The 53,275-nt window shown below is 42.6% G+C and overlaps 2 protein-coding genes across 9 annotated transcripts; one reads left to right on the forward strand and one right to left on the reverse strand.

Annotated features, from left to right (window-relative positions):
• Nucleotides 1-10,742: 10,742 nt before the first annotated feature.
• On the reverse strand, nucleotides 10,743-18,860 carry SOCS4 (suppressor of cytokine signaling 4). Of its 6 annotated transcripts, none has more exons than XM_083837642.1 (3): nucleotides 18,740-18,860; nucleotides 13,004-13,086; nucleotides 10,743-12,559 (listed from the first exon to the last, which is right to left on the reverse strand). In XM_083837642.1, the coding sequence occupies exon 3, from the start codon at nucleotides 12,459-12,461 to the stop codon at nucleotides 11,151-11,153; it is 1,311 nt and encodes a 436-aa protein (XP_083693768.1). In that variant the 5' UTR covers nucleotides 12,462-12,559; nucleotides 13,004-13,086; nucleotides 18,740-18,860; the 3' UTR covers nucleotides 10,743-11,150. The 6 variants fall into 6 exon arrangements, with proteins under 6 accessions (XP_083693768.1, XP_083693766.1, XP_083693767.1 ...); XM_083837640.1 differs by having other exon boundaries at nucleotides 18,698-18,838; XM_083837641.1 differs by lacking the exon at nucleotides 18,740-18,860 and adding an exon at nucleotides 14,061-14,603.
• WDHD1 (WD repeat and HMG-box DNA binding protein 1) lies at nucleotides 18,832-51,504 on the forward strand. 3 transcript variants are annotated; one of them, XM_083837636.1, is made up of 26 exons: nucleotides 18,832-18,964; nucleotides 19,361-19,449; nucleotides 20,976-21,087; nucleotides 24,179-24,330; nucleotides 26,505-26,616; nucleotides 27,121-27,171; nucleotides 29,180-29,275; nucleotides 30,749-30,841; nucleotides 31,847-31,953; nucleotides 34,917-35,052; nucleotides 35,404-35,599; nucleotides 35,817-36,007; nucleotides 36,613-36,797; nucleotides 37,956-38,197; nucleotides 38,692-38,829; nucleotides 39,501-39,657; nucleotides 41,475-41,589; nucleotides 42,998-43,129; nucleotides 43,497-43,717; nucleotides 45,468-45,598; nucleotides 47,003-47,059; nucleotides 47,889-47,932; nucleotides 48,090-48,242; nucleotides 48,550-48,707; nucleotides 49,882-50,017; nucleotides 50,583-51,504. In XM_083837636.1, exons 2-26 carry the CDS (start codon nucleotides 19,373-19,375, stop codon nucleotides 50,781-50,783), a joined length of 3,393 nt encoding a protein of 1,130 aa, XP_083693762.1. In that variant the 5' UTR covers nucleotides 18,832-18,964; nucleotides 19,361-19,372; the 3' UTR covers nucleotides 50,784-51,504. The 3 variants fall into 3 exon arrangements, with proteins under 3 accessions (XP_083693762.1, XP_083693763.1, XP_083693764.1); XM_083837637.1 differs by lacking the exon at nucleotides 18,832-18,964 and adding an exon at nucleotides 18,975-19,179; XM_083837638.1 differs by lacking the exon at nucleotides 18,832-18,964 and adding an exon at nucleotides 19,056-19,095.
• The last annotated feature ends 1,771 nt before the right edge of the window (nucleotides 51,505-53,275 follow it).

Raw genomic sequence — 53,275 nt, forward strand, 5'->3', positions numbered from 1 at the left:
TTGTAGGAATTCAGGGAATGATGCACGTAAGGATCATTTGGGCTCATGGAGGATCTGTAAGCTAGCGATATGACAAAGGTGCTACTGAAGGGCGTGGGATGAATTATTAACACGAGTGTTCAGTGTAAAATATCGCGTGGAGAGGGTTACATCCGGACCTGCCCCAGGGCTGTGTGGGCTAACCTTCCTTTTTGGCTTGCACAAGGTTTGGTAGAGAGGCTGGCTCCCGCGGACTCCTGCTTTACTCACGCGTATGGAAGTTCCTTTGTGTTTCTCAGCAGAAGCCGACCATCCGACCCAAATTCCTCTGGATGCAGACCAAGCTGATGCTCACCTGCTGACTTCAGTAGCTCTCCTAATCTCTCAGAGTGGGGATGTTTTCCCCCAGCATTGCTGCGATGAACCACGATGAATATTTACCGGGTCAGACGTTTACCAGGTGCGTGGTGTGGCTGCAGGAGTGTAGTTAGCACACAAAAGCACACATCTCATCCACCGCAACTGTAATATGCTAAAATCTCGTTGCATCAGCTAACAGTCATTTACTGCTCTGAGAAAACCCGTGGGAATAAAACCCATGTCATTCCTCCTCCTCCTTCTCTTGAGCTTTCGGGCCCTGATTCAGCAAATAGCTTCAGTGCCGCGCTGAACTGGTGCCTTTTAGTTGCTAATGCCATGCAAAAATGCCATGAAAATAAAGCAGTTTGCATGACCACTGTTAAGAATTCACTTCCTTCTTTGGGCCTTATTTTCCATCAGCCTGCTGGGAGAGTACAGCCAGAAAACACATTAGCCTGGGACAGGCTTCCTAACTAATAAATGTACCACAAATATGCTGCTTCCATGATATTTTAGGTCAAATGGGTTTATCAAGTCAATAGTCACCAGAGTATGAAGTATTCCTGTAAATAAATAAAAGTGACTTAAATATTTTTTATATCTGTCTGACAGAGCTCCTTTAAAGTGCAAATGTGGCTGGAATTAATGGAAGCCAGGATAATTTCAAGCAGGAGTCATTAAAAGGGAAAGAAAGCACAAACTTTTTAACTTTTTAACCTTGGGGTTCTTTCCAGTCACACCCCTAGCGATGATAACAAATGCAGAAAACTCCATGAAAATCTCTATTCTTCAGACTCGAGGCATTTAGCATAATGTTCACAGTTCCTCCTTTCTCCGATGAAAACAGGAAGAAATTATGCAGGGCAGTAGCTGTTTAAATACTAGAAAGTCTCCCCGGGGAGGATTACAGACATTTCAGTGATAAATTGGAAGTGAGATAACGGCAGGTTTGGAATGAGCCCGATCCACAGTTCGTTTAAGTCAAAGCTCCCTCGTTGATTTGGGGGCTTTTCACGTTAGCCTGGAAATGGGGAAGGATCCCCCTGCAGACGGCCCTGATGCTGGCTGAAGGTTGAGAATCCCCACGGTAAGCTCCTCTCCCCCCGCAAGGGGCGACTGCGTCCTAATTAATGAGCAGAAATACTCCTCACGTACAGACGTTTGGAAAGAAAAGGAGCTGACTATTGCGAGAAAGTGCATTGCAAAACACGCTGGGCTCCACTGGAGCAGTATCACAGGCACCCGAGGATGGATTGCGGCGTTATTTCGTGCTCCCCAGGGCCGTGCTGCAGGCAGCTGAGCAGAATCGGCGCTCGCAGTCTGCTGCCCGGCCTGGCAGGAGCTCCTTCTCCTCCTTCTCCAGGAAATTCCCGGCCTTTGCTGCCCCATCCCGTGACTGCTGCCCCAGACGTGGGTAATGCCAGCGTTGCAGAGCCCCCTCCCTCCAGCACCTCTGCCGTATTCACTTGTTTTTCCCTGTTTTATGCTTAGGCTTGAAGTTCTTCAGGACGTGGAGCATCTCCTTGCTTATTTTCGAGCATCTCCAACAACGAGGTGTCAGCGCTGTGCTGCTGTTGGGACACAAATACCGAGGAGGAATAACACTTCCTCGGTAACGATTCAGCCCAGGGTCCAGGCCGGTTGGCGACCTGAGAAAACCAGTCCTGTCCTGGAGCGTGTCGCACTCCCCCCTCAGCCCTCCTCCTGCTAAACACATCCTGAGAAAACAACACGGTGTGCTGCCAAAATAGCAGAAAGAAGCAACTCCCCAAACAGGAGGCCTTCCCCCAGCCCCGCCGTGTGAACCGCAGGTCTCGTGAAGCAGCAGGAGGTAAAAACAAGCACTTTGGTGCTAGAAATTGCTTTTCTTGTAGGCAAAAATAAATACGGCACGCCTGCTAAAATGTATTTTCATAATGAAAAATAAACTGCCATTGGCGAATGAATCAAGTTCACGTTTTTGGCGGTGTACTCCCATTCATTCACTGAGCTGCAGTCAGTTCTTTGCGACGAATCTCCCCGCTGTTAGAAATCCAGAAACAGCGTCACATTTCGATCGTAAAACCAGCATTTAGCGTCTCGTTCAGAACACCTTGCTAATATTTTCACCATTACTAATGCTTGTTTTGCTGTAGAGACAGGGAAAGTACACGCGGCTGAACCGGGCTGACAGACAGGGTGAAGCCCGAGGACCTGGTTCCTGGCAGCGACTGGCAGATGAAGTGAAAGAGCATTGGAAACGTGCGGTGGTGCTGCAGCCAAGACGAGCTGGAAAGAGGTGTACAGCTTCTTGCTCGACTTCTGCGCTCATCAGGTTAAGGTGGGGAAGCTACACTGAGGTGATCGCAGCCGCTACAACATTGACTTTAATTTGCTAATGCCCTGTGTTATCTGGGTGATAACAAATGCGCCTTTTTTTGCTCACAAAGCATTAGACAAATTCCTCTGGAATAATTTCTACCCTCGTATGGCCAAGCATTTGACAACTAAGGTTCCAAAATGTGTTTTCTGGAGTGCTGTTAGATTATAGTGTGTGGGTGAAAGTACTCAAGAACACATTTGGGGCGAAGGATGGGATGTGTAAGAGCTCGGTAAGCACCTGGGAACAGGTAACTCCAGTTCCCCACTTGCCTCTGTCTTCCCTTTAGGTCTTCTCCGTCCTCCCCCTTCTCTTCCTCCCTCAAAACTCCCGCCTGCCTGGCATCACAGCGGAGGAGCGCCTTGGAGAAAGCACTATTTATTTGTGCTTCTGCTGCTGAAGGAAGAAGAGCACCGAAGCGTTAAGTGCATCCCCTGGCTCCTGCAATAGAAAGGATCCTTTTGTTCCTTGGCTAGTCTTTTGTCTGGGCAGGAATCTGCCGCCCACTCGGGTGATTGCACCAGCGGAGCTTACCTGTGCTAGCAGCAGATCCCGTCAGGAGGGAATATCCAGCGGAAACCGAGCATTGCTCATGCAGCAGAAGGGCTGGCAAGGAAGGGATGAGAGCTGATTTTTTTTTTGGTCTTGCTTGGAGGAGAGGAGGACTGGGGAAGAGGCATTTGCTCAAACAGGGAGTGTGGCTCATTACTAAATGTGCGTGTCCTTAGGGAATCAACACCAGAAGATGTAAAAGTCAACGGGCAAGTCGCGCATCTGGCTGGCGTACCGAAACCCCCCCGCTCCCACTCAGCGCCACCTTCAAGTTAAATATTCTCCTATTTCCCCTTCACATTTGCCCCCCGGTTTGGGCACAGGACCAAAACTACTCGTGTACAAGGCCGCTCGAGCCAGCAGCATTATACCAAGAGGTAATTTGGCTCTGAGCATGTAATAATGACATGAGTTTAAGAATGACAGGATGTCCCACTCGCCAACCCGACGTTACCTTGTGGCAGCCAGATCTCAGACGTCTCCCAGCCTAGTGCCAGCGGATTTTTTTTGCTGAAAAGGTAGAGAAAAAAAAAAAAGCCTCCGGCTTGTCCTCAGCCTGCAGCTTGCCGGGTCAAAGGTGTCCTGAAAAGGGAGGAATTCCGGGGGCGGCTGAGGATCAGCCAGTGATGTTCCTTGCCAAAAACACGAGGGTGGTGATTTCCCACTCAACTGGGAAAGGTCTCTGTTGTGCCCTGGCACTGGCTCCTTTCCCCAGTTCAGCTGACAGCCCGAATTCCCCTTTCGTGCTGCAGTTCCCCATTCAGGTTACCCTTTGTGCTCCTACAGACCCCCTTCCCCTGGGCTGAAGGCACCCTTTGCTTATTTGAATCTTTAAATTCCTTGGGAGTAACACTGGGGTGCAGATAAAGTTTGTAGGGGAGAAGCTGTACTTTTATAATCAAACATCCCCAAACCTGAAATTATCTCATTTTGCAACTGTGTTGGTGGAGAGAAACACTATGCCAAATTTAGTAGGGTTATTCCCTTCCCCTTGCCCCTCTCGCCCCCCACATATTTTTGAGACCCTTCCTCCTTCCCTAGGTTCAAGGACAACAAAGTTTTGGATGGCTCTGAACAAGTTGCTCGGCCATACACCCAGTGCTCAGCTTGATTTTTCTTGACCAAATTTGCTTGATCGATTCTTTTCAGGCGTTGGATATCAATTAAAAGAACACTACTCCTTTGTCTTGTGTGTTGCTCCCCTAAAAAATAATGAACTGTTTAATACACTAGAGGCAATTTCAAATTATCTGCCTTAATGAGGAAGGTTGCGACAGAAGATTTATTACCCTTTCTGATCTGCTAATGTATTTTCCCAACCATCCCAGCAGAACCGATCGCTGTATTTTCATTATACCCTCTATTTTCAGGGGTTCATTAGTTGGAGGCTAAAAATAACACCCAAGGTCTCAGTCTGAGAACTCATCCAATTTTTTTTTAATTGGAAATAAAATTTGATAAGACAACTTTCTAACCATAACAGCACCAAACACCAGGACCCTTACCGGGTGTTTTGTCCAAAGTGAAACTTCATGTGACTACACATAAAGACCTGACCTAGAAAAATACCATCACGTAACTGCTCCAAAGGACAAAACCCGGCCTTTTCTTTAAAAACAAAACAGAACAGAATGAAAATAATACACTTTCGCACAAGCAATGGATTGTAGTCTACTCCAACTGACATGCTTAGAGGAAAAAATTTGGCAGTGAACCTGCTCATCTGCAACAAACTCAGGGGTGCTCTTAGCTAGTGGATGAAAATGAGACTGTGATTATTATTATTTTTTTTTTTTCCCAAAGAATTAAAAAGAGAGAAAGGAGAACAAGATGGAAGAGCTCCCAGAGAGCCAACAGGCCTCCTGCCCTGCGCTGGATTCAGACCTTGCTGAAGCTGCTGCTTCCCAGCGATGGCTTCGTGCCGGTGCGTGGCAGCACGTAACGAGCCCAGGGTTTTTCCTGCTGCATCATTTTGATAGATGGGTAACAGCAAGGCAGGGAGACAAACGGGTTTGGATTTTACAGGGCGTGCTCTTTGCAGAAAGGGAGAGAAATCCTCACTCCACGGGGCAATTCGTGGTGCTCACGCTTCAGCCGCTTGCTCTGAATCTGCCTGTGCTGGGGGAGCAGGGGAGAGGCAAAGGCAAGGAGTTGCATTTGAAACGCTTGGTTCTGGTTCTTGTAAAGGCAGAGATGCTGCACAAGGGTAGGCATGCCTTTGGCCCTCTACAGCGGCCAGACTTCCCTAACGGGCTAATGAGCCTGCTACGGTTTTTAATTACGCTGTTATGTCGCAGCAACCGCAGGAGCTGTGTCGCCAATCCAGACGTCCCCACGACTGGTCCCGCGCACACCGCTCAAGGGATTCTCCCCAGCAATAAAACCCCTTCGGCATCCACGCCAGGGAATCCTTGAGGCGCTTGCTCGCCCCCCGAGACCTGCAGGGATCCCTGCAGGAAGGTGCTCGTCACGGCCAGCCCGCGGGGAGGCCGGGCCGAGGACGCGTTTTGGTCAGATAATGCAGCACGGCTACCCAGGGGGTTATCGAAATGGATGTAGGGAGCAGGGAAATTACTGCGACTCGCCTCAGCCCCGTGCTATAGATTTTGTCTGCATAAATTATATATTTACATTCAAAACTCTATTATTCATAGAGTTGAGTAAACAGGTATTGATTTTTACACTGCAGCACAGACGAGTATTTCTAAGGGCGCGGGGGCTGCTCTCGCATTCGTGGTAACCCTGACCTCACCCGTGCTTCCTGAGAGCAGGATTTAACATGGACGATCGAGTTTAAAAAAAATCAGCTAGCTGTCACTGCGCCGAAAGGAAATCAATGGGCTTTTCTTTCTGAATGGACAGCTTCTCCTCCCCCACCACGTCACGCGCGGCTCGTCCCACCACGGCAAATCCACGTTTTAGATGCGGAAGCAGGCAGATGCCGGCGGAGAGCGAGGCAAGGATGCACGAAGCAATCTCAGCTTGTCAGGCAACATCGGCTCTCCCACCATCGGGGAGGAGGCAGAAACAGCGGCTTTGTGAACACAGCACAAAGAGCAAGCTTCGGCGTATAAAACCACGATCGCACTGCAGAGCTCAAGCAAACCATCTGAGAGAGCTCCTACGATCAGTGCATGAGCTCGTGCTGAGATTTCTCCACCGATTTCTCCACCAAATGTACAGTATTTCCATGCACAGTCAGGGGCGGCAGAAAAAAAATAGTAATCCTTTAACTGCATTTTCCAGTACTACGTTACTTCAGAGGTTAACCGAAATCACTTACTTCATAGCTAACTTTGCTATATCGAATCAATGTACAAGTTCCTTATTGGATTTTTATTACAGGTAAAATTGACAGAGAAAATCACTAGGATATACTTAAAAATGGGAAGGAAATGTACGTTTACAATAAAAAGGTCTCTGAAGGTCTCTTGTTTCATAGGAAGGAAGCTGTCTTTATATTACATGAACTATAAAAAATGATTAAAACTGAAGAGAGACAGGAAGCTGATAATTTGATTTATCATCTTAATGGCTATGATTCATGAATAAATAATATAATGGTTTATGTCTCTCTTGTAAAAGAAGTAGAGAAGAGCAATTTGTCTAATAAATGACTTCAAAAATTACAGCTGAGTCTTGTTTGCCACATTTGTTCTATTTAAAAAGAATGAGCAAGTATCTTATTTCTTATTACTTACTAGGACATTTGTTGTATTATTTATAAGAGTCAAAAACCTTAACTAAAAGCCACTCATCTCTGACCACAGTCTCCCATTAGCTTTAAATTCAGGAAAGAGAAAGGGATTGATCACTAGATCAATAAATCTAACCTTAGAGCTGACTAAAAGCTTCCTTTAACCTCCTTCCTACAGCATCCTTTTTCAAAATTAAAGCATCCCCCTTTTTAATTATTTAAGAGCATGTCAATTTTACAGTAAGGCCATGTATGACTGCATCACACAAGGATTTCTTTTCCACATTGGAAACAGACCCGCATCTTTAAAAGAAAAGCGTTTAAATTAAGATTACTGTTTTTTTAAGCTCAATATGCTACTGAAGAAATACGTATCCTGTTCCAAATGTGCCCCAGATTTCCTCGTGACGACTGCTGAGAATAGGGGATGAAGAAGGAATTTATGCTCCCGGTTACAGGACAGACGAACCACCTAAATCCATCAATGAGTCTGGCGGAGCGAGGTCGCTCTGCATTGACGGCGTTGCGCCTACACAGCTGCAGAAAGTCACTTCAGGCAAAAGCAAATGCCGGAGAACAGAATTAATGGAACGAGTGTTTGTCTTTAAACCGTCCCGTAAAAAGAGCTCGGGTATGTCCTTGGCCCACCGTGCCTCAAGAGCCTGACTTCCCTCCCCCTGATCAAAATCATGCATCAAAATCAGATCCTTTTTCTTACCAGCTCACACTGATGCAACACTGTGTTTCTGCAGAACCACAAGGTAACGCAGTTGAGCCCTCAGAACATCAGAAACCATTTCACGGCCATGATTCCTAACGTAAAGCTAGCTGGGAGCCTCGAAACACCGGGGCTGTGGCCAGGGCCACTTCGGGAGTAGGTCCTCGTCAGCCTCAAGCTCTAGTCTTTCTGCACATCTCCATACCTTTCTCTGTTCCATGGTTAATCTTTATCCTGAAGAACCTGAAAACTTTATCCCATAAGAACCTGGGGTGAGAAGATAGCAGTTCTTACCCTGTTTCTGGGGCTCTCTGAGAAAAGTCTAGAGGGCTTCAATAGTGAACTTCAAGACTTGGTTGTTCTTGGAACATACTTCAGATAGCTAATGTCAGGAAGTATAAACTATTATTGGAGCGATCAGCACCGGTAAGACTGTTAGTGGTGACAGCAGGAAGAGAACCTCAGGATGACAAATCTTTGCGTATCATGAAACCAGTTATTTTCTACAAGGCTTATTCAAAAAAAAAAAAAAAAAAAGAAGTACATGGACTTAAGCAAAATAGATTTTGAGTTCTCATGCTTCATAAAAACACGCGTGCTTTGGGAAATGTCTCCCTCACAGGCTGCACAAATATACGCAGTTCAGGCTGTCAGAAGATACCGAGGTCACGCAGGTATGACTTGGACAAACAAACACGAAAAATGTAGGGTGAATTTCCACCAAAGCCCGCTGAGCGCTATTTTCTACATAAGATTTCTCGAAATAGATGCAACTCACTGGCCCGTGGTCAACAGGCACTATTTTTATGTGCAGCACCTCCAGTCCCCAACCGCTACATTATATAGGTCTCCTAAAATTGGAGTGCTCGAGACAGTTTTGGGGTAAGCGATGCATCAGCAGCACTCAACTGCCGAAGCAATGTAGGCTGCGTATGGAACGACACTGAAATCACAGCCAGTCGTAGACCTCTAACCCAAAAAGGTTCTTTCATTTTGAGGGGACAAAATCTCTGCTGGCTTTGAAAGAGACGGTGGCCTTTGCCAAGTTTCAAAACAGGTAAGGCTTTTGGTGAAAATCTAGATTTTGTGGACTTGCGATAAATGTAATAGTGGCAATCTCCATCTAAAATTGAGCTTTTTGCCCTAACAGTTTCTGGAAGTTTTAATCAAGCAGCCTGCATCTATGAAGTTAGATTTCAAACCAATTGTTTCGTATCACAGCAGCATTTTGTATTGACATGCACAGAGAAGAAAAAAAAAAAAACACAGAACAAAGATGATCCCTGCTATTCATTCACTTTGTATGTGGAAAATAGCAGTGGTAGATAAAGAAGAAATAGATTTACTAATCCGAAGCTGTTCTCGACGGAACCCAGCTTATGCAAAAAGTAACGCCAGTTGAATGGAAGCAGCACAAGGAAAACATTACCAGAAGAAAAGGGTAATTTTTTGGACATCAGTCATACAATCATCATTTGCATACGGAGGAGGAAGAATCTCAGCTGGTATAAACTGTTATAAGTGCATCAATACAGCCACGCTGATTTATAGCAGCTGAGAGTCTGTCCTGCAGCGTATTCATCCATGTGCGATGCGATAGATTGATGTGTTTGCATTTTCTCCCTGGAGACTTTGGTTCGAAACCTATTTAAAACACAGTGAAAACAAACTGGCTGGTCTCTAAGCAGATGTCCCTGGAAATCTGCTTACATCACGGCGCCAGCAGATCAGGGGAAAGGGTACTCTCGCTCAGGGGCGAGCAGGACTCTGCTGGAGTCGCACGGCGAACTTCCTCGGTAGCTCCTGAGTTCCGGGATGGATTGGATTCACAAATTCACAGGGTGCTGTACAAGGTGAAATTAAGATATTCAAAGAGAAATGCTGCTTATGCTGCTGTAGCACTTAGTCTGCGATCCGGGAGGGAGACTGCACGGCACGCTCCCGCTCTTAGCCTGCACACGTATGTAACCTCACGCACCCGGGTAATTGCGAATTTTCAATAAGATCTCCGGCACGCACGCAAAAAATGAGACATCTGTAATTCCGCCCGCTTTGGGTCCCGGTTTCAAAGGCATTTCAAGAGGATACAAACGCTCCCTGTGATCAAAGGGGAAGAAAACAGTACGGCTGCTGTCGCTGTTAGGTGATCTGCGAGCACGTGCGAGCGAAGGCACCAGGACCACAGGCTGCTCCTCGCGGAGCCACGTACCCGAGGCCAGCCTGGAAAATGCTCCAGTTTCTTGCCTGGACCTAGAGCCCCTGAGTCTCCTTGGGATCTTACCAATAATTCAGCAGCAGATCTGACCGTCCACGCAACGTTCAGCAGTGCTTTTAGGAGCATTATCGTGGTTTTCCCGTATATGGGATTTGGCAGCAGGCCATTTGGCCCAAATGCTACAGGTTGCAAGAAAAATGTGCACACTTTTTTTTCCAGCTGTACTTAACAACTAAATAACCCCTCCTACTAACAACGTGAGAAAGCTAATCGTCACCTAAGGATCAAACAAGTAGGCTGAGATAGTTTAATATGCATAAATTGTACAAGATTAAGGAAATATCTGCCTTCCCACCCTCCCACCCCATGCTTCATCAATGCAGAACTGCAGCCCCTATAGTGAAAACTGGCTATTTCCCATAATGAAACAGTGACAGAGAAACAGTTGCCAAGTCCAAGCCCCATCTATCACAAGTAACTGTATCATTACCCCTTCCAGACACCAAACAAACCCCAGTTTCTGAGCAGTTTGCTTTTTACTGCTGTTATAGAAATGAAAAGCTGCTCCACAACCCCACTGCTCTGACGAGTACAAGCCTTCCTCCTTTCCAACCAAAATCCTTTCCCGACCAGTTTGTACACGTTTGTTCCTGTGCTGAGCGTTGTCCTTAGCTTGAGTTGTTTCTCCCCTCCCTGGCGTTTAGTCCCCTGATGTATTTATAGAAAGATCATATCCTCTTTCAAACTTCATTTTGCTAGGAATAGTAATGTTAGAAATAGACCGACGAATTTACTACATTAAATATGGGCGCACACACACACACACAGACTGGAGCACTCGCTTTAAAAGAAATGCAGAAAATAGAGATGAGTCAATCTTTAGTTAATGTGCATTATTTCAAACATGTCAGCAACATATGTAAATTACAATATAAAAGACAGATCAAGTTCAAAACTGATTTTTAAGGTTTTTAGATCTAAAGACTATCCATCTATAGAAATACCAGAAAGCCTACCTGAAATTCCATAAAACTCTAGTTGGGGAACAGTACCGAAAGCCCACAACGAATCCCATTTCTAAAAAGAGACTTGGGAAGACTCAAAGAACGTTTGGATAAAAAAGCCTTAGACAGAGGCTAGTTTGGGTTGTAAATAATCTGCAGAAGAAGGGAAAAAAAGTCAAAATGACATTAAGAAACTTAAAAGGAGGAAAGACTGAACACAAATTTATCTGTTTAGAGACAATTTCACTCTTTCATAAAAATATTTTCTAGCTTTGCTGCTCTGGTACATCAATCCTGAGTACTCTAACTTTCGATTTGTAATGATATTCCTTCAAATACAGCTTCACTGACGGAGGAATAGGAAGTGCATCGATGCCATCGTAAGTCGTACAGTTGCAAATAACTGTTCTACATATATGCTGGAGAGAAAAAGGAAAGGTCCTGTTTAACGGAGTGGATAAAAGCGGCTCAAAGAACATACAGGAGCTCGGATCTTTATAGTGCTCTAGGAGTCCCGTGATGTCTGGCGAGTGGAAGACACACGGATCGTGGGCATCGAAGCTGAAGTTGTGATTCCACTGCTCTATCCGCGCGTGGAGGGACCGGCTGTAGCGCCTGAAGCTCACAGAAAACAAATAGTCTTCTTGGGCAGAATCTCGTAACAGAAACGTTCCCTCCGGCTTTCCTTCCAGCAGCGCTTCGGCGGCGTATTTATCCATGACTCCCCAGTAGCAGGGGTTGTTGTTGATCTGAAGGAGGTCTGGGACCAGGCAGTGGACATAATCGATCTGCGTGTGGTATTTCGGAGGCGTTTCCATCCGCAGCAGCTCATCGTCGGTTTCCCATTTGGGCTTGTTTCTTTTCCTAGAGCTCGTGCATAGCGTAATAACTTCATCGTCAGAGTCCATATCGCTCTCCTCTTTACTGCTCCTTACCACCTTACCCAGCACCAGCTCGGACCTCGAGTCCCCCCTGGAGGAAATGCCATCAGCAAGGTCACAGGACTGGGAGGGAGAGTCCGTTCCCCCGTTGGCTACCTCGTCGTCTCGCAGGTGATCCTCCTTCTCCTCGTTCTGGGATAAGTCAGCGATGATCCAGTCTTCCGCCTTTTGGCTGATGGGGGCTGTATGCCTTTTAATCAGGTGCCACCGAAAAGCAAGCTCGGAGCGCGGAGGAAAAGGACACTTATCCAGCATTAATTCACTGATATGAATTTTCCTTTTCGACTGAAGTCCTGAGGCGTGCCGACTGCTACAGTTCTTTATGGGAAAGCACTGACCCACGGCGTCTTGCAATTTCTGTTTGAGAGACCGGCCTAAAAACCTGTGACCACATGAACGATCTAGGTCCAGCTCGATAGAGGAGCAGCTGTATTTCCTCTCTTGGCTCTTTAAATTAGACCCTGACCTTCCTGCAGCACTCGCAGTTTCAGCATCAGAACAGTGCTCGCTCTTTTTGGACCAGGAGAGCTTCTTTCCGCTCCAGACGTAACCATCCTTTCTGTCTGCGCTCCTGCTCCGGCTGCTTTTGGGTCTCACATCTGCGTTTTTAACATTACTGTCCTTACTGTCTGCCATTTTGAGAGCTTCGCTCCACGAGTTTCCAGAAAACGCACAGTTTTTCTCGTAGGGTTTTCCACACGAGGAAGCTTCTTTGCAGCACCTCCTGAAAGTACCTGAGGAAAAAGAGAAGGCAGAGGGGTTAACAGCTTCGCATGCACACAACGCAAGACCGATGCCAGTGTACACACGACAACAGGAACCATTAATTGCCAGCCACGTATAATAATGATCAAGCTGAATTCTTGAGAGCACTCCCCAAACACTGCCCTGATCCCAGACAGGGCTCTCTTAACCCTTTCCTATGAGAAGTATCCTCCAGAACAAACCATCCGGTGCGTTTTTAGAGCACCCATTCTGACTACGAAGTAGAGCAGAAAGTTTTAGGCGTTGGCAATCCTCCTTTGCTGGGGTCCGTTTCAAAACGAAGCCTTTCACGTGGCAGGTGGCACCGCTTTGGTTGTTTATTGAGCAAGTTCTGCATCTCTTCCAAATAACCTTTCAAGAAGGAACAAGCCGGAGCAGAAACAAGTAGGTCAGAGTACAAAGAGCTACTGTACCTAGATGATACGCCTGTTTGCTGCTAATCCACAGGGTGGGATGCCAGAGATCTTATTCTTAACTGACACTTTTGGGTCACTTTCTGGGTAAAAAAAAAAAACAAAACTATATCAGTCACAGATTCTGTCAATTTCTGAAAGCTGTTTTCCTTTGCCTTTTAAAACGGAGCTAGAAAATACTGAGCCCCTAAGGGATTGAAATATCTGGGGCTTTACATACTGAAAAGGATTAAAACAAATCCAGTCCCTTACTAAAAGCAATTTTAAAAGGCCATGAAAGATGGAACTGCTTATTACTCATTAGAGAAGAAAGTTTACATTATTAAAATCTGCGCTGCTCTGAGACCTACGGTTGCTGATTTAATTCTCTTTTGTTTCCAAAAGCGTATTGAATTCTCAAACAGATAAGAGATTTCCTTTTGAATGTTGCGCTTTGGAAAAAAAAAAAAAATTCCTCTTTTGATTACTCGGTTGAAAGTAGAGCAGGGATTTTTTTCAAGGTACACTGAGAGCAATATGCTCCGCGTGCTACGCTCTCCCAGGGCACGGCAGAAATGCTTTTTCCATCACGTACCATCACACTTTGTGCACCAAAACTAGACACAGCTCCTGCCTTCCACCGTTTTGTGCTGGTGTTTTTGTTTTTGAGCTAATTGACATGGTAAATACTGAGCAGGAAAAGCAAAGGGCATCCACTTCCTCTCTCCGTTCAATCCATTCTCATCATTAGGATTAGCCAGCATGACACAATCTCCCTGCAGTCCCCCGAGGGGCCGAGCAGGCTGAGGTCTAGCCTCTGCTTTCAGTAAAAGAATAAGCCTGCCGTGCCAAGGGCTTACATGCAATATGTGGACCAAATGCAGCCCAGATGTAACTTTCACCAAGGAATTTTTGACGCTGCATTGATTATTTACAAGCCACAAACCTGAGGGGGGAAGGGAAAGGGAGCGAAAGGTGGCGAAAAGAGATGCAAAAATGTGGAATGAGGGCTAAGAGAGGTAAAACATTGGAAATGTGTGGAAAAAAATAGTGTTAGAGCCGTGTAGATGAGCAATACCTCACTGGAACCAAGTGGAGTCAGGGAACGGGGTCCATACTTCAGCAATTACAAACCATCAAATATTAAAGATTGCTTTCTTCTCCCAAGATTCTGCACACAACTTTTCATTGAAAACCCTGCAGATGCAATACTGATAAGAGAAAGGCAGCATTTGAGACCCAAACCTCCTTTATTTAGACCAGGGTTCGGTGATTGCTTTCGAAACATTTACATTTTTTCATCCAGAAGCTTATAATTACTTCTGGGGCAGTGAATTTTCGCCGCAATGATTAAAAAAAACAAAAAACCCCAACAACCCCCATCTCGTTCACCCTGGTGATAATCTGAAATAACTGCCGAAAACAAAATTCTACATTCGGCCTGTGGTAAATTACACTAGCTATGTATATGGGATTTTTAATTGGAAGGAGAGAGAGCATTTAGGGTGCAAAGTCAAGCACTTAAAAATTAGGGTATGACAGTTTGTAATTGCTTTCGAAACCTTCAATTATCTCCTTCTGCACATCCCGCCCTTATAAGGAGTAAGAATAGGCAGAACACAGGCTTTTCATTAAAAACTGCAAAACGTACAAACCCCCAAAGCGCTGAGAGGGCCCGGTATCCCCCAGCGGGACAGCAGGGCCTTGCAACTGAAAGAATTTCAGTGCTTGGTGCCACTTCTATCCAGGTTGCTGTTGTGTTTAGCTGTAAAGCCACGTTCCTGCCTTCCTTCCATCGCGTATCATTAGCGGCATCTGAACCCTGAAACTCCAAGCGGCGCGGTAGCACGTGATGTTACAAGACATGCCCCATTAGCCAGCGGCACAGAGAGCCGTTCCCGGGGGTTCGGAGGCTGCTGGGAGCGAGGCGCCAATCCTGCCACGTCACGGGAGTAATTGCTCGCCCGGCGCAGCGCTACGCCCGTGGAAAGAGCGCGGAGCACACGAAGAAAAGGGGATGTTGTCCTACTGAAGGCAGGTTCCAACCTGAAACTGTGAAGGAAGAGGGAAGCGATCGGTGTGTAACGCAAAGGAGGCAAAGCTGCGGTTCCCAGCTCTGCTGCGAGCTGCGTCCCGAAGCACCCACCACCCACAAGGAAGGTGGGTGCCCAAATCCCGGCGTCCTGTGCTCCAGCGGGGGGTCATGCCTTCAGACTTTGCCCGGTCCGTGATCCAGAGCCCTGCCTGTAGCATGGGGACCAAAAATAATTCGGGTAGAAAGACACAAAGGTCAGCGAGGCATGCGGGGCTGTATCACCACTGCACGCTACCTACCTAAACCAACCTTCCCTCGTGCTGCAAACCCGCAAGGAAAATACGACGTCCCCTACACCCATTAACGGCTGAACACAACTCAAAGAGCAGGAGAGGAAAGGGAGAACAAAACCCAGGGAACAGAGAGTGTACTTTTCCCTACAGGCAGCGCTAAATGGAGAAGTCGTGCACCGCGCAGCTTACGTACGTCAGTTCTGAGATCTTTCCTCCTGCAAAGAAGCAAAGAGACAGGCGCTGGCAGGCAACGACACAGATACCATTAGTCCTCTGCCTACAAAAGCTTTCTTCTAAGCGGGGACACCTCAGGCGCCTCAGAAGCAGACAGATTCGACCAAAACCTTACGCTCGAAACTCTAAACAAATGGCAGAGCGAAAGCAGCGTGCGGGGATAAACAGAGTTCACATCAGGCCACAGGATCCGGCTTGCAGTTCAAGGTTATCCAGCCCTGCCACGGCTTACAGTCCCCGAGGACAGGCAGGGAGCGGGGTGGTTTCTGTTGTTGTTTTCACCACGGGCACAGCTCCTGAGCACGAAATGCCTCTTCGCTCCGTCCGCGGCGGGCTTCGGAGGGGGATGGGGCAGCTTTTTCCTTCCAGCGCCCATGCCTGGACGCTCAAACTTTAAGCCTGCGCTATAAGCAGTACCTAGCAGCTATTCTGAGGCAATAAAAATACTGCCTCCTAGCCTGAGGTAAAATGCCACCGACAACTGCGATAAGACTCACCATATGTCTATCTAAATCAGCTGCGAAACACCCAGTAACGCCAAGAGCAGAATCAGAACCACCAGAGTGTTGACAGACTTCACCCCCCCCTCCCAATAAATACCGAATTGCTTTAACTGGATATTTTCGTCCTCAGCCTCTAGCACAGAGCCCCCAGGTCCTTTCTGTCAAGCTGCTTCGGTTTCTGTATAAAGAAGAAACAGAATAGCATAACGCCCCCAGGCGCTGGGTGAAATGGACGCCCAGGGCCGCCAGCCCAGCCTCCTGCTGGAAGCCTTCCACGTCCTGCAAGCCTCCAAGGGTGGCGGTCCCACCAGCTCTGGGGGCAACCTGCTGCACGGCTCTCCTAACGAGGGAAGCGCTCCTGAAGTTTTCCGTTCAAGCACACAAAAGCCAAAGTGTCACCGCAGCACGCCTCTTGTTTAACAAGAGGAGATTCACGCGCAGAAAATCAAATCAATTCTGGTATTGTTACAGCAGTTGATACTCTTCTAGACCTGATAAAATCCCAAGAGGGAAGAATTAAGCTGTAATAAATCGGAGTACCCGTCCTTTTTCCTTTCAACTTACACAGAAGTCATTAAAAAAATTCTCACCGGTCACATGCTGTTTTCATTACTTTCGCCCAATTAGATTTTGGCTACAAGATCCCATTTTAAAAGCTGACCTTCCACTGAAGCCGGGCTGTTATTGACTTACTTTGGAAAAAAGCCCGACCTGTTAAGGATAACGCTGAGGCTCCGTTTCCCTGTCTTAGCTTAAAAACGATAATCTGAAAAGATAAAAACGACAGTCTGCAGTACTCACCTGGAAATACACTTGATTCTTACAGGGTCTGCATATCCCCAGAGCTCCAGGAGGAGAGGGGCGGGCAGCGATGCCCAGTTTAACCCAAAATTGGAGCTCTCTTATTCTCTCCCGGGATGCGGAAGAGGTTTGGAGGCAGGTGCCAAGGACCTCCCGTGCCTCCCGCTGTAGCGGCGCCCTGCTTGCAGGCGGCAGGAGCGGCGTGCAGAGCGCTCGGCAGAGCGCAGCCGCCTCTCCAGCACTAAATCAGTAACAGCTTTATGGCCTGTGACCGACACGTTGCGCTCCACCCAGAAACCCGGGAGGTGAGCCCAGCAGCTCCCGGCTCCCGCCCTGCTGCTGCCCTCTCAACCGGCTGCACCTCTTCACAAAGCTGAAGCTTTAGTTTCCGACCGGATTTAAAGAATAACCTTGCACTCGACGCCTTGCCGCTTCCAACGGGACCGAGCGACGGTGCCTGCGCTCCCTTGGTAGCACCTCCGGAGGCTGCATTCAGTCGCTACGCTACGCTCGGACTTGTAACAGCTTTTATATTGTAAGATATTCCAGGTGCAGTTTGCATGAGACTTTCTGCCAACTAAAATAAATAATTAACAACATAATAATACAGTTGGCGTGCATTTGTCTCAGCCCCAGAAGCTTGCAGGAAGGCTGCTGTAAGAATAGCTCGCTCTTCCCACTCATCTGATAAGCGGTTCAGCTCGAATCGCTGTGCTAGAACACATTATCCTCACCAGAAATCACGATTTACCGAAATATGTCAGGATACACCCATGGAAAACATGTCTCCACACAGCTTCCACAAGGTTTAATAATAATGAAATCTGGGCATATTCATTAAAAAAAAAAGCCTGCCTACTGTCTTACTCATTCATGAAAGTACCAACAATGTGAGCGGTATAAAGAGCCCGAGCACATTTCCAGCATCAATAAATCACTCTGCTCACCCCGACCACTGACAGATCCGCTGAAGAGTAAAACTGAGGATAAAAGGTTTTTGCCTGGAAGCAAATTTTCTTAGAAGCTGGAATAAATTGGGCCAGAACATTAAAGTTGCATTAAGGAAAAATAGAGAACCCTTTTTTTTTTTTTTCCTTACTTCGGGTATGCCGAGCTGTAATGTTTTGTCCTTTAAGGAATAATTAAAAAAGGTTGCCTGGCTTCTAGTTTCCAGCCTCGAAAAGCTTAATGACATGCCTCGCTACCTACTTCACCGCAACTGCATTTGGCACAAGCGTCACGGCAGCTGTCGATAGGGAATAATTCCCTAAATCCGGGGAGGATCTCCAGGCGGGTTTGGTCCTGCAGCCTCCGTGGGGTGAGCTCCCCGCAGGGAGCACCCGCTGACATTTCGCCCTCGCAGGACTCTGCCTTGACGGAGGGCTTGGTGGGTTCCTACGGCTCCTGAAGGACTTATTATGGACACACACACGGCTTGGATGGAGAAGAGCCGGGTACCCGGCACACCGATTTCCCTCTGAAAAACTGAATTATCGGCGCACTGGAAAGGATAAAGCCGCTTTTCGATGGCAGGAGGGTCACGCTTCCACCACCCCGCGTTCGGCTTACTGCCACCCCACCTCAGCCAGCCGGGCTTCGTTTTGGGGCCAAAATGTCCCTTTTTAGGGGTGGGAGGCAGCTGGGTGAGGCAGGATGAGGCCACCGGGGCTGCTCAAGCGAAGGCCTGGGGGATCTGAGGAGAAGGAGAAGAAGGAGGAGGAGGAGGTGGACGAGGAGGAGATGAGGAGGAGGAGAGGAGGAAGGCCGCTGGTGCCGGTTCCCTCACGCCCGACCTCGCCGCGTCCCCGCAGGCAGCAGCCGGGCCCTGCCCGCCCCGCACGGCTCTCACCTGCGGCCACCGGCCCTGCCCTGCCCGGTGCTCGCCCCTCACCCGGCTCCGTTCCGGGTCCTTCACCCGCCGGAGCCCCGCAGCCGCCTCCTCCGAGCGGCCCCAGCCTCGCCCGCCGCCGCCATCCTGCGTGTGGCGGCCGGGCCGGGCCGGCCCCCGCTGCGCCCAGCTCCGCCCCGGGCCTGACGGGCTCCGGGCCGGCCCCCGGGGCGGGCACCGAGAGCCCAGCGCGGGAAGGCTCCAACAGGGCGGCCGGGGCCCGCTGTGGTGAGCGGGGAGGCGGTGGGGGACGAGGGGGGAACGCGGCCCCCAGCCTTCCCCTCACCCCGAGGAGGGCTCCCCGCGGCCCCTTCCCGCCGGGATTTCTGACTTCAGGCCCCGCGTACCCGCTCCCTCCGGTCCTCCTCGTTTAATTCTTCCCCCCCGCCTTTTTCTTCCGTGGCTCGTTTTTGACCGAAATCTTCGGATCTGGGGGTGTTTAGGTGCAGTGGGGGCTGATCCGCTTAGGCCGTGTGGGAGGTTGGTGGCAGGGCTCCGCGTGGTTCCAGCCCCTGTTGGGGGGGGGGGTTGCCATCACCTCTAACCTCGCCCTGGCATCCGGAGCTCTTTCAGCTTCTCTGTTTTTAATTTAACTTATTTTATTTCTCTCCTTTTTGTCCTCAGGTGACAGCAAAGATGCCTTCTGCCCAAAAGCCGATGCGCTATGGCCACACAGAGGGCCACACGGATGTTTGCTTCGATGACACCGGGAGGTAACTAACCTAACTCCTGGAGAGCAGGATAAAATTTAATCTGGGGGGTGGATTATCTTGTTTCTGTCTGCCGCTTCCTCAGGAGTATCTGTACCAGCTGCTGGTGGTTATGGTACTGGACAGATGGATTTATGGCCTGGCATGGCCTGGCAAACCCCTTATTTGCCTTTGTTGCGAATTGACTCTAAGACACGTCTTTTGATGCCCTGAATTTTGAAGCAATAGACATAACTTGCACATAAGACTTATATATATATATATTTTTTACTTTATATATATACACATGTGTATGTTGGAGAAAATATGTTTATATATCCAATAAGAAATTAAAACTATAGCAGAAGAAATCCAATACTGGCTTGCTATTCTTTCTTGTTCTACTTAACGCTAGTTCTTGCGTGCATAAATAAAAACTGAATTTTTGCCGTTACCCATTTTTTTGATTAAAAATAAATGGTAAGCCTGAATGAAATCTCAAATGAATTTACAGTCTAAATCTTACATATTGATAATGGTTTAAATGCACATTATCTTATCCCTTTCTTTAGGTCATTAGGCTTGTTACAAAGAGGACTGTAGAGTTAGTCTGATACCAACCCCCCCCTCCAACCACAAAAACTCTTGTTTGCATAGAGTTAAGATTTAAGTATCTTTCATCAAAATGCAGATATATTAAAAAAAAAAAACACAACACAAAACACCACAACAAAATAAAACAGACATCTCTGCTGCAGACCACTGGTCCAGTATTGCTGGGCCCTCCAATGTCAATATTTTCAGTATCAACACAGTGTTGCTTGCAAAGTACAGACCTTATAGAACAGCGCCAGAGGAGCAACATCACAGTTTCTCTACTGACTTTGTAATACTTTAGATTTTTTGGGGGGACTGCATCTGGGGAAAAGAAAGAATGCAAAGCTTGATTATAGATTCACAAAGTATTTAATTAAAAATCCTATGCAAACTTTTACATATTTGCTTTGTACTTCAGGTTATTGTTTATTGCCTTAAAGTTGTGAAAGCTAACTCTAACAGACTTGACAATTGAATCCTATGTTAACTATTTTTGAGAACTCTGTAGGCCTGGAACGTGTTAAGCTTGGTTAACTTCAGTCAAGGGTGTGTGTTAGCACCCTTGCTTTGGCCTCAGCTTTGTAATTAGCTGTAAGGTAAATTTTCAAAGCTTAAGAAGCAATTAAATGCCCGGCCCAAAGTGAAATCGGTACTAATTAAGTCCTCTGAAAAAAAATCATCTAGATCATGGAAAAAATGGATTGACTTAAAATATGTAAGGGTGAGTTCAATGGGTGCCAGGCCTAACCAGTTATCAGAGACTCAGGTACTCTGTTATGGTCCTGCATTTTTTTTCTATGTTTATTAAACATGGCATTCAGTGAATCACGTACTATGTATTGTGTTTCAGTTAAAAAACCAAACGCTTCAGTAACATTTTCATTTTGGGATTGAAAGCCAGAGTGGCTGTCCTTTCTGTACTTGAATGTTAACAAATCCTTGTCTTTGAACAGCTGCATTGTAACTTGTGGCAGTGATGGAGATGTTAGGATTTGGGAGAACCTGGATGATGACGATCCGAAGTCCATTAACGTTGGAGAGAAGGCCTATTCATGTGCTCTAAAGGTATCGTAGTTAACAGAACTCGAGTTAAGTTCTGTCATGCTGATGTTGATACAGAACGTGACTGTTGAGGTTGTTAAGATACTGTTCATATACGTAACATTATACATATATTGAGATAATACACAGAAAAAGGCAGGAATAATATTGTGCGTAGCACATTTCAGTCTGATGGAGGTTAAATATGTAGATCCTTGCCTTTGTGTCAATATATGGAAAACAACGTTAAATGGTGTTTAATCAGATTTTGTTTAAATTTGAGCCTGTGTCCATGTTCTACCTTTGTAAGTGAAAATATTAAAGCAGTGTTGAAAAAATACCTTTTAGACAAGCAGAAAACTTCATTGAATGTGTCTATAGAATATTTTAACTAAGCATTGTATATAAATGAGTACTCCTGACAACTTGTTTTATCCCATATGGGCTTGTAGAGGAATTATTCCTTATACTAAAATTCCATAATACTAGTTTTTCTTACTCCTCTCGCTTCACAGTCAGTTATACTTATTTCTGACTTTGATCTCCCTTTTGAAAAACAAACCCAGCAGATTAAACTAATTATGCAGTGAACTTTGTAGACTGTTTCAGTGGTTTTGCACAATGTTAGTTGCAAAAAGTTTCCCAGCAAAATATGTAGTCATCAACTGTTAGGAAAAGTGTTTTTCAGTGACAGCTCAGTTCTTCAGTGATGAGGGAATGAATATTTTACCGACAGCCTGTAACTGCAGCTCATTCCTACTCTTGCCCTCCCAATCTCAGAGGCTCTGAAATGGTGTTAACTGGGGGAGGAAGGTTACGTGAAAATAGGTAAGCCAGGAGGTTGTTTTGAGTGGACCTATTTTAATGCCCAAGGAATTAGAGTCTATTTTAATCAAAAATTACTTTCATGGAGTCAGTGCCTGGTAATGCTTTGGTAATACTTTTTTTTTTTTTTTAAATAATTAGTTGATATTTAGCTCTCAAAATTGCTTGTAGGCCAAAATGTGCTTCTGACATCTTGTTCCTCCCTTGCTCCCCACCCCAAGTCAGAGGAGAACAAGATTCTTGTTTAACAGTAATTAGTAATAATATCTGAGAATGCTGACTAGAAGTATGTCTGTCACCTGACTTGTTCTGACATTTGTAGTACAACCTGCTCTGTTTATTTTAATGTTAAGGCGGTTCCTTGTGGTATATCTTGAAATAGGGATTATTTGTAAGTAAGAAGACAAATAATCTACCTATGTCAATTTGTATAATAGAAAACAAATCTTTTTTTTACTATGCATATTTATGTATTTAGCTTCAGAATTCTCACAGCAATTCTTTTGTGTGCTACTATTCTTACATTACATTAATAATAGAAGGTCCAAAATGTTGTCTTTATGGCAATAGTAGAAGAAGAGAGGAATTCCAGAAGTTTACATCTCTTCTTTAGATATGGTAGAGTTAACTTTGCAGTCACAAAGGATATTTTAAAAATTGTTTTTCAACTAACTATTTGTGATTTTTGGAGGGGAATATAAATGGTGAAATAGATGAGAATTCATACAGATGTATTATTTTAAAACTGAACATTTGAAACCATATCCAAAACAACTGCCTCAAATAAAATCTTTCTTCTGTTTCTTATATTCCTTTTGACATAACTTATGTATCTTGCTCAATACCTGCAACATCTGTTTTCGTCATTGCTTTTTAGTGTTTTGCTGTTGATCATCATCACGTTACTTATCTTTTCACACACCAAATGAGGTGATTTGAGTGAGTTCTCTTAGCAAATCAGTGCCAGAAACTGTAAAAAAATTATTAATTAATACAGGAGGGAGAAATCACAGAATGTCCGAGGTTGGAAGGGACCTCTGAAGATCATCTGGTCCACCCCACCTGCCCAGCAGGATCACGTAGGGCACGTTGTGCAGGATGGCATCCAGGCAGGTTTTGAATATCTCCAGACAAGGAGACTGCACAACCTCTCTGGGCAACCTGTCCCAGTGCTCTGTCACCCTCACGGTGAAGAAGTGCCCTCTTGTTTTTAATTTTTGGACAGCAGTAGGAACAGTCCTGTGCTCTTAGCTTGTTGGAGAGGAATTATAGTTTTGAGGGATTTATTTTTAAACGATGAGATTATGAATTCCTTCTGAAGCTTCAGGAGGTTTTATTTCAAAAAACTTGCTTCACTGAAGACACTTTTATGGGGCACTGGTTTGTAATAAGTAATAAATCTGATATCTTTCTCAGGTTATTTACTACTGCTTTTGGCTGCTGCTTTCTTTTTCTTTGTGATTTTTACTGTAAATTTACACTGCTTTTCTTTTTTTAAAAAAAAATGAAATAGAGCATTTCTCTATATATTTCAAAAATTTATTGCTGTATCCAAGTGAGGAATAGTATTGTCACTTTAAGAAGATATACTGCAGTTCTAAGCATAGGATAATTTTCTTTTGTTTTGGAATCACTTTAATCTGGAATCATTTTTAGACGACATCTGCCTTCTGTTTCTGCAAAGGACGAAGCTGTAGTTCGTGAACTTCTCATCTTTCCCCAGCGGCATTTAGCTGGCAAGATCAGTCCAAGGATGCCCTCTCCTGATGATGTAGCATATTAATCTAAACAGGATGCAAGATTCCTCCTGTTCTAAGAGTGCTCTTGCCTAAATAAAAAGATTTCCTTTTTCTGTCTACCTGAAGAAGGTCAGACAGTTCTTTGAAATTCATTAGTGACTTCTCTGAGAATTCATTATTTTAGTAGATACACAGGTGGGGAATGTCTTGATGGAGTAAATTACCATGTAGTTAACATCATGCATTTTAAGTCTAGCAAAACAACTGGAGGTTTGATATTAAATCTAGCAGATTCTAGTGTATTGAAACAAAGAATAATTTTCTTAGCCTTTAATAGTTTGGTTTAAGTGATAAAGTATTAAAGTTACTGTGTTTCTCTCTATTTTTGGGTGGAAGAAATACAAGTTAGATTATTTCTCTGCTACTCTTGATGTCTTTTGGAGCTACTAAGGTTAATCTGCCCAAATATTGGGAACACAGGGCATTTCTGGCTCCTTGGGCATAAATATGGTTTCACTAACAAATGGTTTTTTTGTTTGTTTGTTTTTAAGAATGGGAGACTGATCACAGCAGTATCAAACAATACTGTTCAGATACATACGTTTCCTGAAGGAGCTCCTGATGGCATCCTCACTCGTTTCACCATGAATGCAAACCACGTCGTCTTTAACAGTGATGGTACCAAAATTGCTGCTGGATCTAGGTAATCTGTGCTTGATAAGGAAGAACATTGCTGTCATTCAAGGTCCAGCGACTTCCTCACATGGCAATTGTGCCAATGAGATTATTAATCCGCATACCGCTGTGGGTTGTAAAGTAATGCAAAATGCCTTCCAGGAGCAGTGGTGGCGGGGGAAGGAATGAAAAGGACTGTTAGGAAAAAATTCTGTGAGAGATATTTGACCCACCAAATAGTTTTAAGTGGAAATGTGGTGTTGTGAAATCATTCTTTCTCTTCAGGAGCCTTGAGTGTTTTTGGTTTTCAGTCTTACAATGCATAATCGTAAGTGTTCACCCATATGGATCTCATTGCAGCATCAAGGATTTTGTTAGTGTGCGCTTAGGATAATGTCTTGACTCTTTGGGATCACGGTGCTGCAGATGTATCTGCACGTACAAAAGTTAGCTGGGTTGTGATTTGCATGAGAGCTTTGCGTCATTCTCTGGCATCAGTATCATCACCCTTCTGCCAAATGATAACAAACGACAGTTGCAAGACTCCCCTGAGGGGGATTAAATGCATAGTTTAGTTAAAAGCAAACATGCTGCCCTGAGAAATTATGTAGTACAAGCCAGTCCTTTAACAGAGATGGCAAAATAGCAAGCAGGCAACATTCTTGTTCATTTATTTACGGCTCAGGTGGTTCTTAATTGGATTTGGTGAGCTCTTTAGGTACTCTAGCTAACCCAGACTGCCTGCCTGCTTCTCTACTGGAATTTGTCCTGCATTCCTACGGCAGAGATGGCAGAACATTACATCTGCCGCCTGCCTCCTCTAAGCATGAATTGAACTAGAAAGCAATTTGGATCAACGTGCTGGACTGTAAATTCTGGCAGCTGCAGAGCAGACAAGCCAGCTTCACCAAAACTGGGCGACTGGACAGCTGGGGACAGTAACTGTTCTAATCTCTAAATCCGACGGAGATCGTGGATTTGGGCTCTTTGCCAGTGCTCGGTTCTGAGGGAACAGCTCTGCCCCAGGATCTGAGTTTGATTAGAGAGATTAAGCAGACAACACGCTCTTTCTGTTTCTAAAAACTTTTACAGAAAGCCAGTTCTTCTGCAGCCTGACCAGGGTCCTCACGTTAGGAAAAAGAGCTTGTGAAACCGAGGTCACCTCTCGATGAGGTCTTCTGCAACACATTGAAGGAGGTGATATGAGGGAGTGCAGCTAAGAACGCAGCCTTTACTTGTCACAGATTGCTCCATTATTACATGAAGTCTGTACACTTAGATTTGTATAAGTTTAATGTTGAGGTGGCTGCCAAAATTCACTTAAACTGTTTGAAAAATAGTTCCGTGGCTTCTTAAATAATCTTATTGCCTGCATTTTCTTTAAAGTTGCTTTGCCTAATTTAAAGAGCTGACATCACTTCAGTTGTCTCCCAATAGAGTTTATAGACTTCTTTTTATGACTGTTTGGCTAGCATTTAGATATTTGACAAAACAGAGGTTGCAATTCTGTGTGTAGGTAAGGTAATGACTAACCCTACAGAGCCCGAAATTCCTCTTTGAAAGTGTTGCAGTGAAGTATGACAGGGAGTAGTACTGAAAGATTGTCACGGGAGCTCTTTGACTTAGAATTTATTAGCATTGACTTTTTGAATTAAACTGCAGCAATGTCTGTAATTTTGGAAAGGGGAGTGAAGTTGAAAAAGAAAAAAAAGGCAATTATTGTATCTGATACAATAAATGGTCTTAATAATCTTGGTAAAAACTTTAAAAAATAAAATAATTGTGCTATCTTTTTTGACCAAGAGAATGATGATAATGAATACAGGTCCCATTTACCAGATAGATACCAGAAAGCTGACTTAACAAGATCTAAGCACAGGTCTTAAGCACTGAATCTCATTGAATATTATATTTAATGTGTTTAACACCAGTTATGTGGTCTGTGTGCACGTAATATCCTCTTCAGAGAGCAACCATATGTTATGAATTTTGATTTGTATAAAAATGATCTGACGATCTGACCTTGCTCCTGTTGTAGTAAGCCTTGAGATTCTCATTTTCCCTTAGATCATAGTGTCAAGAGTTACAACTTCCCCAAAAGATAGTTAGTGTCCAATTTAATTTTTATTGCTGTAAACAAATGTTCTGTCACTGTTGATACTAACGTTAATAACCTTATGACTGTGCCGTTGTGATCTACAGTGACTTTATGGTCAAAGTCGTGGAGGTGACTGACAGCAGCAAGCAGAAGACATTCCGAGGACACGACGCTCCTGTTTTAAGCCTGTCTTTTGACCCCAGGGATGTTTATCTGGTAAAAAAAACAAAACAAAAACTTGTTTACTTTCTTCTTTGAATTTCCTTCTCCATGGGGGGGGAGTTATTTTTGGAGTAAAACAACAGTGAGTGGGCACATCAGACTGCTTAATTTCAGCTGACTACTGATGATGGAATGTGTGAGAATTTGTTGCCTCCCAGGAGAGCTCAGTCTTTGCTTTCCCACTCAATTACCATCTATGTTCTTCTGGAATCTAATGCCGATCTTATTTTAGAGGTGAAAAGGTAGTTCACTAAAGTAATTTAATATTAGTTTTGAGCCTTTTTTGTAATTACAGTCACTTGGAGTCAAGTGGTATTATCAAGATGATTTGACAGTATTAGAAAGCTTTAAGCCTTAAAATGGTTTAAACTGGGAGACTTCCTTTTTAAAACTACTTCTGTATTATATGTCTGTAGCATTGGTTATAGGTTTTTTTTTTATTATATTGTAGCGTTAATTTCTCATTGTCTTTAATTCATTTACAAAACTCTTTCACAGGCATCAGCAAGCTGCGATGGCACTGTCAGAGTATGGAAAATTGCGGATCAGGTAAGAGGCCTGCCTTTCAAGTTAGTTGTTTTAGCTTCAGTGTTGCTTTAGCTGTTTAGTTGTTTAAGAAAGCAGGGATTTCACAGACAACAACAAAAAGAACTAGACTAAAGTAATCCTGCTGGAATAAATGTTTCTTTGATATGTCATCAGTAACTGTTGGTAGTATTTGCAAAAAAATGTTTATGTATAAAATTAATATGCAAATAAAAGGGTAGCTAAGCGTTGGAAGTCTTGAAAGAAGAGATAGTGAATGGAGAACTCATTTTTTTAGGAAGAAGTTTGACTGTACTTTATAGAATACTTTTATCTATTTCTGGGAGAAATTCCAAGCCTGAGTGTGAAATACTGCCTGGGTAGCTGTGGGCTCTTATTCCTGCCTGCGGTATCCCTGATTTCCTTTGTTCATGTTTCTTCATTGGTCAAAATTGTGTATTTCGTCCTCAGTGCATTTGAAAATAACCCTTCATGTGAAAGTGGCAATTACCATCGGATTCCTTGGTTCATAGAATCGTAGAATGATTTGGGTTGGAAGGGGCCTTAAAGATCATCCAGTTCCAACCCCCTGCCACGGGGAGGGCTACTGTGGTTTCAGAATTTCAGCTAGTTGCTTTCAGGGTTAAGGAAGAAATTTTTATGCTAATAAACAGTTATCTAAATATATTTTGTTTTTATTTATTTTTCCTGTTCTCCCTATGAAATACTGAATAATTTTCAGGATTGGAGACTAACCAGTGAGCGTGAAATGATGTTCAGAGATGCTACGCAGCATCTTCTTTTATAAGCTGTCTGGGTAGTTAGTCTTGATCATATGAACGTGGTTACTTTGATTTGATGTTAGGAGGAGGTTTGGTTTTCACATGCCAGGATTGGTGAAGTGATGCCCATTTTTCTTTGATAAGGGTTCTTGTGCACAGTATTGCTTTCATCTCTCTTGCTCTCTGTCTGTGGCACACGTACTTGGTTTTCCAAGGAATTTTCCAAGGAATAAAAGTTTGACTTAGTGCATGTCAACCTTTTTTATTTGTAGAGGTGGGACCATGTTGTAATGAGTAAAAGGCTTTTTAAAAGATAAGGGACTTGCTATTCTACTTTGTTAAAAAACAAAAAAAAAACACAATCAAACAACTACAACAAATAACCCACTTCACAACAATTACTCACAAAGGGGATGTAAATCACAGTTCGAAGAACATCATTTGTTAGTAATACAGTCATTGGGCTCAGCTTGGCAATATTTGTGCAAATAATTCTCTCTGCTGGCCTTGCACTCTCAGGGACTTGAGAAGAGGGTTTCAGGTGAACGCTGTTAAAAAAGCAGTTCTGCATGTATGTGGGATTATTTTTGGTAAATGCCATTGTTGACTGGAATAAGAATCCATGTGGAATTACTCCTATAAATACACTTTGGTATGTACTTCACACGTGTAATTGCTACCTTTTAAAACAAAACCATACTACTAATGTGAAATCTAGTGTTCCGGACTGACAGTGGGTGCCTTTTGGGGCAATTAGGCTGTGTCCTGGGACTGTGGCAGTAATGTATATCATCTGTGCTGTAATATGAGAATGTGGCAATTCATTCATGTTTGTATTGGTATGGTGAGATTCAGGCTGATGTGTGTCACCTTCCTACAGTCAATCTGGATTTGACGAATGCCATTTGGCTAGATATCTCTCTTTATAACCAAAATATATGTGAGCTCGTGTTCTGTACTTCATTAAAAACACTTGTTCTCTGGTCTCATTTCTCTGACAAGTTGTTGCATTGTAGTTTAAAATATTTTCACGTCTACATCAGCAGAGTATTTTGCAGTGTTTTTTTTTCCTTTTTTTTTTTTTTTTAAGGGGGTAGGTGCCATTGTATTCAGATGAAAGAGATTATTTTGGTTCCAGAAATGTTACATCTTGTTTCCTTTTAGCTTTTTCTACACTTCCTTAGGAATTTTTAAAATACAGTAGATTTTCACGAAACTAGAGAACTCATTTTTGAATATTTTGTTTTCAGACATGCGTGACAAATTGGCTTCTGCTGCAGAAATGTAACGATGTGATAAATGCTAAATCGATATGCAGACTTGGCTGGCAACCTGGCAGTGGGAAGGTAAGTGACAGATTGTTTTAGCCACATCTTAATCCTTCATTTCTCTTTGGAAGTACAGTAGAATTCAATCCAGGCAAGTGCAAATTCCAGCTCCAGGGACTAAGGAAAATATTTGGGATGAAGTTCACTTTTAGGAAAAACAGAAACCTGGAAATGGTTACTTGTTTAAGTACCAGACTCTGTTCGCCAGCTGTCAGCCCAAAACAATGTTAAACAGTCATGTTGTGCTGGGTAGGAAAGAAGATTGTACATGAGGTAGGTAATCTAATTGTTCACAACAGAGCATCGATTCTGACTTTCTGTACTTAAATTTGGTCATATCAGTAATCTTGCTGTGCAAATATATCCTCTGTAGTAAGTTGTTCCTGATCTAGAGGGAGGTGTCCCTGCCCACGGCACACAGGTGAGAACTAGATGATCTTTAAGGTCCCTTCCAACCCAAACCGTTCTGTGACGGAAGAGCACCATGTACAGATCACTTACCAAAAGAGGTTGGGGGACAAAAGTTTGCATAGCTGTGTAGGTGTCTTTGTATCACGTAACCTAGAATAGCCCTGCAGCATCTGATAATGCGAAGGGGAGAGGAGAAAGGAGCAGATAAATTCAAACCCAGGTGACACGAGGCACGCTGCACCATACTTGAAGTAAAGGGCAGGGAATTGAGCAAGAGTTGGCCATCTGGGGAAAAATTGCTTTGTGGCTTCTGTCCTCGCCTATTGGCTGGAATAATAAAGGATGAATAGGTTCTGCCAAACTATTGACGTTCTAGTGTGCAGGGTCTAAAGAGTATTTTCCAGTGTTTTCTCACAGTTTTGACTTGGATAATCTCTATTTCTTTGTATGTGTGTGCACACATGAAATGTAGGAAGGTGCCTTGCATCTATTATAAAGCAGGTTATTAGCAGTCATAAAAACAGAAGACCAAACAAATAAAAAGAAAATCACACCCAAATCCCAAGAAGTAAACAGGCAGTAACGTTGTGTAGGTTTGTGAAATATGAAATGAGGTATTTCAGGAGTCAGCTATTCAGGTAAGATTTGTAGAGAAATTGTAACCTGATCAAAAGAGGTTTGGGGAGGGAGGAAAAGGAAGAACATAAGTCTTGTGCTCAGAACATTGAAAACTATTTATGCGTGTTTGTTAGCTGTTTCATGAATAAGAACTTTTAACCTTATGTTGCAGCTGTCATTATCATCTGTTTTCTGCCAGGAAGAAATGAAGATTGAAATGACAACAGCCATTATTTGCTGTGTTGCATATGGAAAGCACTGAAGAACCTTGTAATTCAAGATTACTTCTGTAGCGTTCTTTTCTTTCTCAGTTGGCACTGCTAGGATGCTAAGAGAACTGTTAAATACTTAGACAGCCACAAGTGTGATACTTTGGAATGAAGGAGCTATGCTAGTCCTTTGAATGTTTTGCTTGGAAGATAACTTGTTCTAAATTGCCTAAATCTTGTCTCCTTGGAACAGTTGCTGGCAATTCCTGTAGATAAAGTTGTTAAGCTATACAGAAGAGAAACCTGGGATCATCGATTTGATCTATCAGATACTTCCATTGCCCAGGTAGGTACACAAACAAGCTGCTTATTAAATCTTCCGTAGTTAAAATGTTATTCTGTCAGAAATTATCTTCTGGACAGTACGGCTCTATTCCCCCTCCTCTTGGTAATGATTGGTTACACTTTCGTTTCTGATCCTGTTACTTTATGTTGGAAACCAAAGCAAGAGATACCAGATGAGTGTCAAACATATACCTGGCTCTGGTTCCCCTATTTTCCTTGTTTTATTTTATTATTTTATTTTATATTTTATTTTTTATATTTTATCTTATATTTTTATTTTATTTGTTTTAGAGACCCACCAGGTCTCTAAAGTCAACCGGTGAGTCACTGAGTGAAGCTGAAGAATATCTGTTTTCACAAATTGTTCTAAATGCATAGTATTTTCGGGAAAATCTCAAGAGTATTTCTTTACACAGTAGAGATACCATTTGTTCACGTTATTTTATTAACTTGAAATTTAGCTACACAATAGACTTAACTGTGCCATCTTCTTGCTTTTGACCTCAAGATCTATTTGGAAACTTTCGGGTGAAAGAAAACGTTCCTAGTATAATTGTTAGATGTATAGAGTCTGTGTTAATACTTTTCACTGACTTGAAGGTATACTGGGATATATAACAACTGGAATGTTAACAAGATACAGAACACAGTCTTTGATTTTGATTTTTGAAGTTGTATTAAGCTTAAAAAAAGCTTTGTTCAGCGCCAAGTTTGCAAAATGTGCTCTTTCTGTGTACATGTCTAGAATTAGGTTTTGTTTGCCCTCATGGCAGCCTTTAGTGACAGAAGGTAAATATCCTAGAAGAAAAATAGGTGTGCTATCTTTAAGGAATGGTTTTGCTGGGAACTACCTGCAGCCAGCTCTATTATGTGGTTTGTGGTCTGGATGTGGTTTGCTAAAGATTAAGATTTTTTCCTTCCAGAGTGTCTGCTTTATACTTCAGGATATGAGTGCTGTGTATGGATTGGTAATACTTCTTTTTATCTAAATTTTCTTGTTCCCTAGCCCTTGAATGTTGTGGCCTGGTCTCCTTGTGGACAGTACCTGGTAGCTGGAAGTGTGGATGGGAGTATAGTGGTGTGGAAGGTGGAAACCCAGGAGAGCATAGAGAGGTATGTAGTGCTGTTCCATAATTCCCTAAATATATGCTGCTTCTTGAAATAGAATTTTATCTCTTCTGCAAAACTTATTTGTGCAAATATAGAACTCTATTTATTGAAAAGTCTTGGTGAGGTTCACAGTGTAAATCTGTAAGCTTTTAGCTGAAGTTCCACTGAGTATCATAGAATATCCTGAGTTGGAAGGGACTGACAAAGATCATCAAGTTCAGCTCCTGGCTCCACACAGGACCAGCCAAAAGTAAAACCGTGTTTCTAACAGCATGGTACAAACCCTTCTTGGTTTCTGGCATGGTTGGTGCTGTGCCCACTGCCCTGGGGAGCCTGTCCCAGTGCCCGACCACCCTCTGGGTGCAGAACCTTTCCCTCACACCCAGCCTGACCCTCCCCTGTCCCAGCCCCATGCCGTTTCCTCGGGTCCTGTCGCTGTCCCCAGAGAGCAGAGCTCAGCGCCTGCCCCTCCGCCCCCCTCGTGAGGGAGCTGCAGGCCGCCATGAGGCCTCCCCTCGGCCTGCTCTGCTCGGGGCTGAACAAACCAAGGGACCTCAGCTGCTCCTCATACATCTTGTCCTCCAGACCCTTCCCCATCTTTGTAGCTCTTCTTTGGATACTTCTCTAGCTTTATTTCCCTCTTTTGCTGTGGCACCTAAAACTGCACACAGCTCTCAAGGTGGAGCCACACTAGCACAGAGCAGAGTGGGACAGTCACTCCCCTCAGCCAGTTACCAATGTCGTGCTTGACGTACCCCAGGATACAGTTGGCTCTTTTGGCTGCTAGGGCGCGCTGCTGACTCATATTCAGCTTGCTGTTGACCAAAATCCCCAGATCCCTTTCCACAGGGCTGCTCTCCAGCCTCTTGTCCCCCGGTCTATAAGTACGGCCAGGGTTGCCCTGTCCCAGGCTCAGAATCCGGCACTTGCTCTTGTTAAACTTCACGTGGCTGGTGATTGCCCAGCCTTCTAATTTGTCAAGATCTCTCTGCAAAGCCTCTCTACTATCAAGGGAGTCAACAGCTCCTAATAGTTTACCCCACTAGTGACTGGCCACCAGCCTTATGTAGCTCTTTTTGCTCTAACCCTTTGAGCCTGACCCATCAGCCAATTGTTCACCCATCGCATTACGTTTTTGTCTAACTGTATGCTGGGCATTTTGTCCAGAATGTACGATGAGAGACAGTATTGAAAGCTTTGCTAAAATCCAAAAAGATCACGTGTACTGGCTTCTCTTGGTCAACTAGGTGAAATTACGTTCATTAAGTAGGACTTTCTTCTTGTTGACCTGTGTTGGGTATGACCAATGACTGGGTTGTCTTTCAGATGTTTTTCAGTAATCCCAGAATAATCTCCATGATTTTACCAGGCACTGAAACGAGACTGACAGCCTGTGATTACCAGGGTCTCCTTTCTTTCCTTTCTTGAAAACTGGGGCAACGTTTGCCAGCTTCCAGTGGACGAGGACCTCTCAATATTGCCAAGACCACCGAAAAATAATCGAGAGAGATCTCGAGATGACCTCAGCCGGCTCCGAGCGCCCCGGGATGAATCCCGTCGGGCCCCATAAAGTTAGGGTGCCTCCAGCTGGAGCCACAAACCTCCCCCCAAAGTCCGGAGCCGGCTGGGAGGCTACGCTCGGGGTTCCGGAGGTCCCGGGGCCCAAAATATAACTGCGTTGGCCGGGAATCGAACCCGGGTCAACTGCTTGGAAGGCAGCTATGCTCACCACTATACCACCAACGCTGGCTGGTGGAGCTGCAGGAGACAGCGCCTAAGAGCTCAGGCTGAGCAATCCCACTCTGCTGGCCCCAGAGGTGGTCGTCGGGAGAGGGAACGCAAGCGAGTGCACATCAGAAGGGTTTGGCAGGTCGGGGCAACGCTGTAACGCAGGGCCACCGTTCGGTCTAGACTCGAGCCAAGGGAGCAGGAGGAGGTTGCCTTGTGCAACCTGGGTGAGGTACACTAATGCCTCAGTTCGTGGGCGGACGGGAATTCGAGGGCTGCCACATCATTCCTGCGTTCTGCCAGGAAGCGGCTGCCAGGAGAGCGTAACTGTCAGGCAGAAACGTGGCATTGCTCTGCCTTCCCCCACCGTCTCTGGTACGCACAGAAATACGTTCTGATTCATACGATGTATTGCTTTCCTTTCTGCACAGCTAAAAGAATCTGGAAACATTGCGTCCTTAGAAATAGGACGGGGGATGGACGTGAATACGGGCTTGTGTTCATATTCTGTGGTCTAGTTCTCTGTGTGCAATGGGAATATATTTTACTTCTGATTGATTAAAGGATGGTTTTGATGGAAATAGATCTTTCCTCAGGTTACAAACGCCAGGATCGCTGGCAGTAAGATGCCTCTCCTGAAGGGCGTGGGGAACACTGACACGTCAGTGAGTCAGCCGTCCTCACCTATGGGCAAAAAAAAAGGGCCAAATGGCACTTCAGCTCGGTTAGCTAAAGGGAGGAACAGAAGGGAGGCTTTTAGTGACTGAGTGTCTTGAGTAAGAAACATGATTGTTACTCTAATGCACGTGTTAGGAATTAGACAGGCCGTGTAAATGATTCATGGCAGGGTTGTTTCATGAGAATAAAGCGGGGAGAAGATAGAGGACTAACTCATCAGTTTGGTGCGAGAGAAGCAGCTGAGTGTTCGCTTTATAGCTGGATGGTTCTGGAATGTACGGCTGCTGGGGAATTACTTTGTCTTTTCTACATCTATCAGGAGCTCTTTTATGAATGTGATTCTGATTGATTCTAAAGCTTAAATAATTTCCTCCATAGAAAAGTAAGGCCTGCTGTGTTTTTTATAGTAGTTATTTATGCTGAAGTTTAACTTATGAATTATTTTACGTTATGTATTTTATTATGTTGTTTTCTAATACCAGTAAGTGTTACCACTGCTTACAGTAATGCTTCTGCCCTGAGAAGTGTAATAAATTCCAGTATTTTCATGCTCTTTTTAGGACAAAACATGAGAAAAATTACTCCATTTGTGGACTGGCATGGCACCCCAAGTATGGGCAAATAGCTTATACAGATACTGAAGGAAATCTGGGGTTATTGGAAGATATCGGTGATGGAAAGAAACCAAATGACAAGGTAATTAGTACCAATTGTTACCGTGATTATTTAAGTCATCCAGCCTGGCCTTGGGCACTGCCAGGGATGGGGCAGCCACAGCTCCTCTGGGCAGCCTGTGCCAGGGCCTCTCCATCCTCAGCGTGAAGAATTTCTTCCTCATATCTCTATAAACTTCTCTTTTTTTATTTGAAAAGCCATCACCCCTTGTCCTATCACTACACTCCCCAGTAAAGAGACCCTCTCCAGCTTTCTTGTAGGCCCCCTTTAGGTACTGGAAGGAATTACCAGTATTAAATAACAATTGTAATTAATAATAATTGATAGATGCTAAATGAAAAAAAATAATGATAATTGTTAACATGGTTCTAGGTTGCCAGTACAGCGGCAAAAGACTACAATGATCTCTTTGATGGAGATGATGACGACTATTTAAATGGAGATGCGATCGAACCACCTTCTTCCCCAACCACTGGAGCTAATGAAGATCACGGTGATGATGATGACCTTATGCCAACTGCAAGCCATCCAAGACGGGCAATGCTTGATGACGATGACAACTCATTAGGTACAGAACGAACTAATTTTCCAGAGCTCTAGAGTGCTGTTATTGGGACAGACTCTTAGCATCCTCTCTTGGCATCCTCTGCTCAAATGTATTCTGTCTTATTTTTCTGGTCAAGTCTTCACTGGTTTAGTTTTGTGGGTGTTTTTTTAACCTATTTTCTGCCGTAATACTTGGAAGATGTAATACATAAATGTATTTTTGTATTTTAAACTTTTAGATATTGGGATGATAAAAGCTAATTGCAATCTTCTTGAAAAGGATGATGACGATGATGATCAGACTGGTGGCTTTCCAGCTTTGCCAGCATCATCTACACAACAGCATTTCTATGATGGGCCGTTGCCAACCCCCAGGCAAAAGCCATTCCAGCCTGGCTCCACTCCTGCACATCTCATGCATCGTTTCATGGTAAATCTCATGGCTGTGCTGCCACATAGATGTAGTTGCTTTGTTAACACTGTCCTGGTTTTGCTGGGTCTTAATCTAATCGTTTCCAGCTGCATGTGTCTGGTGGTTTTTTTAATACTTCACAGCGTGAACTAAATGGTGAAAAGTAGCTTTGTGCTAATGCAGACAGCATAATTTTATGCCATACGTTTAGGTTGCTTTTGTTGTAGAAATAAATATTTGGTTCAAGACTAAAGTGAGCAATATAGTTTGTACCTGTGTTATTGAAGTTGAACAAATCTGTTTTGAAATTCCTTTTCAGCTTGGAACTTGTGGATACTTTTGTCCTTTTAGGACTTTTCCATCCATCACCCATTATTTCTTTATATCTGCAAGTTGTTAATGATTAATTCTGCAACGAGAAATTTGGCTAAGCAATGAGAACAAAATTATTCTGGGCCTAATTCAGCTGTTTTAGAAACTACCAGTCCTGACTCTGCAAGTCTACAGTCTTCCTCCAGTCTCTCACCTATTGTTGTTTCTGATAGAGGAGGTTATAGGAGGCTGTTCTAGGGCAGTCAATATGCTTGATTTTTATTACTGTGATTTTTATTTATTTTTAATAGGTCTGGAATTCTGTTGGCATCATTCGCTGTTACAATGATGAGCAGGACAATGCTATAGATATCGAATTTCATGATACCTCCGTACACCATGCAACACACCTGCCCAACTCTCTGAATCACACCATGGCTGACCTCTCCACTGAAGCTATTTTGCTAGCCTGTGAAAGCACAGAGGAACTTGCAAGGTAAGTCACGGCTTTGCTCTGTCAAACCCACAGTATGGAATTACACTTAGCATGTTCCATATATTTCAGCTTTTATCGCTTTTTTTGGAGATTTTTGGCTTTTGATCTTGCTTTTTTATTTATGGGACCACTTTTGAGGAGGAATTTTCACACCCACCTACTTGTAGACTTCAAGGTATTGTAGGATGTATTTTGTTTCCTGAGGTTTTTCTCTAAATCCTTTTTTTCAAGTATATATACTAGAAAGTTCACGCATTGCTAGCTCAAAGGAAATTGTAAACATGAACAATAGTCCTTCAGTCAGCTCAGATCAATGATAAATCATAAGGGCTCTGCTACTTCTTTTCACGCTGTTGCTATGGAAAGATGTTTGGAGCTAGCTGAAGAATTATCATGTGAAGAACACAAGTTCAGGAAACTATAGTAGAAAACTTAAAGCAGCAGGACTACTCTGCTCTTGTATTTAAGAACGGTATTGTGTGGGTTTTTTTGTTTGTTTTTTTTGTGGAAATATGTTGAAGGAAGAACTTTCTGCCTATTCTGGCACATACAACACTATGATAACTTGAAAAGCAAACTTTACCTGTAGGAGTATTATTTCTATGTATTGGTTGTCTGACTCTGAAAATTTCTTTTTTTTTTTTTCCTAAATGAGGTAAACATCTGAGTTATCTATGAAAAGCTGTGGTGTCTGTAAATTGGTTGCAGACAATTTTCAATCATTAAGACTGCAGAATCCAAGTTCCTAATCTTTTGCTCCTGAATGATATCACAATGTGACAGACTTACAATCAGGCCTGATTGTCAGGGGTACTGAACACTTTCAGTTCTTGCAATGTTAATTAAGCAAGATGCTTATCTGTTTCCATCCCAAAATCGCCACTCAGACCTCTGAAGTGTCTCTGCTTCATGCTTTAGAGGCTGTAAATCTGCGGTGCTGGAGACTGAGCAGGCTCTTCAGTTCTTGAATAATAACGTAACAGCTTTGCAAACGACCACTCGTAATCTGTAGGATGACGCAGTTCCTATGACAGGCACAGATTCTAGGCCTCTGATAGAAACACAATATATTCATGTAGTTAAAATGCATGATATATTTTCAGATATTGTGTTTTTCTTCTTGTGATACTTCACTGCTGTTCTTTGTCTCTTTTTTAGCAAGCTCCACTGCATTCATTTTAGCTCATGGGATACAAACAAGGAGTGGACGGTAGATATGCCAAAGGACGAAGATATTGAGGCTATCTGTCTAGGTCAGGGCTGGGCTGCTTGTGCCACTAGTGCCTTATTGGTTCGTCTGTTCACAGCTGGAGGAGTTCAGAAAGAGATCTTCAGTCTCCCAGGTCCTGTGGTGTCCATGGCAGGACATGGAGAGCAGTTGATGGTTATTTATCACAGAGGTATTTTCTCCCTTCTGTCTTTTTTGAACTGTGCTTTCGTTCAGTCCTTGTCTGTTACTGGCTTCAAATACTTCAAATACTTCATATTTGTGCATAATCACCAGAATAGTTTTACTTTTCCTTCTTCTTGTCTTCTTGATGACACTTTTACTGTCACAACCTATAACTTTTTGGAATCTGACATCAAAGCCTATGTTTTATATTGGGATGCCTAGATTAACTTGTGGGGAACAGGAGAATTTTGTAACAGTAGCATAAATAGATCAAATTTAGGTTTCAGATACGCCAGAATGAATTACTACAGGAAATTAAGGAACTACTTTGTTATGCATGCTTTGTATGTCCAAAATGACAAATAGTCGCTTGTCTGATAGTTGTATTCATGAATAATGCTGCCTTAGAATTAATTATTGATTCAAAACTTATTTAAATTTAGCCAAGAGACAAGACAATTCTTTGCTTTTTGACGTAGTCATTGAACAACTTCATCCTAGGTACTGGGTTTGATGGGGACCAATGCCTCGGAGTACAGCTGATGGAGCTAGGAAAAAAGAAAAAGCAAGTTTTGCATGGAGACCCTCTTTCTCTTACAAAGAAGTCCTATTTGACGTGGGTTGGATTCTCAGCAGAAGGTATGAATAACATTGAGAAATATTGAAGATATTAGGTGATTTTTGGAGGGGGGGTTGGATAGCTAACACCCCCTTAGTAAAGGCAATTCTGGGACCTAGATTTCCCCTCCCCGCCCCCTAAATCTCCTCAATGCTAAACAAAGTTGTTTTTCTGTTCTTTATGAATATTTATAAGAAATCTTTAATATGTTTCCACTATGAGTAGAATACACTTGAGTATTACCAGAATTAAATTTCCCGATCAGTTGCCCTGCTCAGCAAAAAGAAATAAACTGCATAAGTGCATCATAATTGGCATGTTCAACATAACTATCTCAGCGCAAGTCCCCACAGAAAAGCTGGTAGGTTGGGAGGAGTTTGTATAATAACTAGAAAAAAGTAATTGTAAAATGGCTAACGTTCTTTGGGATCTACCCAAGTAACAGAAATTTGAGTTCATAAAATGTTTTAAAGTCTTAAATTTGGACGTGAGTCAGTAGCAGTGGTATTGGCTGTCAGAAGGTGGCGCATCTTTCTAAGGAAACTCGTTTTTCCCAGTTAGGTTGTACTGTTTGGGTTGTTGCCTTTGAGTTATGTAAAACGTCATTTCCCAGCAGTATCCACCAGTTCAAACTTACTCGCGTCATAATTAGTTGCCTGCAAGAACAGTTGTCTACATTTGTACCCAACAGGTACCCCCTGTTACGTGGATTCTGAGGGAATTGTGCGGATGTTGAACCGAAGACTCGGGAACACTTGGATTCCAGTGTGTAACACAAGAGAGCATTGCAAAGGAAAATCTGATCATTATTGGGTCGTGGGCATCCACGAAAACCCCCAGCAGCTCAGGTCAGCTATTCCACAAAAGAAGTGCTTCTTTTGTCATGCTTGTAATTTATAGAACACCTCGTAGTAGGAGAAACTGGAAACAACTATTACTAAAGCAGGTAGCTAGTAAATGTACATGGTGGTTGATCAAGTTCATGAATGCAATTCTGCATGGATGTTTCATTAGTCAATTTGTTCTGAATAAACTCATTGGTTTTGTAACGTGTAACAGACTAATACTGGCTTCTTGCTGTGGCTAACAGGCATGAGCACTTTTTATTATGAAATCACACATCTCTGATGCAGGCAGATTCAAAGGACTGCACTTTGCTAGAGAATGCTACTAAAAACTTGAAGTTGCTGTTAGGATTCTGCTTCTGCTGTTGGTATATACGTATTTCTTAAGTTTCTAGTTTTTTTTTTTCCTACCTATGCTTTTTCCTTCTGCCCATTTGAGAAGACTACAATCCTGTGACTAATCTACATCACTAGGCACAGATAAATAAGAAAAATCTGATATTATATTAGTATTTATGCTGTGGCCATGAAGAACAATTTTGTAAAAGTGCTGATGTGTTCAAATAAATATTTAGCCGAGAGTGAGCCATTACTTCAAAATGGGACCATGATGATGTCTAAATAACTTTACTCCTCTTAACTCCTATGATGCTTGTTACAGGTTAGTTGCTAAGCTTTGTTTGTAGTCTTCTTTATTCAGTGATACGTGTCCTTTGCCTAGCAGCTCAGAAGCTGTCAGCTTACGTTTTATAGGCATTTGGGCTCTCTTACTTTGCTAATCATGCACGATTTTGGGTGTTGGTGGAAGACTGCGTTTTATTTATATTCATGTGACACTTTTTGAAATCCTCTGTTTTACGCAGGAAAGAAAATACTTTGATATCACAAGTAAATATCAATTAACTGTCCGTTTTTCCCTCCAAAATATTAAGTAATGTTGGCCTTTCAAAAATTCACCAAAAATGCACAGGACACGTCACACTGATGGGATGATCAACTGTGAGTCAGTCATCTTGATTTTTTTCCCCCCCTTCTACTCCAAGAAAGAAAACACTGCTCTCGGAATTGCAAAGAGCATTTTATTCAAAGCCACTAGCATATTGAAGATAAGAAGGGGGAGGGTTATTGTAGAAACACCATATGCCATAATCAACACAGAACACTAATGCTTCCTGTTTTTTTTTTCCTAGCGTTTGAAACACTAGCTTAAAGCTATAAAAAGAGGCATTTTTGTTGGTGCTCCTTGGTGCTGCTGGAAATACAGCTCTTCCCCGACGTTTTGCTTTAGTGATTGTTACCAGAGTAGTAGTTTAATGAAACAGACTGTGTTTTCAGTATGTGTATGTGCAGCTTTCCCCCCTCTGTGTGCCTGGACGCAGCACTGTTCTCATGAAGTCCAAAACCCCCATCAGAATAAATGGTAGATGTGCCTGCTGTTTCTCTAGTGGCCTTCAGTTTTTCAGTAGTTCCTGAGTTTAATAAGCTTCATTTCCATTTTGTAATTGCTGTTAAACAGTGTGTTGTGTGAGATAGAGACCTGTGCCTGTTACGTGCCAAGTTTGGAGTTTCTGGTGTGAACAAGAGCAGCGTGTGCCTGCTGGTTTTAAAATCTTTTATTGGTTGCAATGTAAAAATAACCCTTTATAATACAATCTAATGTATTGCTATACTTAAGTCAGTAATTTAATTACTACTTTTTAAAGAACAAATCCTCTTAAAGTATCTTGCTTCTTAGGAGACATGATTTAGATGTAGAACAACTGGTGACTCTGTAGCTGATGAGGACGGTGTGTGTTTTTTTTGTTGTTTCCTGTGCACAGGTGTATTCCCTGCAAAGGAGCCCGATTCCCTCCTACGCTCCCACGTCCTGCCGTAGCAATATTACCTTTTACGCTTCCTTACTGTCAAGTTACAACAGAAAAGGGACAGATGGAGGTATGGAATGGTGTTGAGTCCACAGCTGATAGTCTTAGACATCCCCATAGTAGGGATTATATAAGATTCCCATTAATCATCTCTACTACGAAGAGGGTAGTGCAAACTCTGAGTAAGGCACCTGGCTAAGGAGGTTATTTGGGTTCAGGGGTTATTTGGGTGTAGCCCGTTCAGTTTGGTTTGCTTCCCAACTGGTTCTAGAAGAATACAAAATAAAGTCCTTAGAGTTGACACAAGGTTTGTATTTACACATAATCTCTTTCTGAGCAATCAAGTTTCTCTCTGGTTTGTTTGTTTAAAAAGTTGGAAGTGGCCTAATATTTGAGGAAGTGCAGGATTTGGGGATTCGGTCTGAGATCCCCTTGAAGATGCCTATTATATTTTTTTTTAGGCACAGTCATTTTTCTGGAAGATGTTTTTTGAAAGACGTTTTAAGTATTCCCAGTAATCATTCTGAAAACATAGGCCTTCATATTTTCTTAAGGCAGAGTCTAATTGAAGATGTATGTGCGAAGAATATCCAGGAAGCTGTTATCTCTTTTTCAAATTTTATTAGTCTAATTTTTTTTAATGTGGGGTTCAGCTGTAGTGTGCAAAATAGAAAAGGACATAAAATTCTAACATAAGCCTCAGAGTCTGTTTAATGCTATTTGAAATTGATTCTCCTTGATACAAGTGTGGAAGAAAAGGTTTCAATAACAAATACTTTATCCTTTTTTATGAACTCATTCTCATTCCTTTCAAAGTTGTTTTTTTGTTTGTTTTGTTTACTTGATGGACTATGTTGTTTGTTTGTTTTATCCTTTTTTTTTCCCCTGTCCTTTCCAAACCAGGAACTGTATTTTACCCAGAGGAATATGTACATCTGTGTAAATTGTTCTTATAAAGAAACAGGTGATTCCTAATAGATCTGATCAAAAGACATTGGTTTTGAGTAAGTTATTTTGCCACAGAGCTAGTCTGGTCTAATGGCCTTACTAGTATTTCCCTGAACAACCTGTCTCGCAAACGTTACTCCTGCAGTTACAGAGTTATTGTGGAATATTTCCATTTCACTCTGAGACAGAAAATATAAGAGAAAGTATTCAATTTGTTCTATAACAGCTTATACTGGTAGCAATCTGGTGAACACGTAGGTTTTGTCCTGCTGAAAGCCTGTAATAGAAATGGAATTTAAAGAGAGGATGACTGTTGGGATGGGTTTGTATGTTAGCGTGGTCTATTTTTCCTCACTAGGCATTGGTGTTTAAAGAGAATTGTCTGCCACTCACCCGTCATTATAAAATGAAAGAAACGTGTAAGAATGAGTTGATAAAACGCTTTGTAAATTATTAGGTGTAGAGGTGAGAGCTTTGTATTTTTTCACCCTCCCTCTGACCTCCAGCATGCATCTTTCTCCCATTTTCAGGAACAATACTGGCGTTCCATTGTTTTTCACAACCACGTGGATTACCTGTCAAAAAATGGCTATGAAGTTGATGAAAATGCTACAAGTCAGTCAGTGAAAGAGCAGCAAGAGCTTCTAATGAAATTGTTTGCTGTAAGTACAAATACCTTAAAAAATAGAATGCCCAAGACTTTATTTTGAGTAGATAGCATTTGATGCAAATTTAGATGTGATTGCTCTTCGTAGAAATGTGGCTGGTTATCAGGGATCTCTCCAGCTACAATAAGAGGTGGATAGCAATTAATGTTATTACTTAACAATATGAAGGGTTCTTACCAAAAAAAAAAAAAAAAGGTCTTTTTCTTTGCTATGCAGTTCATAATTGTTGGTGATTTGTCTTTATTCATTCAGTACATTAAAAAACAAAACAAAACAAAGAACACCATAATATTCTGGTCCTAGAGTCATCAGAGAGCTGTATAAGTGAAGTGTGTAACTCTCAAGGCTTTTCTCCTTTCAGCTTTCTTGTAAACTGGAGCGTGAATTTCGTTGTGTGGAACTTGCTGACCTCATGACACAAAACGTTGTGAATTTAGCAATCAAGTATGCTTCTCGCTCTCGAAGGCTAAATTTAGCCCAGCGGCTTAGCGAAATGGCTGTAGAGAAAGCAAGTGAATTGGCAACAGCACTGGAAGAAGAAGAGGAGGAGGAAGAGGATTTCCGAAATCATCTGAATGCTGGGTAAGACAAATTTCTGAGATTAAAAACCTGGGAATGTTTTTACTGATTTATTAATGTTTTATCCCAATTGGTGCACTTTTGCTCTTCTGGACGGTAATTTGTAATGTGTTTGTTAGGAAGTACTAGTTTGTACTGCTCTACTCATAAAATGTATATATAAAATGGTAAGCTCTTGGTGACATCTTGTGAGGACTAATTAGAAATTATCAGGAGGGTACTGACACAAAGTGCCTCCACTGCTTGCTTACTGCATGTCTGTGTACAATGGCTTCAGAGGCAAAGTGGACTTGATACCAAGTTGCTCTGCTTTTGTTGGGTTAGTTTTTTGTCTCCAACCTATTTTTTTCTCTTTGACTCTGTCTCTGCTCCATTTCTACACCCTTCTTAAAATCCTTTTACCTTTCTCCAGCCCTCCCCTCTTTCAATATGCCATCTCAGTTTATCCCAGCAGATCTTATTCCCCTGTCTCTAATCCCAGCTCTTCCAAACTACTGAACTGTTACAGGTTTGCTGTGGATTCTTTTCTCTGTATCTGTGCTCTCTACCTTTCCTCTCTCACCTGCATCTGCTTTGCCTGTGCTGTCTGTAAAGCAAGAAGAGGCAGAAGATGTGTGTCTTCTTCTTTCTCTTTATTTTTGTTTTAAATACAGATCACACAGAAGAGTTGTATGTTCTTGCTCGGCATCTGGACGGTACAGCTGTAAGGAAACCAATAGCTAACCACCAGTCTGATAACGCAGAAAAAACGTCCTGTTTTATCAGAAGCAGCGTCCTCCCGTAGCAATTTTATGTATGAAGTTTGTAACTTTTTTAAGGCAAGAGGAAGTGATAAGTTGAGCGACTTAGCTGTAGCCTTTCCCTTAGTTTTAAATGTGCTGTTTCACAAAGAAAAAAATCCTTTTTAAATGGTCTACCCTGTTCTTCTGGATTGTGAATGGCTGCAGTTGTAGACATGGCATTGCAACTTCCACTCTGAGGGCTGAAGTACACTGCAAACACTATGTTGTTCTTAGTGCCAGATGAATCTAACGCTGACATTCTAGTGGAGAAAAATGAACCTTTTGTTTTCAGGTGCACGCATTTTGGTAATCAGCAAAGGTTAGGGGGAAATGCAAGAGATGTACGTGCTACAACTGGGGAATTTAGAGAATAATGAGATTAAGCATTGAAGCTGGCTGCTTAAACTTCAGACTGGAAATCTGTATCCATGTTATCACCTGCGTATTTGTTTATGCAGAAAAGTAACCTGGTATTGCTCGTGATAGCGGAGGTATGCAGATTTCAATGGAACTGGAAGATGTCTGCTGTTTGCATTTACCTTTGCGGCAAAGTGTTCTTACCATTGTTGTTGTGTGCTCCGAACAAGGTGGCAAAAGCTTGCTGCCTCTGTTGGAGGGTTTGCTCTTGTGCGCAGAGGAATGCACCTGTCTGAAGGATGGTCCTTGCACTTCTAGCTGGGTGGGAGTTTCAGGTAGTTTTGCAGTCACGGGTGGTCTATCTTAAAACTCCCTGAGTACCACTTTAAGTGGCTGTGTGTGGTATTTCGGGGTGAACTGAAGTGGTTAATGAAACTTTATTTTATATTTAGTAATCATCACAGTGTAATCAGTGGTACAATGCAAGTAAATGCCAAACATTATTGTTCTTTTTTCTTAATTTAGTAAGTTAGCCTTCTTTTGTTCCAGTTTTCTGTCTGAACGTGGTGAAGTTCAAAGCACCACTTCCTTTCTGATGAATTCCATCCATTTAGTTACAGCAACTCTGGCACAGAGCGAAGTCGTCTGCCAGTCAGAAACGTTCAGCAGGACGAAGAAATGGAAGATGCTGAGGAAACTGATGAATATGAGGAAGCAGAAGAAACGCCAGAAGTGCATAAACAGAGTAAGAAAAACACATTCTTTGAATAGGCTGGAAGTTATCTAGATGGGTCTTTCACAGACTTGTGATAAGGGATTCTGGAAATTCCCTGATAATTTTTAGTTCGGGTAACTCAGCAGGATAGAGCATTAAGCAAGCAGTGGAGTTTCCTGTATGCTTTTGATTTTTTGACATGAAATTTAAGAAAGACAGACATACCGCATGGCAAAGGGCCCTACAGGGGAGGTGCAGGAGATTTGACTTGGAAGCCCTTTACTTGAGTAGAAAATAATACGATTTCTTTCACCCAGTTTTGAAAATCTGCAACTGTAGCATGGACTAGGTTTTCTGCTACCTTGTTAAAACAAGTCTGGTATTTTCTGAGCTGTCTTGGCTTTGATGTATGAAAAAACATGCAGCAGGTATGACAGGGTGGCACAGAAACTCCTGCCTGCGAGCTTCCTGCCTGCACTCCCTGTGGGAGATGCATAGTGGTGTCTACCCGATCCATAGCCCAGCACGGACCTGTCGTCGCAGCGCAATAACAAGTGTAGTGTGTGTCTTCTGCTCTGTCACGCCTTGTTTTAGCATTGTACTTAACTGTTTAAAGGGATCCATGGGGAGGTTTTTTGTTGCCGATACCATTTCTAATGGACTGGGTCGCGTTGCGAAGCTGTTATTTGGTTTCAGTTCAAATCTTGCAGAGACAGACAAGTTGTTCACTGAGCACTCCCCTCTAGCAGCTAGGCTTTTACCTCTTGCAGGAGAGTTGTCAAGCAGTCTGCACTGTTTTGATGTTTCTGTCATTACCGTAGGCAGGCTGTTTTTTTTTTTCCCTTTGCTTTGTCTCCCTTCACCTCTTCATCTTTCCCATCCTTTTGTGTGTTTCCATACACTGAAAAATTTCATGTTTGGGCTTTTAAGTGGTGGCGTGGAGGAGAAAAGCAAAACGAGTTTAGTGATTATTCTCATCTTACATGGTTTGTAAGGTGTGTTATCTTCTTCCCTCCAAAGGAAGTGGGGGAAAGAAAAAGAAAGCTGGAAAGATAGCTTTACCTATAAAACAGAACTATTGCTTTCTGTATTGCTACATTTATATTTTACAACACTTACACATTTTATAGTTCGATATTTCTTATTGTTAGACATTCATTTAAAAAACATGCTTCTCTCTTTCAGGAAAAACTTGGTTTTGTTAATTTAAAAATTAGGTTTAAGGAACAAGTATACAACTCTTAAGTTACACCAGGTTAAAAAAGATGGATGTTTTTGTAAAAGTGTGTGTACAATTTGAAAATGAAAAGTCATGCTTTAAGATATGCATTGGTTTACTATGACTTGCTTGTGTGTTTAGGGTTTTGGTTTTTAACAAGTTATGCTATTACATTTTATTGCACTTAAATATGTACCTTTTTCTTTGTTCCAAAGGGCCAAATCCTTTCTCCAAAGGAGTCACTTCAGCCGAGGTGACTACTGCAAAGCCTGGTGAGTAAATCTTTGTTTATTCTAGGATAAGAACTTTGTACTTCACAACGTCTGCCCCTGTTTTTATCGTCTGTTCTACTGTTGCTACTAAAATTCAGTGTGTAACAATGCTGTCAAGCAGTAACTTGTACTGATGATTGTTTTTGTGTTTTTAAGAGGTTTCTTATTCCTGTTGATGTCATCTTTACCTAATGATGTTCTTTAACATCATTACCTGATGATTATCTGACTTGTGTCAAGTGCTGAATCGGTTATCTGCCTGGCATTCTTTGGGACAGGGGAAAAATAGAACAGTGATCAATCAGTTTGTTTTACTAATCACAGATACGTTCATTAGCTGCTCTTACAAGGCAGGGTTAAAAACTCTACCATGGAACTGGGGGTCTGCTTTAGCAGGCAAGGCAAAATACCCTCTTGCCATCCCTCCAGCAAAAACAATAGGAATGGAAATGGATTTGGGAATGGAGGAAGTTATTGGTGTTACTGTGGATTTGTAGTTGTTGGTCCTGCATGGCTTTTCTGATGACTAAAAATAGCTGAGTATAACCTTTTTGGGGTTAATAAAGTGTCTTTCTCTTCATCTGACCACTTTGAAGTGGTTCAAGAACTTCTTTCCTTTGGTGTGGAATAGTTGATGCCTCTGACCTAGTCACCCTCTTCGATTTTTGAACTAACAGACACAGAAATACGAAAAATGGGAATTAGCCTTGTTCTTTGGAAACGAGGCTAAGGTTGTTTCATCTACTCATCTGAAATGTGTGTATTGTGACATGGGGGGTTGTCTACAAACACATTTTACATTCTTTTCTTTTTCTTTTCTATTCAAAAGCTGTAATTGCATCAAGCAGCCAAGGACGAGTGAATCCCTTTAAGGTAAAAATTTTGGAGCTGGTTTGACTGCGGTGCTCTGAAAATCGTAGCAGATTATTATACGTAAAGTTACAATACAACTACAAGAGAAATCCTGGAGGGACATAGGAGCGCGCTATGATAGAAAATAAGTAAAATGTTTGTTTATCTGTTTTGCTAGGTGTCATCTAACAAAAAGGACCCGCTGGTCCCATCAGCGAGTGTTCTAGACAATATGAGCAAATACTCAAAGAAAACTTCATCTAGCAGTCGAGCTGTAAACAAGAACCCTCCAGTTATAAAGCCTCTGATTCCCAAACCAAAATCCAAGCAGGTAATGTTTCTAGTCTTTTCATGTTGTTTCAGTGACCAAAGAACAGTAAATTGATTTTTACCAGCTTTTATCAAGTATGAAACCCTGCTGATTGAGTAAAGCGTCTTAGATGGCGGGGTTCTTTTAAGCATACTGCAGAAACTTACACAAACACAAAACAGCAAGAAAAAAAAATTGCGTCAGTTGTAGAAATTGCATTCTGTGCTGTTTTTTTTTTTTTGCTTTTATTTTAAGTAGGGTTAACTAAACATCTATTGTACTGAATGACAGTCTTACCTTTTTTTTTTTTTTAACTCAATTTCTGTAGGCTTCAGCAGCATCCTTCTTCCAGACTCGTACACCGAACTCTAGTGAAAAAGCAGTGGAAGAAAGACAAGAAAAAACAGTGGAAGAAAGACAAGAAAAAGCAGGAAGGGAGTCCCCAGAAGTCAAAGTCACTGCACAGGACAACACTGAAAACAAAAGGCGAGTGAGCACTTGCCACTTGATGCCATATTCCAATTTTGATCGAATAGCGAGTCCAAAAACTATTTCTTGACTGGCCGAAGTGGCTTAAGATCAAGATTAAAGTGTAAGCTCATGAGTTGTCACATTTGTGAATTTACTTCAGGAGTTTTAGCAAACTGGTATTTGTATTGTGGCACTTTGATACTAATCGTATTACAACCACAGTGAAGGAACACAGGCGGAACTCCCTGTTTATTAAATCTTTCCAGGTCTGCATGGCAGTGTTATTCAAAGTGGAAGTTTTGTGTCAGCCTGAGACAAATGCATAGAACGTGTAGGTGAATAATAAACAAGCAATGCATAATTTAATTTTGGGGCTGTAAAAAATGATTTTTGCCTTGGCAATACTTACGCAGCTGATAATGACCTTTGAACGATAAATGAAACCATGCTGCTATACCAGTTCCAAGTATAGGAAATCCTTAAACGTGTCTAGCAAATCTCTGAGGAGGTCTAAAAGCTAAGTGTTTTATGTTAAAGTATTAAAGCTTAATTTTGGTTTGGGTGTGGTTTTTGTTGTATTTATTTATTTATTTACTTTTAAAAGAAAAAAAGGAGAAGACTCGAAGCACTTAAGCAGTATATATCTTCCTTGCTAAGACTGTAATATATATTATTCCTCTGAAGCAGACATTTTCCATGATCCGAGTCCTCATGAAACTTGCATTATTATAATGACTTTCCATTTAGACTTAATTTAACTGAGGAAGATGAAGGCAATTATTATTCATTTGGGCTAGTATTCTTTTCATTAACCTTAACAGGTAAGTTTCTAAAACAAGTGGTAAGGAGAATTGTGAAAAGGATTAGCTGAAACGTGCTAATGTGTGCTCTATTTTTAGGTTGATGAGACCTTGTCAGGAAGGAAGAGAATCATTATGCTTTGTCATTCTAAAACTGAAATGTTAATCTCCATATATATCATGGATTTAATAAAAGTGCTTGACTTAGTCTTGCCTTGTCAGTCTATTCTGCAAGAATACTGCAGTAGGGGAAAATAAACTGCTGACTGTATATGACTTTTCTTTCAAGAACAAAAAAACAACTCAGGTGTTGTTCAGAAATGTTATTTTGGGGCATATGGTTTTCCTCTAAACTTCATAAACTGTCATTTTTTCTGTGCTTGTTTCAGACCAAAGACAGGATTCCAGATGTGGCTAGAAGAGAACAGAGCAAGCATTTTAACAGATAATCCTGGCCTGAATGAAGCAGAAGTTATAAAAGAAGGCATGAGTCGATTTAGAGTTCTGTCATCAGAAGAAAGAATGGTAAGAAAGCATTCTCTAATTGTTTTTTTTTAATTTATTTATTTTCTTTCACCACCACCAGCAAATTCCTTGGTTATTTCCAAGTAGGGCTTTTTTTCTTTAAATTCCACTGTTCTTCTTCTTTAGGGACTTAAGTTTTGAATTGGACCGTGATATAAAATATGTATGTGTGAAAATATAAAGCATATTGACATCTGAATAACAAGTAAAAGCAGAAAGCTGCTTTTCCAAAGTGGGGCATGTGAGATACATAATCAATGAAGAAATTACAAAATTAGGGCTTGGTTCTAAAGCCTTTTGGCTTTCTTATTTGCCCAGAAAGACCTTTAAGATCTTCAATTTTATATACAGGTTCAAAGAAATTACAGTTTTTAAGGGAAATGCTGTTACAGAAAAAGGAAAGTGAGGAAATTGTTCTCAACTTGATTGGCAATCTCTATTAGTTATTAACAAGAATTATTCCAGTACTTCCTTATAATCAAAGAAAGAAAATGTCTTAAATAAAAGCAGTGAATTGTGTGGCTTGCTATGTAGTTTTCTATTTAATGATGTACTTTCTTCAAAGGCGTGGACTGAGAAAGCAAAAGGAAGAGCAGTTAATGATTTAACGGAAGACAAAAAACGAAAGCGTCCCACAGCTGCTGAAGATGAGGCGAAAAAGAACCAGGAGCAAAAATCAGAGGACTCGAATTTATCAAAAAAACCAAAAACTTCAGGTCAATCTACAAATGTCAGATTATCAGCTTTTGCATTCAAGCAAAGCTAAATAATGCGGTACTTTCTCAGCATCTGCTTTTTCAGTGCAGAGCTGTCTACTGTTTTCAGAAATTTGCCACTGTGCTCAAAGAGCACTAGCAAAAAGAGAGTGCCTTGCTCCACATATTTTTAGAAAGTATTTTATTATCAAGTATTTAGGGAAACGTTGGATCCACTCTCCAGGTCTTTGCAAGTTGCTAGTGTAAAGATGGACAGCAGAACTAATCCTAATGGACCTGTTACCTTGAAGCATGGTTCTGCAGTTTTGTGTAGCCACGTGTCTTGATGCCTGTAATATTTGATGCTAAATCCAGTTTAGTCATCTTGGGGTCATATGCCATGTACAAAAGCCGTCCTTTGGTTATGGAGAAGCAAAGTGGTGGCTTCTGTACCTGCCTGCTGCAAACTCTTGTAAGAGAAAGGCACTCAGAGAAATGACAGTGAGGGGAAGATGGCAGCTTAACATCTTCCTGCTGGTCAGCTGCAGCTTCAACATCTGTGGCACTGTCGTTGAGCAGTCTGACATGGGCTGGGACAGAAAACCAGGACAGGTAGGAACGAAGCTGAATTAGGAGTGTCAGGTGTGCAAAAACAAACCAATCCAGACTGTGCAAACGTGCTTTCCCAATCTATGCTTCAGGAGGTCCAGAAAGTTCTCAGAACTTGAAAATGTGTGCATTATTTTATGTAATGTTTGTTTTTAAAATAAAATGTGTTTCTTTCCTTGGCAATTTTTGTAATTAAAGTAAAAAGACTTCTACTCACTAATCATAAGGCAGTCATATTTACCCTTCTCTGAAGAGGAGACGGTAAGTCTAATAAATATACTTGAATCGAATTCAAATTTCAAAACTTTTTCTTTTTTGTGATAAGGTAAGATAATTTAACTCCTTAGCATAACAACTTAGACTGAAGAGCTCCATTTTTTTTCTGGTTTCTTCTCTTAGCATTCAAGCTGAGCTACCTGCCAGGTGTCCTTTTAAACAGCCTGAAATACAAGAAGAAATTAAGTCCCCTTCTGGAGTGAGTAAGCTGAGTAACTCCTCGCCTCCCATATAAAGGCTACATAAAGTAGTTGAGCACAAGGTGTTTATATCTTAGCCTCAGGACATTGAAGTCAGTTGTACTGCAGGATCAGGAGGTAAACTGAAAAAATCAGGTAGGTAAGAAAAGAGATGAACTGGCTAATAAATATACTGAATTGTCCCAAATTAGTATTAAAAAAAAATAACTTCAATAACTTCTTAAATCAATGTCCCTTAAATCAATGTCCCTTTTTGGAAAGCAGAATATTTAGACTGGTAACTGTGGGATTTTCTGGGCCTATAGCCTGTAAGTGAAATATTTTGACCTCACTTATCCTGAAGCAGGATGCTGACTGATTTCTAATGCAGCAACATTGTTTTGGGGAAGGAAGGGAGGTACTGATGCTGCCAGTGAAAGAGAAACAGAATGAAACTGTTCTGTAGATCCAGATATTGGGACCATGTCTGTCCACCACTCCCCACATTCGAACTACATACACAAACCCCGTACAGCTCCCGCTCTACAACAGGAGCAGGTGGGTACAACTGGACCCATAAAGCATCTCAAGTCATTTTAGACTCCTGTAGGAGGGAGGGAACGTCCAAAGGCAACTCCCAGAAGAGTTTTCTGGATGGTTTCAGAAAGCTGGGTATTTGCAATTAGTGGATGAATTCATGGCAATAACTGGGAGGATGTCAGGCTCCAGTTGCAAGTCCCCAGTTCCTGTTTGCTTTTCTCCTGGCTGAATTTTTGCCGTATAATGTTTGCGGGTTTCATCAGACCTAATGTCCACGGCCTGGGGGTCATAGTCTGGGTCTCACTGCTGTCCACGCAGCTGCTTAGAGTCAGCAAAACTGCTTCCCACATCTGAGCTGGAATTTTCCTTCTGGGGGCTGCCTGCCTCACTCAGAGCTGGGTGCCTGGAGGTGGTGGCTCAGCGTAGCCTGGAAGAAGGGACCCCCAGCCCCCTTAGAGCTGTGACTGTCACACCTGTGCTTAGCTCTGGTCACTTTGTGCCTCTTGCTGGAGAGAAATAGGGCTTCTCCGTGTCACCACCGTTACCTCCTCTGCTCGGAGCAGCCCCGTGTAGCCCCAGTTAAATTCGGCACTGCTGCAGGTCCGGGCTCTGGGCTCTGTTGGAGAATGGGGCTTGGGAGCCCTGTCCTTTGTCTGCTGGATTTCTGATGCTGTGAAAGATAGCTGGGGGCTATTGGCACTTGCTTGAAAGAATAATATAAAATGATTTTTTTTTTCTTTGGGATGAAGACAGCTGCCCTTCTTACAGTCCCTTTTTCCACTCTGCAAAACATCAAAATGGTGGAGAGACGCCAAGCTGAGCAGCTTCTGTAGCAGTGCCGTTTAATTACTAAGCAGTTGCTGCTGTCCACAGCAATAAAATTAACAACCAACAGCAGCCCCCATCTGCCTCCATGTCCCAGTGTGGCTGCTGTTGCGCCTCTTCCCTCGCAGATGCGG

This window comes from Anser anser (assembly GCF_964211835.1).
Source record: "Anser anser genome assembly, chromosome: 5".
NCBI lineage: Eukaryota > Metazoa > Chordata > Aves > Anseriformes > Anatidae > Anser > Anser anser.

Coding starts and splice junctions, on each gene's coding strand:
- SOCS4 (XM_083837642.1), bottom strand. CDS start 12,461: ATGGCAGACAGTAAGGACAGTAATGTTAAAAACGCAGATGTGAGACCC.
- WDHD1 (XM_083837636.1), top strand. CDS start 19,373: ATGCCTTCTGCCCAAAAGCCGATGCGCTATGGCCACACAGAGGGCCAC. Junction 30,842..31,846: donor CAGATACTTCCATTGCCCAG/GTAGGTACACAA, acceptor CTTGTTCCCTAG/CCCTTGAATGTTGTGGCCTG. Junction 50,018..50,582: donor TGTCATCAGAAGAAAGAATG/GTAAGAAAGCAT, acceptor CTTTCTTCAAAG/GCGTGGACTGAGAAAGCAAA.